At 36.1% G+C, this 72,089-nt stretch overlaps 4 protein-coding genes and 3 long non-coding RNA genes across 12 annotated transcripts; 3 read left to right on the forward strand and 4 right to left on the reverse strand.

Annotated features, from left to right (window-relative positions):
- Positions 4,007–4,573, reverse strand: LOC109821901 (uncharacterized mitochondrial protein AtMg00810-like). Its single transcript, XM_020388058.1, has one exon. The coding sequence runs from the start codon at positions 4,571–4,573 to the stop codon at positions 4,007–4,009; it is 567 nt and encodes a 188-aa protein (XP_020243647.1).
- On the forward strand, positions 9,684–19,777 carry LOC109819641 (SAM50-like protein SPAC17C9.06). Its single transcript, XM_020385428.1, has 4 exons — positions 9,684–10,238; positions 16,601–17,086; positions 18,475–18,990; positions 19,331–19,777. The coding sequence occupies exons 1-4, from the start codon at positions 9,738–9,740 to the stop codon at positions 19,412–19,414; spliced, it is 1,587 nt and encodes a 528-aa protein (XP_020241017.1). The 5' UTR covers positions 9,684–9,737; the 3' UTR covers positions 19,415–19,777.
- On the forward strand, positions 20,830–24,441 carry LOC109820360 (mRNA turnover protein 4 homolog). The gene is made up of 8 exons (XM_020386486.1): positions 20,830–21,018; positions 21,102–21,267; positions 21,354–21,444; positions 21,521–21,579; positions 22,421–22,481; positions 22,942–23,032; positions 23,146–23,222; positions 24,100–24,441. The coding sequence occupies exons 1-8, from the start codon at positions 20,991–20,993 to the stop codon at positions 24,214–24,216; spliced, it is 690 nt and encodes a 229-aa protein (XP_020242075.1). The 5' UTR covers positions 20,830–20,990; the 3' UTR covers positions 24,217–24,441.
- On the reverse strand, positions 24,871–52,894 carry LOC109822104 (BAG family molecular chaperone regulator 4). Its single transcript, XM_020388271.1, has 4 exons — positions 52,506–52,894; positions 50,254–50,531; positions 50,027–50,173; positions 24,871–25,314 (listed from the first exon to the last, which is right to left on the reverse strand). Exons 1-4 carry the CDS (start codon positions 52,699–52,701, stop codon positions 25,117–25,119), a joined length of 819 nt encoding a protein of 272 aa, XP_020243860.1. The 5' UTR covers positions 52,702–52,894; the 3' UTR covers positions 24,871–25,116.
- Positions 40,086–41,722, forward strand: LOC109822105. The gene is made up of 2 exons (XR_002242029.1): positions 40,086–40,126; positions 41,416–41,722. It is a non-coding gene; the product is annotated as an uncharacterized LOC109822105 (long non-coding RNA).
- LOC109822214 lies at positions 59,172–61,041 on the reverse strand. Its single transcript, XR_002242055.1, has 3 exons — positions 60,403–61,041; positions 60,179–60,238; positions 59,172–59,613 (listed from the first exon to the last, which is right to left on the reverse strand). It is a non-coding gene; the product is annotated as an uncharacterized LOC109822214 (long non-coding RNA).
- LOC109820213 lies at positions 64,405–68,770 on the reverse strand. Of its 6 annotated transcripts, none has more exons than XR_002241757.1 (6): positions 68,049–68,764; positions 67,116–67,153; positions 65,518–65,622; positions 64,896–65,414; positions 64,518–64,608; positions 64,405–64,448 (listed from the first exon to the last, which is right to left on the reverse strand). It is a non-coding gene; the product is annotated as an uncharacterized LOC109820213 (long non-coding RNA). The 6 variants fall into 6 exon arrangements; XR_002241760.1 differs by adding an exon at positions 67,241–67,308 and having other exon boundaries at positions 64,410–64,608; positions 68,049–68,770; XR_002241758.1 differs by having other exon boundaries at positions 64,410–64,608; positions 68,049–68,124; positions 68,342–68,767.

Below are 72,089 nucleotides of genomic sequence, written 5' to 3' on the forward strand. Positions count from 1 at the left end.
TATTCTTCTCCTCAATCACTCACAAAGGGTGAAGGGATCACACAAAGCAGTAGAGCACAAAGCTTAAAATCTCGTCGCCGTAGCTTCTTTTCTCGTCTCGAGTTACTACCAGCCCTTCGACTTAAGTAGAGAAGGGGGCAGTTGACACGGGAGAGATAGGCTAGGGTTTTGAAAGGTAGGAGCAGACCTATAGGGATGGGAGATGGGACTCAAAGTGGAAGCAGACAAGACAAAGGGATGGGCAAGGGAATAAAGAGGTAGGAAGTAGGTCTCTTTAGCAAACGGGCCAGCAGCTTTGGGCCAACAAAATAGTAACAATCTCCACCTTTGGCCCAAGGTAGTGCACTGAGGAAAAACACATAACTGCAGGACTCATCATCGCCAAACCATTACCTGTATGATCACAAATAAGATACAAACAATGGAAGAGAATACACAAAGTAAACTCAGATCACACAGATCGGGGCAAGATCACCAAGCATGCCAAGTCCACAAAGGACCGAACTCTATCAAACGGTCATCGAGGTCAAAGGGAAAAAACACAAAGCTACTAACAAGCACAAAGCAGGTTAATAGGCCACAAAGGCAACACACAAAGCAAAGGAAAATTACCCAAAGTCAAATTTCAAGATTCTTTGACACGGGATAAATTTTTTAGCAGGCAAACACTTAGTACCCATGTCAACCGGATTAAATTCTGAAGAAAATTTCTCTAACTTAACAATACTCTTTTCAACTATATCCCGAATGTAATGAAATCTAACATCAATATGTTTAGTTCTATCATGAAAAACAAGTTTTTTGCAAAATTGAATAGCAGATCAACTATCAGAAAACACAACCACATTTTTATCAAGAAAATCAATTTCAGATATAAGGCCCCTAAGTCAAATAGCTTCTTTAAAAGTTTCAGTGGTAGCAACATACTCAGATTCAGTAGTAGATAAAGCAACAATGCCTTGTAGTGAGGATTTCCAACTTATGCAAGAGCCACACAAAGTAAACACATAGGAAGTGGTAGATTTTTTTATTATCTTTATCATTTGTATAATTGGAATCTACATAGCCAGCTAGTTTAACACCTTTAAAACACTTAGAGAAGGTTAATCCTACATCCACAAAGGATTTTAAATATCTTAAAAGCCATTTCAAGGCATTCCAATGAGGCATACCAGGAGTTGACATATATCTACTCAAGCAACTAATCGCATATGCAATGTCATGCCTAGTACTGACCATGAGATACATGACGATCCTATATCATTCGAATATGGCAACTCAATGTGAGATTGAGCAAAGAATTTGAAGTGAAGGATCTGGGTCGGGTTCGATACTTTCTTGGGATAGAGATAACTCATGGAGCGGAGGGGATTGTTCTCTCCCAGAGGAAGTATGCACTGGATCTTCTTGCAGAGATAAGGATGTTGGCGTGCAAACCTATTACTACACCGATCAATCAGAGGTTTAAGCTGAGTGTTGAGGCAGGAGAACCAGTTGATCGTGAGAGATATCAGAGGCTAGTTGGCAGGTTGATCTACCTGAGTCACACACGTCCAGACATCTCACTTGCGGTGAGCATGGTGAGCCGCTACATGCATGACCCGAGGAAGGGTCATATCATATGGACGCAATATACCAGATCCTGAAGTATCTGAAGGGTGCCCCTGTCAAAGGGCTACTATTCAAGAGGAGTGGCCATGTGAACATTGAGGGCTACTGTGACTCAGATTGGGCTAGCTGCGGAGATGATAGGAGGTCTATCTCAGGATATTGCATATTTGTAGGAGGTAACTTGGTCTCCTGGAAAAGCAAGAAGCAATTTATGGTGGCAAGATCAACAGCTGAAGCAGAGTACAGAACCATGACCTTGGGGGTTGCGGAGTTGATGTGGCTGAAAAGCATGCTGGTAGAGCTGAAGCTAGATCAAGGGGCCAATATTAGGTTGTGATGCGACAACAAGTCAGCTATCAGCCTTGCCAACAACCCAGTGCAACATGACATAACTAAGCACATCGAGATTGATAGGTTTTTCATCAAAGAGAAGCTGAACAAATGGGTTACTGAAGTTAGACCATGTTCCAACTAAGGATCAGACTGCAGACTGCTTGACTAAAGGGCTTAGCTCAGTAGACCTAGATAGAGGGTGTGACAAGATGAGTTTAATAGATATCTTTCGTCCATCTTGAGGAAGAGTGTTGAGAATGTAATTATAGATTGTATGAGGGGTTATATGTAATTGTGTGTGTGAGGTGTAAGGCAATATAAGCCCAAGCTATTCTCAATGAAAATTAACTTTTTGAGCCTCATTCTATTCTCTACATTCTACATATAGTCATGAAAAAATTTGTTTCAGGTGTGCCTTTGGATACTTCAAAAATAGTACATGCTACAACTATTTATATTAGAAGATACATGCAGGTAGCTTCCATTTATTATTATTATTATTTTTTGTGTTACTTAGTTTTCTTTCTTTCGGTAAACTACTAAGGGCGGTGTGCAGAGTGGATCTTGATCGCAAGAGGATTTCTTCAAATTGTTTGTTTTGTCTGTAATTACTGACACGATGGAATCTATAATCAGCGTCTTGTGCTAATCAGCAGTACAATAAGCTTCGCGTTGTGAAACTTGAGTAGGCTTTTTGTTATTTCTTTTAGCTGATTTTTAAGTTGAGGCTTTTTGTTTTTGTGCATACAGGACTCACGCAAGAAATCGAGTTTGCTAAATACCCATTAAAGAGCAAGGCAAAATCAATAGGCAAACGGAGTTGCGGAAGTTAGAACTTGCAGAGGTTTAGTCCCACATCGACAAGCTGAGCAGACGAAGAGAGTGGGGGGTGGCTACAAGATAGCGAGCGGGTGCGGCCTTAGACCATACTTACCTGGACGGGGTCCATGGGTGATCAAGAAGGCCCAGGCCTGGTTCAGTGGCCCACATTGCACTTTGTGGGTGCGCTGGACTACCATCTCCCCAAGTGGGAGAGTGGACGTCATAATTTGTTGCTGTGGGGGTACGCGCACGCGCGGCCCCTGCCCAATTCAAAGTTACTTAAATTTTTAAACCCACAGATGGCCCGTGACATAAATTTTTGTCAGTTGCGGCCCAGTAGAACGCAACGTGTTACGGAGCCCAAATGGATAGACTAATTTAAATTACCATTTTTGAACAGAATTTAGACTTTCTATCCAGCCTCAGTAGGAGTTATGATGGTGTTTACATTGTTTCGGATTTGTACAGAAAAAGAAAGAAAAAGAAAAAGCAGATTAACTAGCTTAAAAATTAAAGTTCCTTATAGTGATAATTCCAAAGATTATTTCTTCAGAAAATAGCTCTATAGTTGCATTATTATTCTATCGAAGAGAAAATAGCTCTATAGTTGCATTATTATTCTATCAACATAATGATAAGGTTACAGAAACCATCTATGGTGTTGAACTACCTGTGAACAAAACTAATTTGATTTCTCTTAAAATCTATAATCTGTTATATTAAAATAGATGTCATTGGCTGCGGGAATAACAAAGGAGAATTGTTTAGTCTCTGCTCTTACTATTAATATTATCATCATTTTGAGACCAACCTTATATTACATACTACTAAATACTTTTTCCCCCTGTTGCTCCATTCTATGCTATGCACTATGCGTAGAAATTCATCAAATCATTTACCATTGCATATCAAGTTTTTTTTACATTAAATTATCAAAATAACTATGCCCACCTTATAATGCAAGAAAGTTGACTCTTGGAAATAAAATTATAGGATAAAAGAAGGGAATGACGTGATATTACTTCAAAACATAGCGAAGAGAAAGATTGGGAGTCAAAAACTGCTGGGAGGAAAGATGCTTCCCGAGTTTGTGGTGAAGTTATTGGTCTAATTACATGTTTGGCTAAAAAAAATCATGAAAATAAGAAAAAAAAAATCAAACTGATAAGAGAGGTGTAAAAAAAACACAAATATGGTATGGTTAAATTGCACTTAAATACGGTAAAGTTTTCCCACTCTGTCACTTAATATACCATAAGCTATATTTTGTGGCGGGAAAATACCACATGTTCATAATATTGGCCCCTTGATCTAGCTTCAGCTCTACCAACATGCTTTTCAGCCACATCAACTCCGCAACCCTCAAGGCCATGGCTCTGTACTCCGCTTCAGTTGTTGATCTTGCCACCACAAATTGCTTCTTGCTTTTCCAGGAGACCAAGTTGCCTCCTACAAATATGCAATATCCTGAGGTAGACCTCCTATCATCTCCGCAGCTAGCCCAATCTGAGTCACAGTAGCCCTCAATGTTCACATGACCACTCCTCTTGAATAGTAGCCCTTTGACATGGGCACCCTTCAGATACTTCAGGATCAGGTATACTACGTCCATATGACCCTTCCTCGTGTCATGCATGTAGCGGCTCACCACGCTCACAGCAAATGAGATGTCTGGACGTGTGTGACTCAGGTAGATCAACCTGCCAACTAGCCTCTGATATCTCTCACGATCAACTGGTTCTCCTGCCTCAACACTCAGCTTAAACCTCTGATCGATCGGTGTAGTAATAGGTTTGCACGCTAACATCCTTATCTCTGCAAGAAGATCCAGTGCATACTTCCTCTGGGAGAGAACAATCCCCTCCGCTCCATGAGTTATCTCTATCCCAAGAAAGTATCGAACCCGATCCAGATCCTTCACTTCAAATTCTTTGCTCAATCTCACATTGAGTTGTCATATTCGAATGATATAGGATCGTCATTGTTCGTGGGAAAATTTGTAATGAAAGAAACGAAAGAAAATATATTTGTATTCCTTTAATCTTAATTACAATTGGATTCCGATTACAAAAAAGAATGATCTGGATTCTCCCCTTTGTTTAAAACTGGGTTCTTCACGGTGGCGATGAAGTGCCTCCTTCGAATGCTCGCGTCGAATTTGCTCTTCGTTGACGATCCGAACGTCTTGATTCACTGGAACGATGTCTTCTCCTCACGGTTTGACACTGTGGAGAACTTGCAAAGCAAGTTTTAGAACTCTGAACGAGTTTAGAATAACTCTGTGAAAGAGTTGATTTGAACCGAAGATCGGTTAATAAGCCAATAACTCTGTGAAAGAGTTGATTTGAACCGAAGATCGGTTAATAAGCCAAGGCTAGAAGAAAGCTCCGGTGGTCGATCGTTGCTGAGGATGAACGTCGATCTCCCCCTCGCTGCCAAGCCAAAGATCTCCTCTTCGCTGCTCAAAAGAGGATCAATCCGAGCCAAGAAGTTCCAACCCCTAAACTGAATTGATTTTTAGTTATTTATAAAAGATTAAGGGGTGTAACTACCCCTTAAATCACTCCTCAGTGGGGTGTAACCGTCCCCAAATCGTGAGAAACAATTTTAAAACTGTTCAAGAGTTTAAGGGGTGCAATCCCTCCTAAAATCTCTCCATAATGGGGTGTAACCGACCCCATTAAGTGGAGATAAAACCGTATAGGTTATGTTTGAACCAGTCAAACACAAAAAACGCAGGTCTGACCCCCATGTTTTGATGTTGCAACGCAGGTTCGACTCCGGCGTTTTGATGTTGACACGCGGGGAGGACCTCCGCGTTTTGGTGTTGTAACGCAGATCCGACTCCAGCGTTTTGTTGCTGACACACGGGGAGGACCTCCGCGTTTTGGTGTTGACATACGGGGAGGATCCAAACCCTCCGCTTCAACTTCTTTTCCTTTTAAATTGAATTTGAAACAAGGTGACCACCAATCATTTGCTTGCTTAATGCTTGTTAGTGAGAGATAAAATATTAACAGAAAATTCCAATTCGAGTGTCATCCATCTTTGCCAAGGCCTTTTTTTATAATGATATGATAAGCTTTGATAGCATTCACATAGTCCTTTTATTTAATTTTTTGATGGGAGTTAACCACAATAGCTTATATTTGGTTTCACTTGAATTTATCACGTGTGTTATTAAATATTATTAACTCTCACCGAGTATCCTAATTTGATTTAAATTCTTTATTTTCATGGCCTCGGCTCTCTTTATTCCGCTAAAGACAGACTTTTCATTCACCTTACAAATTTTACTATAGAGCTCAAAGCGCACGGTGATTGGGCATAAGTCAAGTTGTAAAGCTCCTCTGTATTTTTTTTTTTTTAAATTAGCTTGAACAATCATTATAAAGCAGAAATCCTAATCAGACACCTCACCCATCAACATTCAATCTCCAATGCCCTTTCCTTATATTACAATGTAAAGGCTGAATTTAATCATATCTTTCACTAAATTAGTGACCTTGTCAAGTAAAACAGTGGCGTGCTTTCCACAAGGATCACATCTGACTATTCATTCCAGGGTATCAAAATTTAATCATAATCTCTATGCAGGATTTATCAATTCCTTAATCCTTATCATGATTGCATGCTCTTTTTTCGTCCAGTAAGATACCCAAGTCATGACTGGTGCTGCTCTTGATTTAACCAAAGATCCTAATACGAAAACCCAAAGTGGCAGTCCTCATCAACCCACGCATCCTACTCAACTCGAGCATTTCAACCAAACAAAACAAAATTGTAAATGAAGAATCCCAACGCCTATCCAACTAAAATCTAATCAAAACCCTCACCTCAGGCCTTCGAGAAGACCCCAATATCCCCCGTGAGCGGGTTCTTCGGCTCCAGAACCTCGATCACCACGTTCGCCGTCCCCGGGAGCTCCGGCGGCCCAGCGTCGAGCGTAATCGACACCGAATCAAACACATCCAACCTCTGCAACCTCACATTGGCGACGCTCGCAGCCCTCAGCAGCTCCTGCATCGTCCCCGCCGACCTGAACGCTTCGAGGACCTCGGCCTCGATCAGGGACTCATCGGTCCTGTTGTTGCCCTTGATGATCACGTCGTGGACTCGGATCCGGACTGGCCCGCTGCTGAGGCGGCGGAATAGGGTTTGGAGCTTCTCGCGCTGGGACGAGGGGGTTTCGTCCTCGTCCTCCTCTTCTTCGTCGAGGTCGTCAAACGGAGTTGCGGAAGTTGGAACTTGCAGAGGTTTAGTCCCACATCGACAAGCTGAGCAGACGAAGAGAGTGGGGGGTGGCTACAAGATAGCGAGCGGGTGCGGCATTAGACCATACTTACCTGGACGGGGTCCATGGGTGATCAAGAAGGCCCAGGCCTGGTTCAGTGGCCCACATTGCACTTTGTGGGAGCGCTGGACTACCATCTCCCCAAGTGGGAGAGTGGACGTCATAATTTGTTGCTGTGGGGGTACGCGCACGCGCGGCCCCTGCCCAATTCAAAGTTTCTTAAATTTTTAAACCCACCCATGGGCCGTGACGCAAGTTTGAGCCCAGTAGAACGCATCGACTTACGCAAGTTTGAGCCCAGTAGAACGCATCGACTTACGGAGCTCAGACGGATAGACTAATTTAATTTTCCATTTTTGAACAGAATTTAGGACTTTTTATCCAGCCTCAGTAGGAGTTTTGATGGTGTTTACTTTGTTTCGGATTTGTACAGAAAAAGAACGAAAAAGTAAAAGCAGAAATGCTAGCTGAAAAATTGAAGTTCTTTATGGGGGATAATTCCAAAGATTATTTCTTCAGAAAATAGCTATTATTCTATCGAAGAAAATAGCTCTATAGTTGCGTTATTATTCTATCAACATAATGATAAGGTTACAGAAACCATCTATGGTGTTGAACTACCTGTGAACAAAACTAATTTGATTTCTCTTAAAATCTATAATCTGTTATATTAAAATAGATATCACTGGCTGCGGGAATAACAAAGGAGAATTGCTTAGTCTCTGCTCTTACTATTAATATTATCCTCCTATTTTTTTTAATGTTCTTTAGCCCCTCCTTTTTGAAAAAAATATGGCCAAGCCCCTCCATCATGATTCCAGCTCATTTCAGCACTTGATTAATAGACATGCCAGCTCATGATTAGACATATCAGCTGATTTAAATCCCGAATTTACCCTCATCTTTCTTATGTCAGTGGATGTTAACTCTTTTCTGAAAAATGTTAACTCTTTTCTGTAACATGTTAACTCTTTTCGGTAACATGTTAACTCTTTTCTGTAAAATGTTAACTCTTTTCTGTAACATGTTAACTTTTTTCTGTAAAATGTTAACTTTTTTCTGTAACATGTTAACCCTTACAGATAACATGTTAATTCTTACAACTAACATGTTAACTCTTACAGCTAACATGTTAACTCTAACAACTAACATGTTACAGAAAAAAGTTAACAGTTAATAGAAAAGAGTTAACATGTTACAGAAAAGAGTTAACATGTTACAGAAAAAGAGTTAACATTAATGTGCCCACGCGAAGTTTCTCGGGACGCGCTGGCGACGGAGCGGGGAAGGGGCAAAGGAGGACCGGAGGAGGAGGAAGGAGGTGCATCGGGGGAGGGAGACAGGAGTGCATCGGGGAGGAGACGGGGGGGGGAGGCGAGGGAGGTGCAGCGTGGGAGGGAGGCGGTGAGGAGGAGGAGGGAGCTGTAGGGGGGAGGCGGGGGGGGGAGCGTAGGGAGGTGTTAGCGGGAGGGGAGGGAGGCGGGGCGGAGGCAGAGGGGGAACGGAGGAGGAGGAGGGGTGTGTAGGGGAGGGTAAAATGGGGATTGTGTATAAAGTTTGCATAGGAACTTGGGGAGAGGGGCTTTTAATAATTTTTTCAAAAAGGTGGGGCTGCAGCACATGTTTGAAAGTTGGGGGGCTAGAGCATATTGAAAATATAAATTTGGGGCATTGAAGCACACCTTATAATGCAAGAAAGTCGACTCTTGGATATAAAATTATGGGACAAAAGAAGGGAATGACATGATATTACTTCAAAATATATCAAAATATAGCGAAGAGAAAGATTGGGAGTCAAAAAACTACTGGGAGGAAAGATGCTTCCCGAGCTTGTGGCTAAGTTATTGGTCTAATTACATGTTTGGCTCAAAAAAAAAAAAAACGTCAAAACTAGAAAAAAAATCAAATTGATAAGAGAGGCGTATGAAAAATACAAATATGGTATGGTTAAATCGCACTTAAATACCGTAAAGTTTTCCCGCTCCGTCACTTAATATACCATAAGCTATATTTTGTGGCGGGAAAAAACCACATGTTCATAATATTAGTACTATCGATCATGCAAACATGAACTTTTTCACTCCAATATTCCCATATGTCACCAACATTCTCTGACTTTTATAACTTTCCGACAATTAATATTTTTATTAAATTTATCATTAGACATATCCGAAGTCTATTTTAAAGTAGAGTTAAGATAAGTTTGAATAATATTTTTGGTTGATTAATATCAAATTTAACAAATTCTAATAGTTAAAAAGCTCTAAAATCGTGTCATAGAGAAACATTCAAGTAAAAATTTTCACGTTTGCAAGACCGACGGTTCCAACGTGTAAAAATTATAGTAACTTATAGTATTTTTCTCCACAAAATGCATTTACGTATATACGGCAAAACTGGTAAAGTTTGTAGTATTTTGAGTGAACTTTAGCCATCTGGTGATTTAGCCAGCTGATAAAGGTGTAAATGATCAACCTATCTGTACGCGCATCCCGGCCCATTGACGGCCCAAAGTTAACTAATATATTGACATTCGGCCCATTCATATGAGCCGCGTCCTGGCCCCTGAACCGTACCCGGTTCAATCTGATTGTTCCTAAAACCAAAAAGAGCCCGTTCCCCAAAACAGCCCTCATCAGTCCCCTGTAAAGCTTCTCTCTCTCTCTCCGTCTCTCTCATGGCGACCTCCGAAGAACAAAACCCTAACCCTAACCCCGAAAAACCCCCAGAAGAAGAAGAAGAGCAAGATCCCGAAGAAAACGGCGACGATGAGCTCGACTACGACGACGACGACGACCTCGACGAAGAAGAGGAGGACGAGGACGAAACCCCCTCGTCCCAGCGCGAGAAGCTCCAAACCCTATTCCGCCGCCTCAGCAGCGGGCCAGTCCGGATCCGAGTCCACGACGTGATCATCAAGGGCAACAACAGGACCGATGAGTCCCTGATCGAGGCCGAGGTCCTCGAAGCGTTCAGGTCGGCGGAGACGATGCAGGAGCTGCTGAGGGCTGCGAGCGTCGCCAATGTGAGGCTGCAGAGGTTGGATGTGTTTGATTCGGTGTCGATTACGCTCGACGCCGGGCCGCAGGAGCTCCCGGGGACGGCGAATGTGGTGATCGAGGTTCTGGAGCCGAAGAACCCGCTCACGGGGGATATTGGGGTCTTCTCGAAGCCTGAGGTGAGGGTTTTGATTAGATTTTAGTTGGATAGACGTTGGGATTCTTCATTTACAATTTTGTTTTGTTTGGTTGCAATGTATGTCTGACTTGCTCACGTTAGAATCAGATATTTTAGTGGATGAGTTGGAAATTAGCGAAACTCACTCACACCCATAGAGACCGTGACTGTTATGAAGTGCATTTGAAATGCTCGACTTGAGTAGGATGTGTGGGTTGATAAGGACTGCCACTTTGGGTTTTCGTATTAGGATCTTTGGTTAAATCAAGAGTAGCACCAGTCATGACTCGGGTATCTTACTGGACGAAAAAGAACATGCAATCGTGATAAGGATTAAGGAATTGATATATCCTGCATAGTGATTATGATTAAATATTGATACCTAAAATGAATAGTCAGATGTGATCATTGTGGAAAGCACACCACTGTTTTACTTGACAAGGTCACTGATTTAGTGAAAGATATGATTAAATTTAGCCTTTACATTGTAATATAAGGAAAGGGCGTTGGAGATTGAATGTTGATGGGTGAGGTGTCTGATTAGGATTTCTGCTATATAATGATTGTTCAAGCTAATTTTTTCCAAAAAAAAATACAGAGGAGTATTACAACTTGACTTATGCCCAATCACCATGAGCTTTGAACTCTATAGTAAAATTTGTAAGGTGAATGAAAAATCTGTCTTTAGCAGAATAAAGAGAGCCGAGGCCGTGAAAATAAAGAATTTAAATCAAATTAGGATATTCGGTGAGAGTTAATAACATTTAATAATACGCGTGATAAATTCAAGTGAAACCAAATATAAGCTATTGTGGTTAACTCCCATCAAAAAAGTAAATAAAAGGACTGCGAATTCTATCAAAGCTTATCATATCATTATAAAAAAAGGCCTTGGCAAAGATGGATGACACTCGAATTGGAATTTGCTGTTAATATTTTATCTCTCACTAACAAGCATTAAGCAAGCAAGTGATTGGTGGTCATCTTGTTTCAAATTCAATTTAAAAGGAAAAGAAGTTGAAGCGGAGGGTTTGGATCCAAACCACCGCTTAACAATTAAAGGGATGGGTGATAGAACAGAGCATCAAGAAGATAAAATCAAAGAGACAAAGTATATAAGTTTGGATTTGATCTCATCAAAGAGAAAAAAAATCACCAGCGACCTTCGTTCTCCCTCTGCTGGTTACAAAAAAAAAAGGCCAAGAAAAATTCTCAGCCTCCTCTCTTAGCTAGCCTAGGTATTTTAATGCTCTCTGTGATCTCCATTCTTCATTTACAATTTTGTTTTGTTTGGTTGCAATGTATGTCTGACTTGCTCACGTTAGAATCAGATATTTTAGTGGATGAGTTGGAAATTAGCGAAACTCACTCACACCCATAGAGACCGTGACTGTTATGAAGTGCATTTGAAATGCTCGACTTGAGTAGGATGTGTGGGTTGATAAGGACTGCCACTTTGGGTTTTCGTATTAGGATCTTTGGTTAAATCAAGAGTAGCACCAGTCATGACTCGGGTATCTTACTGGACGAAAAAGAACATGCAATCGTGATAAGGATTAAGGAATTGATATATCCTGCATAGTGATTATGATTAAATATTGATACCTAAAATGAATAGTCAGATGTGATCATTGTGGAAAGCACACCACTGTTTTACTTGACAAGGTCACTGATTTAGTGAAAGATATGATTAAATTTAGCCTTTACATTGTAATATAAGGAAAGGGCGTTGGAGATTGAATGTTGATGGGTGAGGTGTCTGATTAGGATTTCTGCTATATAATGATTGTTCAAGCTAATTTTTTCCAAAAAAAAATACAGAGGAGTATTACAACTTGACTTATGCCCAATCACCATGAGCTTTGAACTCTATAGTAAAATTTGTAAGGTGAATGAAAAATCTGTCTTTAGCAGAATAAAGAGAGCCGAGGCCGTGAAAATAAAGAATTTAAATCAAATTAGGATATTCGGTGAGAGTTAATAACATTTAATAATACGCGTGATAAATTCAAGTGAAACCAAATATAAGCTATTGTGGTTAACTCCCATCAAAAAAGTAAATAAAAGGACTGCGAATTCTATCAAAGCTTATCATATCATTATAAAAAAAGGCCTTGGCAAAGATGGATGACACTCGAATTGGAATTTGCTGTTAATATTTTATCTCTCACTAACAAGCATTAAGCAAGCAAGTGATTGGTGGTCATCTTGTTTCAAATTCAATTTAAAAGGAAAAGAAGTTGAAGCGGAGGGTTTGGATCCAAACCACCGCTTAACAATTAAAGGGATGGGTGATAGAACAGAGCATCAAGAAGATAAAATCAAAGAGACAAAGTATATAAGTTTGGATTTGATCTCATCAAAGAGAAAAAAAATCACCAGCGACCTTCGTTCTCCCTCTGCTGGTTACAAAAAAAAAAGGCCAAGAAAAATTCTCAGCCTCCTCTCTTAGCTAGCCTAGGTATCCCTTACTGCTGATTAATCAAGATAAATAACAAATAGATATGGAGTCCCTGTCCTGCACTTCAGGGTCTCTGCATTCTTCTGGAGTCCCTGTACTCCTCAGAGTCTTTGCACTCTTTTGGAATCCCTGTACTCCCCTTTAATTTGAGTCTCCCTTACTGCTGATTAATCAAGATAAATAACAAATAGATATGGAGTCCCTGTCCTGCACTTCAGGGTCTCTGCATTCTTCTGGAGTCCCTGTACTCCTCAGAGTCTTTGCACTCTTTTGGAATCCCTGTACTCCCCTTTAATTTGAGTCTTTGCACTCATCTATAGAGTCTTTGTACTTTTTTAGAGTCCCTGCACTCCCCAATCCGAATCTCGGCAATCATTCAGAGTCCCTATACTCACCATGTTCATTATTGTCTTCGATTTGGAATTTTGATGATTATTTTTAGATACAAATTGCAAAGAGTGCAAAAATATTATTTGATTCTACTTTGTAAAAAAAATAAAAAAAAGATTAAGAATAGAGTACTCCTTTTTATGTGAATAACCACATCGAATCGCTCCGAAGGTATTAACATGATAATTGGTACAGAACAAGAAAATTATGAATTAAAGAAAACGGGTTTTTTGGAGCGCATGATCAACACCGAATTGCTCTGAAAATATTAACGAAGTAAATTGGATTCATGCAAAAAGAAAAAAAAAGAGATGGAAAAAACTATGAATTAAAGGGATTCGTGTTATTACGGCCTGATAGTTGATAAGTGAAATTATGTATACCTTTGGGTGGCAATCTCGTCAACTCCTTACAAGTCTCTATTGAGCAAATCCGCTTAGCTCCAAGGTGATGTTGATTCTCAATACTCCAAGCCTATAGCCATACTGTTAATTTATAGAGCTTTCTAAGAATTTGAATGAGAAAAGAATTATAATTTGATGGGGATCTCAAAGAGGCTCTACATGTTGAGTGTTTAAAATTGAATTCTTAGAATACACTAAAACCACCCCTTTGTAAAGGAACTGCCATGGCTAGCATTAGCTCAAATTTGTTGTAAAAAAAATCATAACAGTCCCAAATGATTGTAGATAAGTCTTTATAGAAAAATCCCAGTTATCACAATCGATCTCATATGCAAATTTTGTAAATTACAAACAGGCCTCTGGATTTTGGGAACTTTATAAAAGCCCCCTCCAAATCTCTGTAAATTTGTAGTTTGCACCTTAGTAAAACTACAACAATTGCTGTTTCGTCCCTGACAAATCCAGAAACTGCAAAACAATCCAGAATTTACAGTTTACTCTTTGGAAAATTACAGAAATTGCATTTAAGCTAAGAAACTGCAAAACAGTCCAAAATTTGCAGTTTATACCCTGGAAAACTGCAAAAATTACATTTCAGTCTAGTTTTGCAATCCAGTTAGAAATTGCACTGTGCCCCCCTGAAAAGTTCAGAAATTGCAGAAATTGTGTTTTAGTCCCTAAAATACAGAAATTGCATTTCCACCTCCTGTAAAATTTAGAAATTGCAAAAATTGCGCGTTCGTCTATAAACTTCCATGAATTGCGGATTGATCCCTCAAAATGTTAAAAACACAGATAAATTCAAGAAAATACGAAAGTCACCAAAAATCGACAGACCTCTACGCCCCTAAACTAGATTAAAATTTGCTCAGAAAGAAAATACTAGAAAATAAAATCCAGTGCAAAAGAAATGCAACATATTTGTGTAAAAAAATGTACACAATCAAAATCAGAAGGTTCAATTGTGTATACCTCCTAAATAGTTAAACTAGTCAGAATGCACAATTCAAGGAAAATACCAAATTTAACCTCCATGTCGTTAGATTGGAAAATATCAAACTTGTCATCTACGTCATTAAATTAAACTAGACTAAATTTTAAATTTGACCTCTACGTTGTTAAACTGGAACAAATCAAAATTTGACCTCTATGTCGTTAAACTGGACTAAATTCCAAATTGACCGCCAACTCTCTAACTGTGCCAAACCAAATTTGACCTCTATGCCACTAAACTGGAACCGAGACCAAATTTGATCTCCACGTCGTTAAACTGGGCAAGGTCTCAAAACTGACCTTAGCGTCGTTAAACTGGGCAGAATTCCAAAATTGACCTCTATGTCGCTAAACTCGGCTAAATTTCAAAATTGACCTCCAAGTTGTTAAATGGGGCAAAATTCCAAAATTAACCTCTACGTCATTAAACTGGGCCAATTTCTAAATTTATTCATGTTACTAAACAGGGCTCAGAATCCAAATTCCACTTCACATCTCTAAGGCGCACCTGAATCCAAATTCAATTGTCACATCCCTAGTCTAAGTTTTTATATGAGAATTTGTACGGCAGTATGCCCCTGCCCCCGGTTAAGCCAAGTATATGATCTTTTTTTAAATAAAATTATGGTGCTTTCTTGCCTTATGAATTTACTTTTATTTTGATGAAATTTATTTGACTCTTAATTGATGGTTTCTTTCTTTAGAAAGGGTAATTAGCAATGACTCTTGCGTCCATTGGAAACCATGAATCCATATAAAAATTAAAACCCTCTCCCGTAGGGTGAATTTGACGGAATAAACATGCAAACCAAAGTTATCTAACTTAATTGGATGTGCCCTATACACAACTAGTTAAGATAGACAATTTTGATCCCACAATGATGTTTTGAGTAGAAACTAATCTACCATTGAAGTTGCAAGTGTATTTCAGGCCCAATTTACCAGGTTTGAACCAGTAATCGGGTTAACTTGTTCAGTTAGATTTATTTACTTGCTCACAGCCTCACAATGTTGATTCTATGGAGTGATTTGTTTCTTAGAATCTGATATTATGGAGGGCATATTTGCTGACATGTACGTGATGAACCATATTTTATAGCATCTTGGATATTACTTTCAGAAGTCCCTGCATTCCTACACACATGCACACATTTTTGCCTGCATGCTCAAATAACTCGTACACAACAAGGGAATCTAAGGTTATTCATAGAATATCGTTCAGGCATAACTGATGGCAGAGAAGAGGTCATATTGACAGATAAATGCCTGATGAAGTAATTGTCAAATTACCTTATGTATTGACATCAGTGCAGATTTTGCTGATATCGTAATTGCCAGAACTTATTTTGTCGCTAGCTATTCTTTTATTGTGTACGCTTTTGTGTGCATGCAGACATTCACTACACAGACAAAGAGGAAGGGGAGAGGGAGGCTGAGGTCATTCCTGGATATTTAGCTGATGCACACCTAATGTAATATTTGGTATAGCACCTTGAGGGAGGGAGGGACACTAAGGCCATTCAGGGCACAGCTTTGTTATACTCCTGATAAAGTAATTGTTAGAACACCTTAAGGGAGGGACAGAGGTAGGAAGGGAGGCGCAAGTCATTGAGGGCATATTTTGCTGATGTACGCCTAATGTAGAAACTATTAGGACACCTTGTATAACACAGCTTGCTCGTGCGGACCTGTATTCCGCTGTGTGCCCGTGTACATATACATATATTCCATGTATGCAGACTGATCAATTTTTAACAAGGTTTTCATTATTGTTGTCTAAATATATTACCACATCATGTAACGTTTCTTTTATGATGTAGCTAAATATGAATATCATCTGTAAACGCTAATTGATTCTTGTATTTGCTGATTATCATGTTTTAAAATCACGAAAAGATGGTGATTGGTGACTTCTCTCGTCTGATCTTTCGTTTATCGTTCTGCCTTATCATAGCTAAATAGTTCTGATAAGCCACTTATTAGATGACAATCAAAGCATATAATTTTCCGACAGAATGTTCTATGAGAACAATTCATGTACGTTCCCATTAGATGCCATTTAGTAAATGTTTACTTCTGTACAGTTTATAACCTTTGGAACAACTTTTTTGGCAGGCCAAAACTTGGTCGTTAGAAGGATCTCTCAAGTTGAAAAACCCTTTTGGCTATGCTGACATTTGGGACCTATCTGGATCGTATGGCTGGGACCAGACAACAGAAGTAAGTGCTGGGGTTTCCTTGCCCAGATTCAAGGCAATACCAACTCCTTTATCAGCTCGAGTATCATTACTTTCTCAAGACTGGTTGAAGTTCTCATCATATAAAGAACACCTCTTAGGTGTTTCTTTTGGTTTACTCTCAACTAGGAACCATGATTTGGCGTACAGTCTTACATGGCGGCATTTAACTGATCCACTACGCATGGCATCCAAGTCTACAAGGAGGCAATTAGGGCATAGTCTTCTCTCCTCAATAAAGTATACTTACAAACTTGATCGCAGAGATTCACAGATGAGGCCGACAAAGGGATATGCCTTCCTAACTTCAACGCAAGTTAGTGGGCTTGGACCAGATAGTAAGGCCTTGAGGTTCATACGACAGGTTAAACTCTTGCTTTCTTTTTAATTATGAAACTGTCATTCTGTTGCCATACCTCCCCCCTGCTTCACATTTAAAAGTTTAATATTTGCAAACTCTAATAATTATTCAGTCATACAAAATGTTTTTGTCCTAGTCAGTTGAGGTCAGAAAAGCCATTTTGCTTGTGCTCAGTGTATAGCTGCAACTGTGAGCTGTGCAGATTGCAAAGAAAATTTGAATCTAAGCTAGATCCTTCTGAGTATATCATGTGCATTTGTAGTTATAAATCTAAGAACACAGGCTCTTGCTTATAACTTTGGCTCTTATAGTTCTAGCTGTTATTCACTATCATACGGAGGCTTAGTTTGGTATCAATTTTAAAGTTTAGGTTGCTTCTATTAAAGTATGCATGAGAATGCACTGTTTGGTCTTCCTTTTTGATGTCTCACTCATGCTTTTACTTTGTTTTGATTTTGATTGCACATTGGAGAATCATTATTTCTCTTGTGTGTTTATGCGATAATGTTACACATGGCTCCCTAAGGTATATACTATTGCTAGCTGTATTTCACCAGTGACTTGAAATTTTCAATCTTTAAGTGGTTTTGTGATTTTGCTATCAAAAAGTCATTAAGTAGCCATTATTTTTTACGATGAGAGCATGGGATGATGACAGATTATCCCTGGATGGTTGAAATTTCTTTATTCATAATCAGATTGGAGATTGTTAATTAGTTTGATAATCTTGAGCTTGTACTTAGTTAGGCTTTCTTTGGGAGTCAAAACAAGGGTTTCTTGTGAACCCAGCAATGTAAGTTGACAGACATGCTTTAAGCAGAAGAGTTAATGCGATGAGGCTATGGAAAAGAACGGTTCAGACTCTCTCTACATAGTTTCTTTGAGAATCTATGCAAACTAGTACGAAACCAATGGTTATTTACCCCCAGTATAGTCAATGATATACCTAATCAGTGGCACTGGTTATTTGACCATGGAAGTATGATATTTTCTATAGTTTTTTTAGTTAATTGGACTCATAAATCTTAAGATCAGTGTTAATTTTGACATGAAAAAGTCCAATTTGTAGTCAGTAATTAGGTTTGAGCAAAAGGAGGCCACCCATAAGCATCTTGCTAGAATACAAGGACAACAAAGAGCAGACAAGGCAAATGTAAAATGAACGATGACAGTGTTCAGTGTTCGAGAAAGTCATCATGAGAATTTTGTTTTAATAGTTTAGCTTTTCCTTGGATTTATTTTATCTAGTGTATTTGAGACGAAAAATTGTTCAATCATATGTTAATATTCTGGCCTGCTTACTCGTATGCCATTAATTCCACAGAATTCGGTAAACTCTACTTATATAAGAATTTCTTAACTTCATAAACTCTCTCTTCTACTTGTAACAGGAGTTTGATCTCCGCGCAGCTCTACCCTTGGGCTTCTTGAACAGCGCGCTCAACTTTGGAGTTGCTGCAGGTGCTATTATGCCTTGGGGAAGTGGATTCCGTACTTTACCCTCTCCTCTTCCAGATCGATTCCACATCGGTGGTAGTACTTCTCCAGTCTGCACTTTGGGGGGTCCCACCTCCTTGTTAGGGTTCAGAACTCGAGGATTAGGGCCAACTGATTTGAGAAGGTTAATTCCAAGAACCTCTGATGATCCTGACTCCCAATCCTCTCCTGAACTGGACGTTCTTGGTGGTGATATTGCAATTACCGCATTTGCTGACCTCTCTTTTGATTTACCACTTGAGATTCTAAGGAAAACAGGAATTCATGGTCATGTTTTTGCAACTGCTGGTAATCTAGCTAAAATAACAGAGGGTGAGATCAATAGCTTTTCCCTCCAGAATCTTTGGAGCACAGCTCGGAGCTCAATAGGTATTGGGATGATTGTCCCTACGAAGTTGTTCAGGATGGAGGTTTGTGCTTTCTCCCTTCAAACCTATGATTATGGGGTTAATTGCTGATGGACCCCCTGTACTATCGCCAAATTGCGGATAGACCTCCTGTAGTTCTACTGTTGCAAATACACTCCATAAGTGAATTTTTTTGACTCTTTTACCCTAGAGAAAGACATTTTTATTGTTTGACAAATTGACCTCCTGAGGGTAAAAGAGTCAAAATATTAAATCTGCAACAATCTACAGGGAGTTTATCTGCAATTGTGCGATAATACCAGGGGGCCAATCCATGACTAGCCCTCGTGGTTAAATTCCCGGAAAAGACTCTTTTCACTGACCTTTGGGGTTTTGATTTCAGATAAACTACTGTCACATTCTGAAAAAATCCGAGCAAGACCGAGCAAAGACTGGTGTTCAGTTCAGCTTCTCTGCTACTTCTTAGCAGAAGTGATACAGTTGGTTGTGATTGAGAAGCGCAATGCTGATATTTACACAATAAATTTGATGTTACTGGTTGGATGCTCATTTGTATAAGGAATTTTGGTTTCATTTGTTGCGAGACCACGAATAAGCCATTGAGTTGATAGGAAAAATCCAGTACCTTTTCTTGGTCAAAATGCATCCATCTATTATTCCCCCGGATCAGCTCTGATGTGTATGAAGATTTCAAGAGCCTGTGACTTTTTATTCATCTTGTTTTTGCTTCTTGCCAGAGGGGTTGATTGTCTCAAGAAGATTTTTAAAACGTTTTCCATTATGTGCGAAGGAAAAACCTAGTGATGGATTTGGTTGGAACTTGATCTCATTTTTTCAGCTGTTAATCTTATCTTTACTCTGAAGTTCAAGCTTCTCTGTGCAGCCCTTTATCAAAGCTGGCTGCATGTAAATTAAGCTCGTCTGTTTTAGCATAGTAACCATGCTTATGATCATGGTTATTGGCTTCTTGACCCAGGAGTTAAAATTCAATATCACCAGAATTTTTGGTTCCAGTGATAACTACACTATTTCTTCTATACTACGAGAGAGAAAAATGTGTCGTTTATTCTTATCTCTTTTGCTGTGTAAAGAAGAGTAGTGTAGTTATCATTAGATGTCTGTGGATATTATACTGCATCAAATGCTACAAGTTTTCAAAATATAAAATTTCAAATTTTGAGATCCAAGTTTTAGATTATTGCCTGTACCGTATAGTCTATTATAAATTCGACACCGGCTATGTGTACCATAAATTCAACACCGTCCATGTGCATAAATTACGGGCCATTCTGGTTTCGCAGCTACAGTGGGCTGGGAATGAAACCTCAGCCCGGCCCAACTTCCAGCCCGAAATCATCCAACGATCAGAATTCGCTGTACAAATCCGACGGGTGTCCTTCTCCAACGAACGCCCAAGTGGACCCCTGATAAAAAAAACCCAGCATCAAAACAAAACCCGAGGGAACACAAAAAACCCTAGAGAGGAATCAAAGCTCAGCAGCTAGGGGTGGAAGTGAACCAAACATTTAATAAACAGTTTGGTTAATATTCGTCCAGATATTCGGTCATATTCGATCCGATAGTTAATTTAATACTAAATGAATATTTTTCAGTATTCGGCTTAGAAACGAATAGAATTTAACTAAATGTATATTCAATTCGGCTGATTATTAACTATTCGATAACTTTTTATATGTAAATCCTATTAATTAAACTTATTGTAAATATTACCCGTCAAAATTTTTATTACAATTTCTACCCATATATAAATAGACATGTTCAAATGACCTAGGGTTTCACATGTTCTTTGGATCATCAATGAACGGTTCAGATTTATTCCCAACAACTCGTGGCCCAATATAAGTAGCTTTTTAACTCCCCAAGTGACCCATCTCATAAACCCTAGATCTGATCTGAGGCAGCCGAAGTCCCCATCTGTCGACGACCATCTCATAAACCGTAGATCTGAGGCAGCCGAACTCCCAAGTCCTCCCTACCCGCGACGACGCCCACCTCAGCTACAAACCCTTAACCAATCAAAGATGCCCAAATCCAAACGCAACAGAACTGGTAAATTTCTCACCGCTCATTGATTTCTACAATCCCCAAACCATTCCTTTTCGTGTTTTGATCGAATAATTTTGATTTCTCAGTTACGCTCTCCAAGACCAAGAAGAAGGGAAGAGGACATAAAGAAGCAATCTTGGGCGCGATCAAACAAGCAGTGCATGATTACAGCTCTGCATATGTTTTCACTTTCGAGAACATGAGGAATCAAAAGTTTAAGGAGTTTAGAGAGCAGCTCAAGTCTAGTAGCAGGTTGCTGTGGAGAAATTTTTGATGTTTTTTGTCTGATTTTGATGCTATTGATAATGGGTCTGAATCAAAATTGAATATTTTGGCAGGTTTTTTCTTGGGTCGAATAAGGTTATGCAGATCTCGTTGGGTCGGTCTGTGGGCGATGAAGTCAAGCCGGGCTGTCATAAGCTTGCTAAAGTAAATCTTTTGATCATTTATTTGCTAGTGGTATTGTATTTTAGTTGTGTCTGTGCTAATTTGGCATTGGTTTCAGTTTTTGCGAGGTGATTCGGGTCTTTTCTTCACCAATTTGGACAGGGAGGAGGTTCAGAGGTACTTGTAACTTGGTTTCTTAATAACTTTGTGTTCCCTGCTTGTGAGAAAAGAAAAGTAGTAATAATGTGAAAGTGTGTTGCCATGTAAATGAGGGTGGATAAAGAGAAATTTTTGATTAGTTTGACTATCTGTATCATAGACTACTCTGAATTTTTGTTTTCAAAATTAATGGGTATGAGTTGACTCATAGATGCTATCAGTTGAGCAATATCCACACGGTTCTTTGAAGTTCAAGTGTACGCTCTACTAGGGACTAATTTTATGGGGGCTTCTTCTCCAGTTCCCCTAGCATGGAGTTCACCCCACTTGCATAACTTTGTGGATGAGCTTATTGTATTCACTATTCGCCGAGGAAGATATAGGCAGTGGTAAACATGAGTACGCATGAAAATCTTACGTGCGTTCCAATTAGTCTAGCTTTGAATGAGATAGGGACAAGTGCATTTATAGTTGCAAGTTGCATTACTTGAGGATAAGGAGGCGTAAACTACTGTAGGTAGATGAGAGATATTAAGAAATTTTAGGGTGTGATTAAGTATATTGAAATGAATGCTTCATCAAGATGAGACATCCTTCATTGGGATTAATACGTTTTGGGTTTGCTTTAGGGTTAAATTTCTAGAAAGCAATTCTGAATTTTCTTCGTGGCAGACTAGAAAGAAACATTCTTTGTTTAGTGGCTAATTATTTTCCTTCCCTGTTAATCTTCCATCAGTCCCGATTGCATCTGTTTTTTACTTTATAAGTTATATACCCAAGTGCAACTATTATGGAGCTTCTGTGATTATGATTTTAAACATGCTTTTCATAGTTGTTTATCTTTCAATTTTTTTTGCAGGGTTTTTGAAAAATTTGAAGAGCATGACTTTGCAAGAACAGGAAGCACTGCAACAGAAAAGGTACATATAGAAATTGGAACTTTTATAAGTTTTTATTATTTGTATTACTTTTATAATTTGAAGAGCATGACTTTCCAGTAACTTGATCCATACTTTAGTTTGCCATGCTTTTATAGCAACCTGGAGTTTTGTTGTTTCACTAATAAATAAATGCATGTGTGAAAAGAAAGAAAGGCCAATTCGTCATTTCGGTTCTATTGTCTATAATTTGATTCCATGTGATACCTCATGTCTGTCTCAACCTTCCGAGCGCAAGAATTTTCCAGAATTTAAGCTTTCATTCTTAATCTCTCTTATTTGGATTTTGATTCATTTGGCGGAGCATGAAATTACTAAAAAGAATGCATTTATAATGAAGCCTCATCATTATGCAGAAACAATTTAGAAGTCTTTTCTGCAGAGTTATTGCGCTCATTTTGTGTACTTGAGTGCTACATATCCTTGTGTTTGGTTGTTACAGGTAGAGTTAAAGGAGGGTCCTTTGGAACAGTTCACACATGAAATGGAGCCATTTCTTCGGAAACAGGGAATGCCTGTTCGCTTGAACAAAGGTTTTTGGTTTCTCTTATTTTATAGTTCTCATTGAAATCATTTACACTATACTTTTACCGGAAAGTAGATAAACATATGAAATTATTTTCTTTCCTATCTATTCAAAATGCAGGTGTTGTAGAGTTGGTTTCAGACTTTGTAGTTTGTGAAGAAGGAAACCCTATATCTCCAGAAGCATCTCGTATACTGGTATGTATGTATTGATATAGAGGGTGTTTGGGGAGGCTTATTTCTTGGTCAAACTAGCTTTTAAGCTAGCTTTTTCATTTCTACCTATTTGGTAAAATACAAAATAAGTTAGCTTATAAGTCACGTTTTAAAATGTCGATATACCTCAGCTTTTAAAAAACTAACTTATAAACTCACCTAACTAAGTTAGGTTTGACCAAACAAATTACTATACTACCCAAACAATTTTTATGATATTTTGTCATAAAAGCCAAAAGCCACTAAAAGCTGGCATAACTTAGAAGCTTCAAAAAGTAAGCCTTCCCTAACACTCATAATCATGAAATAAACTATTTTCAAGGTTGTAGTTGGATGTTATACATTGTCTATCAAGGAAAACAGAAAAGGGTAAATCTGTGATATTATCTTTTCTTGATTGAGAGTTCTTCAGGGTAATTTTCTTAGAATATCATAAGTTTTCGGAAAAATGTTTTGTTTCATCATCTCTCTTGCAAATTTGATATTTTAATAGTTCTACTTTTGAACAATTAAATGGTTATTCTCAAAAATATGCTTCATTTGTGTGCATTCTATCCTCATTGCTTACCCCTATCTAGTTGTTCGGATCCTTATCTTGCCATAGGTAAAAGTTATAGCTAAATATTCTTACAATATTAGTTAAATGCCGTCTTTTGTTTCTTTGCGCATGATCTGATGAGAAAGTATAATCCATTACAAGTTGTACTGTAATTGAAGAATCACTTTTTTTCACTGAGCTTATGAACTTCTAGTCCTAGTTCATCATTCATCGAACACGTCAAGCCACTTGGCTTAAATTTGCATAGAACAAACTACTTAATGACTCTTGCAATGAAAAGGTTCCTTTTCATGTTTGCAGAGATTACTTGGAATCAAGATGGCTACCTTCAAGCTCCACCTTGTTTGTCGTTGGAGCCCTGATGATTTTGAAGTCTTCAGAGAAGGGTTGGATCTTTCAGATATTGAATCCTCATAGATGCCATCAACTTTTCCATGTTAGATTTTTCAGCAGTTTTTGTGTTTGTGGCTGATCAAAATGTTATGTTGCGATTGGTTGAAGTTATGATTCGTAACCACCTTTTATATGTAAAATTGACTGAGAATTACTCAGCTGAGTTAATTTTGGTGGTACGCTTATTTATTTTCTTGCTGCTGTGAAGATCGAAATTTTGTTTGCTCATATGACATTACATTATTCCGCTGTTGCTCTGTTTTACGTTTGGAATTGGTCTTGGTTACATTATTATGGCAACAATTGTCTCAATGGTATGATGAGTGAAAAATAATAATTTTAGGTTGCTGAAAGAAGCTTATCCACAATAGGGATCCTAATCCAATAAAAACCTGTGAGTTGCATTCATTTGCCCTGTTTGCCTTTTATATGGTAATTTTTATTCTGGCAAAAAAAAATTATACTGATAATCTTATAAAGGTAATATTCAGTGATATAACCACTTACAAATCTTAAAGTGGGAACAAAAGATACTGAAAACCATTTGAATCTCTTGTGCTGCGGACTTAAGCAACTCAGGTTTCATATTAGGTGCTCTGGCACGTATCAAATTATTTGCTGCAGCTATTTAGAACAGTATTATCCTCAACAAACTTTTAGCAGAACTTATGAAAACAGTGAAGTGGAAGATTAACTAACTTAACTCAGAAGAAAACATGTCCAGATACAGAAAACACGGAAACTATTGTCCAAACTGATGAATACATACAATATATATAGAGAGAGGAAATTCATAATCACAACAATTTGTATGAGTAAGCCAATCCTGTTTTCTTTGTAAGGAGCTCTGTTGAAAACAGTGAAGCAAGAAATCTCGCAGACCAAAAGGATAAAAACTTATTCTTGATAATTTAGACACAGGCTTCAGTCGAACTGTTCCCAGTCATTAGTTGCTTGAGTAGATGATGCCATGGGCGGAGGAGCCCTGAGGCTCCCCATCCCAGACTCGAAAGTCTGCCATTGGGTCGTCACAGATACGGATTTGCCGTTGTTGCTGTTCGGATTGGAGTTTCTTGCCTTCAGGGCGTCAAGCTTGTCCTCGAGGCTCTGTATTCGACGAACCTGATAATTTGGAAACGCGGATGCAAAGTCATTGGTTTGGTGAAAGTTGTAAAAGTTAACCTCAGTGTTTCAGTAAAGTACTTGATAAAAGAAAATATAGCTATGTGCCGTAAGAAGAATTATTGAATACTACTAATTTACTATATTTCACACGATAGTTTCACCTAATTACAAGAAGTGCATAGTTATTAGCATCATACTTTTGTGCTTCCATTAAATGTTCATTTTAACACATCTCATTTTTATTCTCTTCTCAAAGCAGAATGAGTTATCTGTATCTCCAAGGAGTGGTGACTATCGAATTTTTCTGTATTGGTGAATCTGCATCTCTAGAGCAGTATGCTAACCCTGATTACTGTCGTTTATTCCAAGGTGGTGTTTCTGTATCCTTAGAGTGATCGTCATCCTATCCTCATTTCCTCATATTTCCCTTCCATCCATCATTCCCATAACATCCAGGTATCACACATATATTATGGCGGAGTAAGTGATTTGGTCAAAAAAACATGAAAATTGTGAGAGTAAGTGATTTGGTTATAAAAGCATAAAAATTGTGAGCTACAATCCACAATAATCGTGATTTAGCTGGAAATGACCAAAATTGAGGGGTTATAGTCCATGAGAAAGAGTTAACTTGGAAGCTCACATAAATATTTCTATGAGAGAAAGCAAAAAATATTTGGCAAAAATCGACAAAATGGTGGGTTATAGTTTATGAGAAATCATGATTTGATTGAAAACGACCAGAATTGTGGGTTCGTGAATTTAAGAGCTCGCATAAATATTTCTATGGAGGAAAGCAAGAAATAATATGGTGAAAAACGACCAAAATTGAAGGTTATAGCCCATGGGAAATCGTGAATTTGGGAGCTCGCATAAATAATCCTAAGCGGAAAAGTAAGAAATAGTTTGGACAAAAATGACCAAAATGGTAGGTGATAGTCCACGGGACATCGGGATTTGACTGAAAAGTTTCAAAATTGTAGGTTTTAATCCACGCGAAATCATGAATTTAGAAGCACACATAAATTATTCAATGTGGGAAAGTAAAATGTGATTTGGCTAAAAACAATGAAAATTGAGGTTACAGTCAACAAAATTTGGGAATTTTGCTGTAAATGCCCAAAATTGTGGGTTATAGTCCATGAGAAATCATGAATTTGAGAGGTCGCAATAATATTTGAACAATAATTTTTCAAGCAGTAAAGCAAGAAGTGATTGACAAAAACTGAGCAAAATTGTGGGTTATAGTCCATGAGAAATCGCGAATTTGGAAGCTTGCATAAGTATTTATATGTGGGAAGTAAGAATTTGTTTGGCCAAAAATGACGAAAATTGTGGGTTATGTATTCCACAAGAAATCATGATTTAGCTAAAAACCACCACAATTGTGGATTATAGTCAACGAGAAATCATGAATTTGGAAGCATGCATAAATATTTCTATGCGAGAAAGCAAGATATATTTTGACCCAAAACGAAGAAAATTATGAGTTAAAACCTACGAGAAATTGTAATTTAGCTGAAACTACCAAAGTCGTGAGTTATAATCCACGAGAAATTGTAAACATAGGAGCTTGTATAAATATTTTTACTCCGGAAAGCAAAAAATAACTTTGCCAAAAATGACCAAAATTGTGGGATAGTCCACGAGAATAGCAAATTTGGCGGTTAGCATTATATTTCCATGCGAAAAAGCAAGAAGTGGTTTGACCAAAAACAACCAAATTTGCGGTTAACAGTCAACAATAAATCGTGAATTTGGGAGCTCGCATAAATATTTCTATGCGGAAGAGTGCAAAGTAATTTGGCCTAAAAGACTAAATATTGTGGGTTAAGTGCACGAGAAATAACGAATTCGAAAGTTCAAACGAATATTTCTTGCGGGAAAACAATAAATATTATGGCAAAAAACTACCAAATTTATTGGTTATGAGAAATTGTGATGCGGCTAAAGAAGAAAATTGTGGGTTATAGTCCACGAGAAATCGTGAATCTGGAAGCATGCATATATATTTGTTTGTGGGAAAGTAGGAATTGATTTAGCCAAAAATGAGGAATTTTTTTTGGTAATAGTACTCTAGAAATTATGATTTAACTATAAAAAATTAAGTTCCAATCCACGAAGTATCGTGCAATTTAAGAGCTCGAATAAACATTTCTACGCAGGACAACACAAAAGTGATTTGGCTAGAAAGACCAAAATTGCATGTTACTATCTGTGAAAAATCATGAATCTGAGAGCTCGAAAAAAATGTCTTCATGAGAAAGCAAGAATAATATTGCCAAAAATGACAAATTTTGTGGGTTATAGTCCACAAGAAATCATGATTTCGCTGAAAACAACCAAAATTTTGGGTCATATTCCGTGATACATCATAAATTTAGGATTATGCATAAATATTTCGGTGTGAAAGCATGACATAACTTGGTGAAAAACGACGAAAATTATGAGTTAAAAGTCCACGAGAAATCGTGATTTAGCTAAACACAACCAAAAACTGTGGGTTATAATCCACGAGAAATCATGAATTTAGGAGCTTGCATAAATGATTCTATTCGAAAAAGCAAGAAATAATTTTGCCAAAAATTGACCAAAATTGAGGGTTACAGTCTACGAGACATCTTGCTTTAGCCAAAAAGGACCAAAATTGTGGGTCATAATCCACGAGAAATTGCAAATTTAGGAGCTAGCATAAATGTTTCAATGTGAATAAGAAGCGACTCAGCCAAAAATGACAAAAAAATATGAGTTATAGCCCAGGAGCAATCATGAATTTTGGGACTCACATAAATATTAATCCACATGAGAGCTCAAAGTGATTTGGCCAGAAAAAACCAAAATTGTCGGTTATAGACCATGAGAAATCATGAATTTAAAAGTTCACATAAATATTTCTCTGTAGGAAAGCAAGAAATAATATTGCCAAAAACAACCAAAGTTGTGAGTAACAGTCCACGAGAAATCATGATTTAGCTGAAAACAACCAAAATTTTGGATTATAGTCCATGAGGAAAAAAAAATTCTATACAAGAAAGCAAGGAAAAAAATATTGCCAAAAGCGGCCAAATTTTTGGGTTATAGTCCACAAGAAATTGTAATTTGGTCAAACACGACCAGAACTGTGGGCTATAATCCATGAAAAAACTTGAATTTAGGTGCTTGCATAAATATTTCTATTTGAAAAGCAAGAAATAAATTTGCCACAAATGACCAAAAATAAGTGTTACAGTCCACGAGAAATTGTGATTTAGCCAAAAAAGATCAATATTGTGGGTTATAGTCCACGAGAAATCGCAAATTTGATGGCTAGCATAAATATTTCCATGCGAAAAAGAAGAAGTTACTTGGCCAAAAACAACAAAAAATGTGGGTTATAGTCCACGAGAAATCGCAAATTTGATGGCTAGCATAAATATTTCCATGCGAAAAAGAAGAAGTTACTTGGCCAAAAACAACAAAAAATGTGAGTTATAGTCCACGAGAAATCATGAATTTGGGAGCTCGCATAAAATATTTATCTACAAGAGAGCAAGTGATTTGGCCAAAAAGACCAAAATTGTCGGTTACAGCCCACAAAAATCGTGAATTTGAGACGTTGCATAAATATTTCTCTGTGGGAAAGCAAGACATAATATTAACAAAAATGACAAAAGTTGAGGGTTATATAGTCCATGAGATATCGTGATTTGGCCAAAAACGACAAAATTATGGGTTATAGTCCACGAGAAATCGTGAATTTGAAAGCTCGCATAAATATTCGTGTTAAAAGTAGAAATTGATTTAGCCAAAAAAAAGGAAAAATTTCGGTAATAGTTCATGGGAAATTGTGAGTTGGATGAAAACAACCAAATTTTTGTGTTATAATCCAAGAGAAATCATGAATTTGGGAGCACACAAATATTTCTATGCAAAGCAAGATATAATTTTCCCAAAAACAACTAAAATAATGGATTAAAATCCATGAGAAAGATGACAACGACCAAAATTTTGGGTAATAGTCCAAAAGAAATCATGAATTTGGAAGCATACATAAATATTTCTATGCAGGAAAGCAAGATACAATTAGGCCAAAAACAATGAAAATAATGGATTGAAGTCCACGAGAAATCATGATTGGACATAAATATCCATGTGGAAAATTCGGATTTGATTTGGCCAAAAAAGATGAAAATTGTGGATTATAATACACGAGAAATCGTGAATTTAGTAGCTCGCATAAATATTTCTATACCGGATAGCAAGAAATAATTTTGCAAAAAATAACCAAAATTAGTGGATATAGTCCCAAGAAAAATCGTGATTCGGTAAAAATGACCAAAGTTGTGGGTTATACTCAACGAGAAATCACGAATTTGGAAACCCGCATAATATTTCCATGCAAAAAAGCAAGAATGTGATTTGGTAAAAAATGATTGAAATTGCAGGTAATTGTGAACTAAAAAACGTGAATTTGGAGGCTCATATATATATCTCTATGCGAGAGAGCGCAACTCATTTGGCTGAAAATAATAAAATTGTCGGTTAAGTCCACAAGAAATAATGAAATTGAGGAAAGCAAGAAATAAAATGGCAAAAAAAACTGCAAAATTTGTGGGTTTAAAGTCCACGAGAAATTGTGAGTTGGCTGAAAATGATAAAAAATGTGGGTTATATAGTCCACGAAATATGTGATTTGGCCAAAAACAACCCAAATTGTGGGTTACGGTCCACAAAAAACAGTGAAGTTTTTAGCACACATAAATATTCCTATGTAGGAAAGCAAGATATAATTTGAGCAAGAATAACAGAAATTATGGATTAAAGTCCATGTGAAATTGTGATTTGGTCGAAAACTACCAAATTTGTGGTTAATAATCCGCGAGAAATAGTGAATTTAAGAGCTCACATAAATATTTCTATGTAGAAAAGCAAGAAATAATTTTTTGCAAAAAATGATTGAAATTGTGGGCATATAAATGTAGGCGTAAAAAATTGCCTATAGGTTTCCGAACACAACTCGAGGTGAAGAGAAGACGAAGAACGTTGTTATATAAGTCAGAGAGCATCATCCGATATAAAGACGAAGCGACGAAAAGACTAAGCAACGAAACGATGAAGCGACGAAACGGCAAGACTCGAATTGCTGTTTCGATTCTGGGACACCACAAGGTGTCTCGGAAGTGTGACACCAAAAAGCCGACGATGCGTTTTTCGATGTTTTCGTCGGGTTTCGTGTGGTCTACCAGCTCCATAACTGCCTTGGGAACATCCTTAAACACGGGAAAGTCGTTGCAAACTAAAAATCAACCAAATCATGATCGGTTATGAATTCTTATCTTCAAACACGACTTCCGAGGCCTATAAATATCCCCCTGGCATCCTTATGCAGGAGGGTTGAGCGGGCTGAGGAGAGACTGACGAATTGAGAGCAGAGACCCACGAATTTCAGAGAGAAAGGCGAGATCTTGGCGAACTTCGTGCATAAAGAAATAGATTCTAAGAGATCTGCAGGCTTTCACGCCTTGAGATCAAACATCGCTTTGATCTCGAGAACAATATTTATTTCACATCACTGAGATATTTACTTCTGTTCTTATTTCCCAGTTGAAACAAGAACACCGAACCTTCTTCACGATCAACCCGGATCTGTGAATCGGTTGTCCACGGGCTAACGAGTCCCCGACATGGGCAAAGATCCCACGCAAGCAGCGATTGATAAACAATCTGTGCGTGTGTTTCTAAGAGATCCTCTTTTTGTTTCTTTTGTAAAGAGAAGTCTTATAAAAAGGCTCACTCTTGTGATTACGTTGTAAGATGATAAACATTGTAATGGAAGCTGCAAAGAAATTGATGTTCGACGCAAACACGCTGACGACCATTGTGGGAGACAACAGTCTCGCTGCCGAGACCGGAGTGCCGCAACAGATCAAAATCTCGTTTGATTCAGCGGTCGAGTACGAGTTTGAGGAGTATCTTTCATTATTCTCCTCAAGATATTTCTGTGCTGAAAAGCAAAAAAAACACTTTTGCTAAAAATGACCAAACTTGAAGGTTCTAGTCCAGAATAAATTGTGAACTGGTAAAAAATGACCAAAATTGTAGATTGTAGTAAACGAAAAATCGTGCTTGGGCTAAAAACAATCAAAATAGTGGGTTATAGTCCACGAGAATTCGTGAAGCTTTGAGCACGCATAAATATATCTATGCAGGAAAGCAAGAGATAATTTGAGCAAGCATGACCAAAATTATAGATCAAAGTCCACGATAAATCGTGATTTGGTTGAAAACGACCAAATTGTACGTTATAGTCCACTAGAAATATTTGAGCACTTGCACAAATATTTCTACATGGAAAAGCAAAAACTAATATGGCCAGAAAGGCAAAAATTATGGTTTTAGTTCACGAGAAATCATAAATCTGAGCGCTTGCACAAATCTCACTACGCTGGAAAGCAAAAAAATAATATGGCCAAAAAGGGCAAAAATTATGATTTATAGTCCATGAGAAAACGTGATTTGGAAGAAAACAACAAAAATTATGCCAATGCAAAAAACAAAAAGTGATTAGGCCAAAAACAATAAAAATCATGGCTTATAATCCATGAGAAATTAGAAAACTGGGAGCTCACATAAACATTTCCAGAGAAAAAGTGATTTGGCTAAAAAAGACCAAAATTATCGGGTATTGTCCACGAGAAATCGTGAATTTGAAAGCTCGCACAAATATTTCTGTGCAGATAAGCAAGAATAAATATCGTCAAAAAGGGACAAAAATTGGGGTATAAGACCATGAGAAATTGTGATTTGGCTGATAACAATAAAGCCTTCAGTTATAGTGCACACAAAGCTCACATAAATATTTATATGTTGGAAAGTAAGAATATATATGGCCAAAAACGACAAAAATTATGGGTTATAGTCCACAAGAAATTATGATTGGGATGAACACCAAAATTTTGGACTATAGTCCAAGAGAAATCGTGGATTTGGGAGCACACATAAATATTTTTATGCGGTAAAACAATATATAATTTGGCTAAAAACAATGAAAGTAATAGATTAAAGTCCACGAGAAATCATGATTTGGCAAAAAACGACCAAAATTGTGGGTTATAATCCACGAGAAAACGTGAATTTAGGAGCTCGCATAAATATTCTTCGCGGGAAAGCAAGAAATAATTTTGCCAAGAATGAACAATATTTGTAGGTTAAGAGTCCACGAGAAATCATGAATTAGGGAGCTTGCATAAATATTTCTACGCCAAAAAGCAAGAAGTGATTTGGCCAAACACGATCAAAATTGCATGTACTAATCCACAAGAAATCATAAATTTGAGAGCTCGCATAAATATTTCTATGCTAGAGCACGAAGTTATTTGGCCAAAAAGGCTAACTTTGTCGATGAAATCCATGAGAAATGAATTTGACAGCTCAAACAAATATTTCTATGCGGGAAAGCAAGAAATAACATGGCCAAGTACTGCCAAACTTGCGCGTTAAAGTCCATGAAAAATTATAATTCGTCCTGAAATGATCAAAATTATAGGTTATAGTCCACGAGAAATCGTAAATTTGGAAGCTCACATATAAATATTTATGTGGGAAAGAAAAGAATTGATTTGGCCAACGACGACGAATATTATGGGTAATAGTTCACAGAAAGTTGTGATTTGGCTAAAAACAACAAAAATTGTGGGTTATACTCCAAGAGAAAACGAGAATTCGGAGTATACGTAAATATTTCTATGCGGGAAAGCAATATATAATTTGGCCAAAAACAACGAAAATTATGGATCAAAGTCCACGACAAATTGTTAATTGGCTGAAACGACCAAATTTTAAAGTTATAATCCACGAGAAATCATGCATGTAAGAGCTCGCATAGATATATCTATGCAGGAAGGCAAGAAATAATTTCGCCAAAAATGACGAAAATTATAGTTATGGTCCACGAGAAATTGTGATTTAGCAAAACCCACTAACATTTTGGTTTATAGCCATGAGACATCATAAACTTGGTGCTTGAACAAATATTTCTACATGAGAAAGCAAAAAATAATATGGCCAAAAGAAAAAAAAATTATGGTTAGTCCATAAAAAATCGTGGATTGGTCAAAAACAAACAAAATTACGGATTACAGTCCACGAGAAATAGTGAACTTAGGAGCTCGCATAAGTATTTATATGTGAGAAATATTTATATGTGAGAAAGTAAGAAATGGTTCAAACAAAATTGACCAAAAATTGTGAATTTTTTATATTCAACGGATAATCGTGATTTGACTAAAAACAATCAAAATTGCAGGTTACAGTCCGCGAGATATCTTGAATTTGGAAGCATGCATGAATATTTCTATGCGAAAAAGCTAGAAATAATTTGGCGAAAAATGATGAAAATTATGAGCTGAAATCTACAAAAAAAATCATTGTTTGGCTCAACACGATCAAAGCTGTGGGTTATATAATCCATAAGAAATCGCAAATTTAGGAGATTGCATCAAAAAAGAAAGAAATAATTTTTGCCTAAAATGACCAAAATTGTTGGTTACAATATATGAGAAATCATGATTTAGCAAAAAATGACAAGTCCACGAGAAATCGTGAATTTGGCGGCTAGCATAAATATTTTCATGTAGAAAAGCATGCAGTGATTTGGCCAAAAACGATAAAAATTGTGGGTTATAAAATCCACGAGAAATCATGAATTTAGGTTTTCCCAAAAATATTTTCTATGCAGGAGAGCACGAAGTGATGTGGCCAAAAAAGATCAAAATGGTCGATTATAGTTTTGGAGAAATACTAAATTTGAGAGCTCGCGCAAAAAATTTTATGCGGGAAAGGAAGAAATAACATGACCAAAAACTGCAAACATTGTAGATTACATAGTCCATGAGAAATCTTGATTTTGCTAAAAACAACCAAATTTGTGGTTAAGTCCATGAGAAATCGTGACTTTAGAAGCTTGCATAAATACGTAAATGTGGAAAAGAATTGATTTGGCTAAAAAAGGCGAAAATTGTGGAATTGATTTGGCTAAAAAACGAAAATTGTTTGTTATAATCCATCAGAAACTGCGATTTTGATGAAAACAACCAAAATTTTGGGTTATAGTCCAAGAGAAATAAGGAACTTGGGAGCACTAAAAAATTTGTAGGAAAGCAAGATAAAAATTGGCAAAAAAACAACGAAAATTATGGGATAAAATCCACAAGAAATCGTGATTTGGCCGAAAATGACAAAAGTCGTGGGTTATAAGTCAACAAGAAATCATGAACTCAGGAGCTCACATAAATATTTTTGTGTGGGAAAGCAAGAAATACTATTACAAAAAATGACCAAAATTTGTGGGTTACAATTCATGAGAAATTGTGAATTTTGGAACTAGCACAAATATTTCAATTTAGAAAAGCAAAAAGTGATTTGGTAAAAAACAACAGTTCACTAGAAATCATAAATTGTTAATTTGAGAGCTCACACAAATATTTTTACACGGGAATTCAAGATATAATATACAGCCAAAAACTACCAAATTGTGGGTAAAAGTTCAAGAGAAATTGTGATTTAGCTGATAATGATTAAAATTGTGGGTTAAATAGTCCACAAAAAATGTGAAGCTGGAAGTTCAGATAAGTATGTATAGATGGGAAAGTAAAGAATTGATTTGGTGGCTAAAAACAACAAAATTAGTAGGTTATACAATCCACGAGAAATCTTGAAGTTAATGAGAACACATAAATATTCCTCCGTTGGGAAGCAATATATAATTTGACCAAAAACGATGAAAATTATAGATTAAAGTCCATGAAAAATCGTGATTTAGCCGAAAATGACAAAAATTACGGTTTATAGTCCAAAAAAATGTGAATTGGTATGTTGGAAAATAAGAATATATTTGGCCAAAAACAATAAAAATTGTGGATTATAGTCCACGAGAAATAGTGATTTGGATGAAAACAACTAAAATTTTGGGTTAGTCAAAAAGACATCATGAATTTGAAGGCACACATAAATATTTCTATGCAAGAAAGCAAGATATAATTTGGCCAAAAATGACGTAAATAACGGATTTTAAATCCACAAGAAATCATGATTTGGCCTAAAACAACCAAAATTGTGGATAATAATCCATGAGAAATCATGAATTTAGGAGCTCTCATAAATATTTCTATGCGGAAAAACAAAATAAACTACTTTTGCCAAAAACAACCAAAATAGGAGGTCATAGCCCATGAACACTCGTGATTTGGTCAAAACGACCAAAATGGTGGGTTATATAGTCCATGAGAAATCACAGGAGCTCACATAAATATCTCCATGCAAAAAACAAGTGATTTGGCCAAAAACGACAAAAAGTGCAAGTAGACAAGGACAAAACGTGAATTTTGGAGCTCGCATAAATGTTTCTATGCCGGAGAGCATGAAGTTATCTAGCCAAAAAGACTAAAATTGTCCGTTAGGTCCACGAGAAATAATGAATTTGAGAGCCCACACAAATCTTTCTATGTAGGAAAGTAAAAAATATTATGGCTAACTACAAAAATTGTCGTTTAATGTCCATGAGAAATTGTGAGTCAGTCGAAAACGATAAAAAATATGGGTTATAGCCTATGAGAGATCGTGAAGCTCACATAAATATTTATGTGATAAAGTAAAGAATTGATTTGGCCTACAACGACGAAAATCGTGGGTTATAGTCAACAAAAAAGTACGATTTGGTTAAAAACAATAAAAATTGTGGGTTATAGTTGACAAGAAATCATGAAGTTTTGAGCGCACACAAATACTTATATGCAAGAAAGCAAAATTTGTGGGTTATAGTTTGAGCAAGAATGACAGAAATTATTGATTAAAGTCGACAAGAAATCATAATCTGGCCGAAAACGACTAAAATTGTAGTTTATAATCCACTAGAAATCATGAATTTAGGAGCTTGCATAGATATTTCTATACGGGAAAACAAGAAATTTTTTGCAAAATACAATGGAAATTGTGGGTATAGTCCACGATAAATTGTGATTTGGCCAAAAACGACTAATATTGTGGGTTAAGTCCACAAGAACTCATGAATTTGAGCATTTGCACAAATATTTCTACCATGGAAAGCAATAAATAATGACCAAAAACAACAAAAATTGTGGGTTATAATCCATGAAAAGTCATGAATTTGAGCGTTTGCACAAATATTTCTAGGCTAGAAAGCAAAAAATAGTATGGCCGGCAAAAATTGTGGGCTATAGTCCACGAGAAATCATAAGTTGACTGAAAGCAACGAAAATTATGGGTTACAATAAACGTGAAGTGAATATGGGAGCTCGCATAAGTATTCATATGTGAGAAAGTAAATTGATTTAGTATAAAACGACCAAAAGTGTAGAATATAGTCAACGTATAATCGTAAATTTGGGAGCTAGCATAAATATTTCAATGCAGAACACAAAAAGTGATTTCGCCTAAAACAACCAAAAGTGTGGGCAGTCCATGATAAGTTAATGTACTTAGGAGCTCCCATAAATATTTCTATGTAAGTGCACAAAGTGCTTTGGCTAAAAGACCAAAAGTGTCGGGTGTTATCCATGAGAAGTTGTGAATTTGAGAGCTCATACAATTATTTTTATGCAGGAAAGCAAGAAATAATATGGCTAAAAATTACCAAATTGTGGGTTAAAGTTCATGAGAAATTGTGATTTGGGTAAAAACGATCAAAATTGTGGACTAGTCCACAAGTACCGTGAATTTGGAAGTTCGAATAAATATTTATACATGGGAATGTAAAGAATTGATTTGGCCGATGACGATGAAAATTGTGGGTTATAGTACACGAAAAATCGTGATTTGGCTAAAAGCAACTAATATCGTGGGTTATTGTCCATGAGAAATCGGGAAGTCATGAGCACGCAAAAATATTTCTATGAAAGCAATATATAATTTGACCAAAACGACAGAAAATTATGGATTGAAGTCCATGAGAAATGTGATTTAGCCAAAAATGACAAAAATTATGGTTTATAGTCCACAAAAATCATGAACATGTATGTTGGAAAAGAAGAATATATGCGGCCAAAAATGACGAAAATTGCAAGTTAAAGTACACGAGAAATTGTGATTTGGAGAATCAAAATTTTGAGTTATAGTCCAAATGAAATTGTAATTTTAGAAGCACACATAAATGTTTTTGTGTGCTGGAAAGCAAGATATAATTTGGCTTAGAACGACAAAAATAATGGATGAAGTTCATAAGAAATCCTGATTTGGCTGAAAACGACCAAAATTGTGGGTTATCATCCAAGAGAAATGATGAATATAGGAGCCAGCAAAAATTTTTCTGTGTGGAAAACCAAAAAACATACTTCTACCAAAAAGACCAAAATTGGAGGTTATAGTCAACGAAAAATCGTGATTTGGTCAAAAAGCACAAAATTTGTGGGTATAGTACACGAAAAATCATGATATGGCCAAGACTTCGTGAAGTTTTGAGTGGGCATAAATATATGTGCGGGAAAGCAAGATATAATTTGAACAAAAATGACAAAAATTATGGATTAAAGTCCACAAGAAATCATGATTTGGTTGAAAACGACCAAAATTGTTTATAATCCACGAGAAATCGTAAATTTAGGAGCTTGCATAAATACTTCTACGTGGGAAAGTAAAAAATAATTTTGCAAAAACTGATAGCAATTGTGGGTGTAGTCCACGAGAAATTGTGGATTGGCCAAAAACGACTAAAATTGTGGGTTATAGTCCAACGAGTAATCATGAAGTTGAGCGCTTGCACAAATATTCTACGCTGGAAAGCAAAAACTAATATGGCCAAAAAGGCAAAAAAGTGGGCTTTAGCCCACGAGAAATCATGAATTTGAGTGCTTCCGCAAATATCTCTATGTTGAAAAGCAAAAAATAATATGGCCAAAAATGGCAAAAATTGTGGCCTAGCCCTTGAGAAATCATGAGTTGGCTGAAAACAAGGAAAATTATGTCAATGCAGAAAACAAAAAGTGATTTGCCGAAAACGACAAAAATTATGGGTTATAGTCTACAAGAAATCAGGAAATTGGGAGCTCGCATAAATAAATATTTCAATGCGGACGAGAACAATGTGCTTTGGCGAAAAAGACCAAAATTATCGGGTATTGCCTATGAGAAATTAGTAATTTGAGAGCTCGCACAAATATTTCTATGTCGGAAAGCCAGATAAATATTTGCCAAAAGGGCCAAAATTGGGGGTCATAGTCCATAGTCCTTGAGAAATCATGTTTCGGGAGAAGAAGAATAAAATTGTCGGTTATAATGCACGACAAATCATGAACTTGGGGGCTTACATAAATATTTATATGTCGAAGAAGAATATATTGTCCAAAAACGACGAGAATTGTGGGTTGTAGTCCATGAAACGTCGTGATTTTGATAAAAATAACTAAAATTTTGGGTTATAGTCCAACACAAATAGTGAATTTGGGAGCACGTATAAATACTTTTATGCGAGAAAGCAAGTTATAATTTGGACAAAAACAATGAAAATAATGGACTAGAATCCACAAGAAATCGTGAATTTAGGAGCTCGCATCAATATTTCTATATGAGGGCAAGAAATAAATTTGTCAAAAACGACCAATAGTGTCGGTTATACTCCACGAGAAATCACGAAAATAGAAGCTCGTATAAATATTTCTCTATGCGAAAAGGCAAGAAGTGATTTGGCCAAAAACGACAAAAACTGTAAGTAATAAGCAACGAAAAATCATGAATTTGGGAGCTCGCATAATTATTCCTATGCAGGAGAGCACAAAGTTATTTGGCCAAAAAGACTAAAATTATCGGTGAAGTCCACGAGAAACAATGAATTTGAGAGCTCAGACAAATATTTCTATGCGGGGAAGAAAGAACTTATATGTCCAAAAATTGCCAAATTGTGGGTCAAGGTCCATGAGAAATTATAATTTGGGAAAAATGATCAAAATTATGGGTCATAGACCACGAAGAATCGTGAATTTGGAAGCTCACTTAAAATTTTGTGGAAAAGTAAAGAATTGATTTAGCCAATAACGACGAAAAATGTGGGTAGTATCATTCACAAAAATAGTGATTTGGCTAAAAACTACAAAACTTGTGGGTTATAGTCCAAGAGGAATTTAGGAGCACGCATAAACATTTAATGCGGGAAAGCAAGATATAATTTAGCCAAAAACAACAAAAAATATGGATTAAAAATCCACGATGAATTGTGATTTGTTTTCAACTAAAATTGTGGGTTATAATCCACTAGAAATCATGAATTTAAAAGTAGGGCTGGCAATGGTACACAATTCCATTCCAACCAATTCATGTACCAACCGTACCAAATACGTTGGTATACCATCAAATCGGTATATGGTACATGGTACAGTATACCGTACCAGCTTTAAAATATGGTACGGTAGGTGGTACATATTTTCCTCTACCATGGTATACCGTACCTACCAACTTATATTATATTAAATTATTATATATAATATATATATATATATCCTTAAATCTCAACCATAGATTTAGGGAAGATAAATCAACAACCATCAATTTTTTACCCTAACCTAATCTCTCTCAGCCTCCCACTCTCAGTCTCAGTTCGCCTCCCCAAAACTTCCCCCAATTCTCTCCCCAAAAATCCTCTCCCCAAAACTTCCCAAATTCCTCAAATCCTCTCCCACCTTCCACGATTTCAGCCCATATCACCGCCCGACACCGACGTTCCGTACACCACCAAGCTCGCCCCTCGTCCGTCGGCCGAACGCGCCACGCCGCCACGACAACCGTCGAGCTCCTCCTCCACCGTCGAGCTCCTCCTCCTCCACCGGTATAGTTAAACTCAATTTTTGCTCCACTAAATTAGTTTAGGTGCATGGAATTGTTAAACATGTCCTTACTTCATTAAATAGGATTCATGAATGTTTATGGAGAGAACAAGGAGCACAGTCGCACTTGCACAGATACGAAGCTCGTTCACACACCTGCTCATGAAAAAAAAATATAAAGACCAACAAATTATAGAAATGTAAAACGCCATCAAACAACTGTATATGTATTTTATTCTTCTGCTGGTTTCCTTTAGTTTCCACAAGCAATTTTTTTGGGTGAAAGGACTAAATAAGTAAATATTGACTTGGGCTTGTAATTTTGGGTGAAACTGTGAGAGCACAAAAAGAAGAGATCTCGGTTTTCTTTAGAGATATTGGTTTTCTTTAGTTTCTTTCCACGGACCACGACATTGTCAATTTTATTCATCTGCTTGTAATTGGATTGACTTGGGCTTGTAATTGTAATTGTTGATTTTCTTTACGTTGTTTGGTTTATTTTTATTTTTATTTTTGAATTAACTGTGATATATGTAAATGAAAGAGGGTAGAGATAAAGAAGCAAATGAAATCTACTAAGGAAAAACTTTGATACTTTGTGAACTGGGTCATATATGTAGAGAAAAGAAGTCTAGCTATCTGATATAAAAAAAAATACATAAACAATATCATTCATAGCTAACAAACATGCGATAATATGGGAAAAGTACATTCTTAGCTATTAACAACCTTTGAAAATAAACAAAATACATGGAGCTGTCATCATTTGCATGTAGTGTTGCTGCTAATCTAAACATTATCTGAGAACACGTGTCTTTTCAAAGTTCATTAGGAACAATTGAGCTGTCATCTTTTGCATGTGCTCTTTGATATATGAAAATGGATTTTAGTGAAATGAATTGTTGACTCGTATCTGTTATTTACTTGATTGTATAAATGGTTGTATACATGATGGCTTTACTATTTTGCTTTCCCTTTCAGATAGGCGCAGGTGACATTCACCGGATGGCATTTACCATTGAACTTGCTATGGAATGATGTTTTAATTGTGACTTTGACACTATTTGCCTATATCGTTGATACAGATAGTTGATTGGCTAGAATTCCATTATAACATAAATCAAGATCTTGAACCATAACATTAGGGTCCTCACAATATGTAATTGTAATGCCATTAGCAGTAGGGATGATGACGATGCACTTCAGCTACAAAACTTGGTGTTTTAGTTTGCGCTATATTGTTTTTTGACTTGTTATTGGATTTAATTATGTATTTATGTTATTGTTGTAGAGAATGCTTTTACACAAAACTTGGAGGCAGTAAGGGGCGGCCCAAGTAGCAATAGCTCTGTTCAAACAACTGCTTAGGCATCAAGCGTTCGGGGTTTATGGCCTAGCACTATCACCGCCTACAACATGTCAACATGTCCCGCTTTTAGACCTATCATTTCTTTTTTTTCAATTGTTTTATGAATTTGTTAGTACTTTGGCAGTTTGACTATTTGGACTTTGGCATGTTCAATTTATGACTTCGTATTCGGTAATTTGGTTGAATTTGTATAACACTTTGGAGTTTGGATTTTTGTTGTTATTTGTTATTAGTTTCTTATTTATTTCGCAACAATGAATTACTGAATTAGACAATTAGTAAGACAGGTTTGGACTTTGGCAGCAGGAGAATTATGATCTTTTTAACTTTTTGTAATAGTGTTGTTGAGCTGGGCCTTTAAATTTTTGGGCCATATATATCTTGATAGAAGTCTATTACCAACCGTACCAACCGAGTACCAACCGTACCAAGTAGTTGGTATACCAACATTATTGGTTGGTAGAAATGGTGACTTTTTCCTACCAATTATATATTGGTTGGTACATGGTATTAGGAAAATATAATTGGTATACCTACCAATCCAGCCCTATTTAAAAGTTCGCATAAATATTTCTATGCGGGCAAGCAATCAGTTACAAAAGGCGCTAGGCGGACTAAGTGTTTGAGCCAGCGCCTACACGCCTAGGCGTTTGGCTATTTTTTAAATTATTTAATTATAATAATTGATAAAAATATGTATTAAATTCATATAAATTTGCCAAAAAAAGAAAAAAAATATAGCAATCGTAGATTCACAATAAACCATGCATATTTAAATACTAAATAGCCAAAATAATAATCGATAAGGCTATAGAAAGCGCAAGGGGGCCAAGGCGTTGAACTCGACGGTTAGAGCCTAGGAGGGTTTCTTTTTTATTTTTTAATTACAACAATTGATAGTAAATGTCAATGTTATAGATAGCTTAGAGGACTGGTGTCTCGGAGGATTTCTTTCTTCATTTCAGTGGTCGAGGAGGTTTTGCTGAAGGTTGGAGAAGGCAGTGGATGTGTTCATATTTGGAGGTTAAAGGAGTTTGGAGGAAGATGGAGGACGTGGAGGTTATTACACAAAAAATCACGATTAAGGCCTCAATGATGCAGTCCACGTAAGCCGACAATGCTCCCTAAACACTCCCAAAACCTAGGTGGGCAACCTAGGTACCGCCCAGGCGTTAAGCGCTAATTAGACGGCCTAGGTACCGCCTAGACCTAGGCGCATGCCTAGGCGGACTAGACGGAAGCTTTTTAAAATAATGCAAGCAAGAAATAATTTTGCCAAAAACGATCGAAAATTGTGGGTATAGTTCATGAGAAATTGTGATTTGGCCAAAACGACTAAAATTGTGGGTTATAGGTTATGAGAAATCATGATTTTGAGAGCTTGCATAAATATTTCTATGCGAAAAAGCAAAAAATAATATGGCCAAAAACAGAAGAAAAAAAATTTATGGTATGACAAATTGTGAGTTGGTCAAAATAAACAAAGTTGTGGTTGTCCAGACGTAAGTTTAGGAGTTAGCATAATTATTTATACGTGAGGAAGTAAGAATTGGTTTAGCAAAAAACGACCAAAATTGTGGGTTATAGTTAATGCGTAATCGTGATTTAGCTGAAAACAACCAAAATTGTAGGTTATAGTCCACATGAAATCGTGAATTTGAAAGCATGCATAATTATTTCTATGCGAGAAAGCAAGAAATAATTTGGCTAAAAACAATGAAAATTATGAGTTAAGTCTCCGGAAAACTGCTATTTGGCAGAGCACGACCAAAACTATGGTTATAATCCACAAGAAATCATGAATTTAGGAGTTTACATAAATATTTCTTTATTCGAAAAAGAGAAATATTTTTTGAATAAAATGACCAAAATTGTGGTTTACAGTTGTAGATGGTCAAAATAAACTAGCTCCCCTAGACCAATACTCAGTACAGATAATACAAATCTAATACTTGAGCCTAACATGAGCTCAAAAAGTAAACGTCCATCCGCTCAACATTTCAGATGGGCCCAAATAGGAGCCACGGCGAAGCTCGCCCAAGTCACAACGAAGCTTGCCCAAATCACCATGAAAACTCGCTCTGAAGACCAGGTCAAAGTGAAGCTTCAAGCAAAGTTCATCCAGAATGAGCTTTTGCCCAAATAGCCAGCATGGGCCATGTCACCCGCAATTCAGGCAAACTTCGCCAGGACAAGCTTCGCTCATGATCATTATCGGCGAACTTCGCCCAGAGCTATTCTAAGAGCTATTTTTTTGGAAACGGCTCACCGCATTATCTCCTAGTGGCCACTAATCCACATTTAATGACCACTCTCTCTCTCTCTTAGCCTATAAGAGGAGATGAGATTACTCATTTTCGCATCTTAAGCTTCATCATCTTCATCATCATAAGAGAGATAAATCAGAGATCAGACACTTAAAGCTTCGACATTCCTCTGAAATCAGCAAGAAGACTCGTTGTTTTGATTGGATCATCAGTGGAGCACAAAAACGACACTCCATCAACACAAAAAAGAACCCAAACCCTATAAAATTTTCTTGTTTCTTGCATTCTCTGAATTTGTAATTCCATTTTTGTTATAAATTCAAAGACCCGAAACAACAGTACATGAGAAATCATGATTTAGCCAAGAATGACAAAATTGCGGTTTAGTCCACGTGAAATCGCGAATTTGGCAACTAGCATAAATATTTCCATGTAGAAAAGCAAAAAAGATTTGGTAAAAACCGACAAAAATTAGGGTTTATAATCCACGAGAAATCATGAATTTAGGATTTCGCAAAAAGATTTTCTACGCAGGAGAGCACAAAGTGATTTGGCCAAAAAGACCGAAATTGTTGACTTTAGTTCACGAGAAACAATGAATTTAAGAACTCGCACAAATATTCTATACGGGAAAGCAAGAAATAATATAGATATAAACTGTAGACTATGGGTTATAGTCCATAAGAAATCGTGACTTGGCTGAATATGATTAAAATTGTGGATTAGTCCACGAGAAATAATGAATTTGGAAGCTGGCATAAATACTTATATATAGAAAAGTAAGAATTAATTTGGCCACAAACAATGAAAATTATGGGTAATAGTCCACGAGAAATAGTTATTCGGATGAAAACCAAATGTTTGGGTTAGTCCAAGATAAATCGAGAACTTAGGAACACACAAAAATCTTTCTATGTGGGAAAGCAAGATATAATTTGGCCAAAAACAACAAAAATTATAGGAGAAAATCCACAAGAAAGCGTGATGTGGCCAAAAATAACAAAAGTTGTGGGTTATATAGTCAATGAGAAATCATGAATTTAGGAGCTCAAATAAACACTTATATGTAAGGAAGCAAGAAATACTTTTGAAAATCGACCAAAGTTGTCTTACAGTTCACGAGAAATCGCAAATTTGAGAGCTAGCATAAATATTTCAATGCAAAAAAGCATGAAGTGATTCGGTCAAAAACAACCAAAATTGTGTGTTAAGAGTCCACGAGAAATCATAAATTTGGGAGCTCGCATAAATATTTGTATGCAGGAGAGCATGAAGCGACTTGGTCGAAAGACCAAAATTATTGGTTATAGTTCACGAGAAATAATAAATATGAGAGCTCGAACAAATATTTTAATGCGGGAAAGCAATGAATAATATTGCATACAAGGACAAAATCGCGGATTATAGTTCATGAGAAATAGTGATTTGGCCGAAAACAACCAAAATTGTGGGTTATAGTCTACATGACTTGGGAGCTCGCATAAATATTTGTGGAAAAGAATTGGATTGGCCAAAAACGAAGAAAATGGTAGGTTATGGTCCATGAGAAATCGTGATTTGGAAGAAAACAACCAAAATTTTATGTTATAGTCCATGAGAAATCGTGAACTGGGAGCACGCATAAATATTTTTGAGGAAAGCAAGATATAATTTGGCCAAAAACAATGAAAATTATGGATTAAAGTCCATGAGAAATTGTGATTTAGCCAAAATGATCAAAATTGTGAGTTATAATCCACGAGAAATAGTCAATTAGGGAGCTTGCATAAATATTTCTATGCGGGAAAATAAGGGAATAATTTTTGATAAAAAGACCAAAATTGGGGTTTATAATCCACAAGAAATCTTGATTTAGTCAAAAAAGACCAAATTTGGGGTTTATGGTCCACAAGAATTATGAACTTAGGAGCTCATATAAATATTTCCACACGTAAAACCAAGAAATGATTTGGCCAAAAACGAACAAACTTGCGGGTAATAATCAACAAAAAATCGTGCATTTGGGAGCTTGCATAATATTTCTATGGAAAAGAGCACGAAGTGATTTTGCCAAAAAGATTAAAATTAGCAGTTAAGTCCACGAGAAATAATGAATTTGAGAGCTCGCACAACTACCTCTACGTGAGAACCAAGAAATAATAGTAATAATATGTGGGTTAAAGTCCATGAGAAATCGTGATTTGGCAGAAAACGATCAAAATTGTAGGTTATAATCCACAAGAATTTGTGAATTTGGAAGCTTACATAAATATGTATGTGGGAAAATAGAGAATTGGTTTTGCAAAAAAAGACAAGTACAGGTTACAATTCACGAAAAACTATGATTTCACCAAAACCAAAATTATGGGTTATAGCCCGTGTGAAATCGTGACGCTATGAGCACGCATAATTATTTCTATTCAGGAAAACAAGACCCAATTTGACCAAAAACAACAAAAGTTATAGATTAAAGTCCACACAAAATCATGACTTGGCCTAAAACAACCAAATTTGTGGTTTACAACCCACGAGAAATCATGAACTTAGGATCTCGCATAAATATTGTAATGCGGGAAAGCAAAAAGTAATTTTGCCAAAAACGACGTAAATTGTGGGAATAGACCACAAGAAATTGTAATTTGGCCAAAAAAGACTAAATTTGTGGGTTATAGTTCAAGAGACATCATGAATTTGGAAGGTCGCATAAATATTTCCATGTAGAAAACCAAGTGATTAGGCCAAAAACGACCAAAATGGTGGGTAATAGTTCAAGAGAATCGTGAATTTGGGAGCTCGTATAAATATTTCTATGTAGGAGAGCACGAAGTGATTTGGCCAAAAGATCAAAAATTGTTGGTTAAGACCATGAGAAATCAGGAATTTGAGAGCTCGCACAAATATTTCTATGAGGAAAAGTACGAAATAATATGGCCAAATACAACCAAAACTGTAGTTTATAGTCCATGAGAAATTGCGATTTGACCGAAGTGACCAAAATTGTAGGTCATAATTCATGAGAAATAGTGAATCTGAGAGCTCACATAAATATTTACATATAAAAGGTAAGAATTGATTTGGCCAAAACGAGATTGCTAGTTTATAATCCACGAGAAATCGTAAAATTTAGGAGCACGCATAAATATTTTTATGGGGGAAAGCAAGTTATAATTAGGCCAAAATGACAAAATTTATGGGTTAAAGTCCATGAGGAATCATGATTTGGCCGAAAAGGACAAATTGTGGATTATGCTCTACGAGAAACCGTGAATTTAGGAGTCCACATAAACTTTTCCATGCATAATATTAAGAAATATTTTTGCCAAAAATGATCAAAATTGTGGGCTATAGTCAACGAGAAATCGCAAATTTGGAAGATAGCGTAAATATTTCAATGCGGAAAAGGAAGAAGTAATTTAGCCAAAAACAACCAAACATGTGGATCATAGTCCAGGAGAAATCATGAATTTGGTAGCTCGCATAAATATTTCCATGCGGGGAAAGCACGCAATGTTTTGGCTAAAAAGATCAAAGTTGCCAATTATTGTCCACGAGAATTGTAAATTTGAGAGATCGCACAAATATTGCTATGCAGGAAAGCAAGAAATAACATTGCTAAAAAGGGCCAAATTTGTAGATTATATAGTCCATGAGAAATGAGAAATTGTGATTTGGTCAAAAACGACCAAAATTGTGGGTTATTGTCCACAAGAAATCGTGACTTTGGAAGCTCGCATAAGTATTTCTATGTGGAAAAGAAAGAATTAATTTGGCCAAAAATGACCAAAATTGTGGGTAATAGTCCACCAAAATCATGAATTTAGAGGCTCGCATAAATACTTCTGTGTTGGGAAGCAAGAACTGATTTGGCCAAAAACTACCAAACTTGTGGATTATAGTTCACGAAAAATTATGAATTTAAGGGGATCACATAAATATATTATGCGGGAACACAGTAAGTGTTTGGCCATAAATGATCAGAAGTGTGCGTTATAGTCTATGAGAAATCATGAATTTGGAAGCTCATATAAAAAATTCTACGCGGGAAAGGAGTGATTTGAGCCATGTAGATAGAAGTCGTATAATATAAACATGTGTTCCAACTGCTACCTATTGCAACCAATCCAATAAACATTGAATCAAAACAACAGACCGACATGAAATCCTTGATAATTATTAGTAAAATCGGTTCTGGTTATACACCAAGGACATGTATAATTGCATTGATTGCGGAATCTCATAAACCCCCTCTATTTCTGTGGTTGTTTTACCTCTTTATCCATTATTTTTCTCGTCAATCTCTAATTTTATTCCACTGTTGTTGCTAGCAAAAGAAATTATAACTAATAATAAAATTTAAAAGTAGCATTTTCTAGTGGGAATTAACCTAAATTATTTTTGTCTCAAGATCTGTTTCATTCTACATCAAATTCCTTCTACATCCTCCAAATTCACACATTACTATACCTAAATCGAACTACTAAAACAATCAAAATCAAATCATTACCAGTGATGAGATTCATATCACAAGAAAAATGCACTCATCAAATCCAGTATCATCATCATCACCAGTCTCCGCCAGAATCCTCGTCCCATGGCCACTATAAATCGTAAATTTTGGAACTCACATAAATATTTCTATTTCTACGAGGGAAAACAAGTGGTTTGCCTAAAAAAGACCAAAATTGTGGATTTTAGTTCACGAGTAGCTGTCATGTGGCCGGAAACGACTAAAATTGGTGGTTAATAAGTCCACAAGAAATTGTAAATTTTGAAGCTTGGATAAATATTTTTATTCGGGAAAGCAAGAAGTTATTTGGCCAAAAATGACCAAAATTGTGGGTTATAGTCCACAAGAACCGTGAATTTGGCCAAAAACGACCAAAGATGAGGGTTATGTAGTCCAAAATTAATCGTGAATTTGGAAGCTGACATGAATTTCTATGCAGGGCAGTGAGAAGTTATCTGGCCAAGTCAAACTATTTATTGATTCGTCAATTGCATGTTTGTTGGTCTTTTTTTCGTTAGTAAGTTTTCTTTATTTCATGAGTTTTGTATATTTTAACATAGGATAAATAATACATATGTATTAAAAATTTCTAAAAATGCATAATTCTTTGTAATCCAATTAATCGGCGTGTAATCCGATTACTCATTAAGCACTCTCGGAAAGCACACATAATAAAACCTTGTTTCTGAACATTATGAACAATTACTATTACCATCTTTACTAAAGACCCAAAATTTCCAAAAGCAAAAGTTTGTTATCTACTAACTACAAACCCTACTCATGTTGTTTTGTGCTAGTTTATTAGATACATGGAAGACTATTGCAATGACATTGATTTGGAGGCAACATTACCAAGTTCTTGATTTCTAGAAGTCATTAAAACATTTTTTAACTGCAAGAAGAGACCAACTTAGACTTGATCTAATAATTGCCAAAGATAGCTCAAGGAGGAAAATTCCAATAGATATTTAAGAGTTAAAAGAATGACCTAGAGTTAACATGAATGAAGACAAGTAGAAAAAATTGAAAGCATCACAGTTTGGAGGGGTTTGTAACGTTTGCTTACCATGGACAACTGAAGGAGAATCTATGGAGTAGACAATAAATTAAGTGATGCAAACTCTTCTTTCTCTTTATATTTGAAGCAACGAGACAACATAAGCACTCATATTTCATACAACAGAGAGAGACGACGACAACAACAACAACAACAAAGCCTTTATCCCAATTGTCTGGTGTCAGCTACTTCACATTATGTGGATCCGATTATGTTTTACGCTAGTTGTCAACTACCTAATGCAACCCTCCTTTATCCTGGCTTGGGACAAGCAGTACTGGCAATAAAATAAAGCAAAACACTGGCGAAGTTTCATCCAAGAGGGGGAGAAGAGGGGGGATGTCGTCTGAGAAATATCCAAGTTTAGACTTCAAAATTATTCACGACCAATTTCAACTATCTAGGAATTAAATTTGTTAAGCTCTTAAAAGATACTTACGATGCTTGTAATGCCCTAGGCATTGAGAAAAAGAAGTCTTTATGGACATTTTAACTTATTTGCTAGATTACTTGGGTGTTTAACTTGAAGCAGTGAAACTATTGCAATTCCAGTTCTCAATTTTCATTTTTATGTAACAGAAGAATTCAGAAGAAACAATACAAGGAATCAGAATAATCAAACAAGAAAAAAATTGAATCTTGAATCTCAATATACCATATGTGTATGCAAAACTGCCACAACCTTTATCTTAAATAAAAACTTAAAAAGATAGAAAAACGTACCTCACTCCTCCTTTGCACTTTAGCTTCTCCCTCTGCCTCAATCCCATCCAATTTCAGCAACTGCACCATAAGCAATTCGGTCAACATGAGAAACTCTTTCTCTGCAACCTTTACACCCCCATTCACCGCTAACTCCAAATCAGTAACCTGCACATCAGACAAATACAAAATCCAAATATTTATCTTCTTCCTCTCTTCAAAGAGTTTCTATTCAGTGAAACACCAACCTTTTCAGCGAGCTTATCAACCTCGGATCTTACAATGACAACTGCTTCACAGGCCTTAGACATTCCCCTATCCCTTTTCATCTCTTCAAGCTTCCTTTTCATTTCTTCAGCCTTTCTCTCTTTGCTAGCTGGGTCCTCCAAAAGCACTAGCTTCGACTTGTCTTTAACTCCCACCATGTGCAGAAATTCCCCGTTGTCCTTCTCTTTTCCTCTGAATAGCAACCTTTGTTCCTGAGGCTCCAAGTTAGTCTTTTGTGCAAGAGCCCTTTTCAATTCCCCTAAACACAGCACAATATTAAGGGAAAATATTGAGGAAAATTATATAATATAAATCATGAGAATCAGGTGCTAAAGGACAAGAATGGACGAAAAATAGAGAATCTACTAGTCAGAGTAAATGAGCTGTGCTGTAATATGAAGAGTAGAAGAAGCCAACTAGAAATTAGATATTATTTCCAGTTTTATATATAAGGCAAAGAAGAACTAGACAGCAAATCACATTAAAGATAATTTACCAATACACCGTGCAACATTAAATTCAAAATTTAAGTTTTGTGACTAAGGATATTTATTATTGTCAAACACATTTAGTATTAGCAATAGATTCACCAATCACATAGAGGCGAGAAAATGATTACATATATTTGTATTTTTTTCCCCTGAAGAGACATATAATTAACATGTATATATCTGAAGATATGGAAGTTAACAGGTATAGATCTATATGATTCAGTTTGTGCTTCTGTAAGGAAGAAACTTCATTTGTGGCTGATGGTGATAACCATGCCTGTATATAGTAGTTGGATATGCCATGCAACATATGGTTGCCCAAAATACATAGATAGGAATAAATAAAGATTAAGATGCAAATATATAAAATAGAGCATCTAATCAGGTACATATAATCCCATCTCAGTATGATACAAACATATGAAATTAGAAAAGTGCTTGTATTGTATTATATGAAGAATGTCCTGGCATTGAAGGGTAAGTTTTACAAGACGACTAGCAGATATTTATTTTTCACAGAACAGTATAGGTAGATTTTTTTTTTTTTTTTTTTTGAAATGAGTTATAACCGATATGAGAAATACTGAGAATCTCGAGATGTGTGAGGAGCAACATGAGCTATAACAGGTTTTTAAAATGAGTTATAACCAATATAAGAATGTATATTAGATACAGAATAAGATAGCAGTGCATCCGTAAGAAATAATGGTATCCCCCAAAATTATAACAGCAAATCTATAGAAATTGTTTGCTCATGAGCAATGATTGTGAAGAAGCCACATCTACGGAAAGTGATAGGATCATAGTTGAAGCAAATAGGATGAGAAACATGCACAAACAAAAGAAGGGACATGAGCAACTAGAAACGACATGGTAGAACCATAGAAATGAGCCATGTAGATCTGGGTATAAACAAAAGGAATAAAGACTATACACTCTACCAAAATACTTAAATACTATTTGCTATCCGAATAATGATAACATCAATATCACATGATATCCAAATAATAATAAAAGAAGTTTGAATATTAACAAGAATTTCACAATATAAACTCATCAAAATAGATACTCACCACGCCAAATTCTACAAATAAACAGCAATAATATGTTACTTAATATTATACCATACATATGAATAGTAGCACATATAAATAGCATATACTGACAGTCCAATTGTCTGTGAAGCGGACATCAAATGGAACAGATACCAACATATTCATATCTGATCAATTTATAAAAGAAGAAGATACAAATGTATCTGAATTATGGATGTTTAATACTACTATCCATATATTTTGCATGTTCATTTTAGACAGTCCTTATTTTGCTCAGAGTTGGGGATGGTGGCTGTATATTGAATAACCAATCTTTAATTTTATGCAATATTGCCGGGTTTCTCGTACTAGAGACTCCATCCTTTACTCCTAAAAACAAACAAACAAACAACCATCACACATTACAAAAGCATCAAATTAGAAGAAATCAACCAAATCCATACTCACTACCAATTGTCATTGACAAGATAGGAACTAGAAAATGACAAATTATGCGTAATCATCCAAAAATAGACGAACATCATAGATGGTTATAATCCAATAGCCAGACGTATAAAATTACTGATACCCAGAAGGCGGAGACAAAAATAAAGATAATTGAACATCAAACAACATTAAACACCAATACCCATTAAAAATTAGAGGAACCCAAACAGAAATTACCAACAAAAACAAAGAAAAAATTACCAAAGGTGGATTGAGCAGGCACAGAGACCTCATGATGAGAATTTCCATGGGCAACCTTGATCTTGATCAAGGGTCCAAAACCCTCACCCCCATCTTCTCTCTTTTGAACCAGCATCCCTCCAGGCCTCAGCTCCCAATCTATTTCACCCTCATCACTCTCTGAGACCCCAGTCTTATTAGGGCTTGATCCTCTCATCTTCACTCACCGAACCCGGGAAAGAGAAAGGGTAAAGAGATTGATTGAGAGCAAAGAAATGTTCTTTTCTCTCCCCTCTAACAAAGCAAAGAGTTGCAAAATAGAGAATTTTGGATAATGGGTTATTGAGAAAAAGTACCCTTTCTCTTTTGACAGCACTAGAGATTGGTTCCTGGGTATCAAAGATATTTGGATTGGGGACCAAGAACAAGAACGACCCAATCTATAGAATACAGAGTCAAAGAAAAGAACCGAGTAACCGACCAATAGTTTGCAAAAATAAATTATCTTTCCACTGTTTTTGCACTTAATTATCTTTCTTTTTTTGCTAATATTTTATTAGAAATTTTATTAGAAATGTTAAAGTAGAAATAATTCAAGTTTGGGAAAAAAAATTAGTTAATTTAATACCAGATTTAACAGATATTATAAGTTAAAAGCTCTAAATTAGCATTTACAATTATAGAGAAAGATTCATGTAAAAATTTTCATTTTTGCATGATCGATGACAGTAATTTATCAAAAAAATTATTGTAGCAAAATGCAACTCATTATATTTAATTGTCTAAAACAATAAATTTTATGACTTTTTTGTGCAATTTAACCAATAATCTTTTCAAGTAGTTACATCTAAATTCGGATGCAAGAACGGTGAAAGTTTCCATCAATTTATTTTAGTAAATGAGCAATTTCTCATTAGTATATAATAATATTATATGATACATTTCATTTTGTTCCCTTTTTCCCTCGAGTGATATAATTGTTTATCTGATTTAGGAATTAATATTTAGATTTAGAACATACTTGTTTTATTTCCTTGAACAATTAAAATCTTATAACCTAAATTATTTAATAATGTAATAGTATATAATTTAATAGTATATAAATTTAAGAACATACTTGTTTTATTTACTTGAACAATTAAAATCTTATAACCTAAATTATTTAATAATGTAATAGTAAATAATTTAATAAATTTTGCATAATTATTTTATAATATATTTTATTATAATATGATAAAACAATTAATATTATTATAAATAATTATAACTATATGAAATAGTTCACTAAATAACAATTTTATAATGTTTTATGATAATTAATAATGATGTAATCTACACTGCATATAAAAGAGGATGGCATTGTTAAAACTTTTGATTTCCATTTTTGCCCTTTTAAGTTTGAACTCTCAAATATATCATTAGTTATAATTAATCATTCACTTACCTCTTATTAACTATGCATTTCCTCACTTTTTCAAAATCTTTGGTCACACTACTAATTTATTATTTAATTATGTTATTTAATAGAAAAGTTGATATTTATCCCTAATTTATTTTCACATAATATTTAAAATCCTAGAAAATTTAAAAATCATAAAAATTCATTAGGCTTATACCTTATGCCTTTGAGTTTCGTCTCTTATGGACGACTACTTGTTACCTTTCAACTTATTAGCCTTTTAAAAAATAAGACAATAGTATGAAAAACAATTTGTATTTACTATAATTATAATAATACTAATAGTATAATAATTTTAATAGTAAATTACACTATAATTTAGTATACCTGATTCCCATAAATTATTTACTAATACTGTAACAAGCTAATTCTGAAATTCAAATGTAGTTACTAATAGTATTATAATTATGCTATGTATAATTTTATTATATTTAAAAGAGAAGAAAGTATTTAATATATTATAATTATTTTAATAAATTATGAATAAATTATAATAATTATCCAAATTATAATAATTAATCATACAACTCTTTACACAGTTTTATCATATAATTTTTTCATTTAAACAAAGTTATAGCTGTTTAGAATTTATAATGCTATACAAGTCATTTCATTATTTTACAGCCAATAAAAAATTTGAAAATCATAAAACAAAAAAGATATGATTTCATACAAAGCATGTGCATTATATTAGTATAAATTAAAACATATTTTATTTTATTAAAATAAATTACTAGTATTTTTTAGAAGGTGAGAAGACGCATAATCAAGAAGGGGTTATGGATATTTAGGGGCTATTTGGTTTGTTGCAAAAACAGACAATAGCAAATGTTACATGCAAGAATTGTTGTAATAAATCTAATTAAAATACATTGTTTGGATATCTGCAATTTTATTGTGGCACATGTATTTCAAAAAGTTACCAGTGCAAAAGCTAATTATACGGAAACTTGATTGTGGATGATTTTCTGTTTGGATTTAAAAAGATTTACTTTGATGAGGTGAAATTTTTTTTTTAATATAGCAGCTTTTTCCTCTCACCAAATTGGTCTTTTTTTTGCAAGTTTTTTCTACAAATGCAAGCCCATTTACCTTCCACTTGCAAAGTTGCAAAAGAAATAATATAAATATAACTCATGTTTGCTCTCTTTACTTTCGCAACTCTAATTCTATCCAACCGAATAGCCCTAGTGAAAGATTAATTAAAATTAATCACATTATTAGAAATTTATCAAAATTTGAAAGCGCAAAAGAGACAGTCAAAAGTTTCAGATCATCTTTTCTAAATAGTATATAATATAATAATACATAGGCTAAATTGCAAAAGATATCATACAATTCATGTTTTGACAAATAAATACCATTAGTTGCATTATGGTACAATAAATACCATAAAGTTTCTAAAATTTGCATGTTATTACCATCAATCATGCAAACCTTAAAAATTTCACTTGAATGTTTCTCTCTGATTTTTACATGCTAATTTTAGATCTTTTTAGTAATAATATTTGTTAAGTTTGCTATTAAATCCAACTAAATTACTTTTTTAAACATGTCTTAATTCTATTTTAAAATAGAGTTAGGATATTTCTAATAAAAATTATAACAGATAGTAATGGTTAGAAAACTCTAAAATTAGCATGTAAATATTACACAAAAGCATTTTGTTGAAAATTTTTATGTTTGCATAATTGATAGTGGTAACATGCAAATTTTGGAAACTTGATGGCTTTTTTTAACCAAAATGCAAAGGCGTGGCATTTAATTATAAAAATAGGAAACAATATTGTATCTTTTTTGTGCAATTTAGTCTAATATGAATGTGGGTATAAAAAAAAAGATTTATGGATCGCCTCCTAATATCTATGTTTAATTTAATAGGTGAAAGTTAAAAGAAGAAAACTCACACCGACAAAACAATGCAAAATAAGAAGTTTGGTCTTCCGTTGTCGTCGTCTCCTTCTTCGTTTCTTAAATTTTAATTAATAGCATTGATATTGCTATCACATATTGGGAGGATGGAGCTCTCAATTGGAGGTTGACAACAAATATGGGCCAAGCTTAAGGGGCATAAATCGTGGAATTAATAGATCTATAATTAATTTTAGGATTAATTGTAAATAGTCCCCTATAATATCACCCATTTACCAAGAGACCACTTAATGCCATTTGTGCAAATGTTGAGTGAGTTTTTCTAACTCTTAAAATCAATAAAAAGATTTTGACTTTTGAGGAGGCGGATAGACCCTTTTAGTTCTTTAGCCAATGATAGACCCCAATTGCTTTTTTATCATTACTTTTAAGACAATGGAAAAAAAGTTCACTAAATGGATTTATCCACACTTGGGCAATGCTAAGGGGTCTCTCACACGAATAGAACTGGAGGGGGTTTATTTCACAGTTGGGTGATAGCACAAGGGGATATATTCACAATTAACCCTTAAATTTAAGGTTTCTAAATATTAATCCCTCAAATCTTTGAAGTTGTTCATACGTCACTTAATGACGAAAATGTCTCTCAACATGCGATGAGATGAGAGCACTTTGGTAATTTAGGGACCAATTTGCAAGACCCTCTAGAATTTGAGGGATGTTATGACTAAAATATTTTAAAATATATGTACTTGATGCACGGAATGAATTAGATAAAAGACTTGAGTTATTTCCTAGTGCCTCCTATTTCGAGTGTGTTTTGAGAAATTGCTTTTCAACACAGATAAATGAAAAGAACCATATGGTCTTTTACAATATTAAAAGTCACATGACAAAGCCATGTCGCTCCCTCACAGGGGGGGTCTGGATTCGATTATTGTGTGCACCAAAAACGCAGTTTAAGAAAAAAAAATCATCAGTAGCCTTCTTTCTCACTAGAATGACATAATCTTTCCTAAGTTTAAGAACCACGAGTAAAAAGTTCAGGGAGGTTACATGATTTGTTTAATATCATTCACTGAATTTGGAAGGGGTTATATAATTCTAGTAAAACACTGAGGAACTATTTATGACAATGATTGATCGACAAAGTAGATAACAAACCATAGTAACAAAATAATCTATCTTTCCACAAATCACAGGCTTCTTGTTAATTACAATATGTTAATATCTAAGGAATAACTATTCACAAGTAGATTTCAATTCATTTTTGCTGATGGTGTCTGAAATTGAACTTTTCTACTTGCTATACCTTAAACATCAGCATGCTCATTGAATTATGTGAATTATACTGCGAACAATTATGAGAAATAATTAATTTCATTATAACCCATATTAAAGTATATTTATACTATTTCTGAAAAAACATGAAGGAGCTGGAATGCCTGGAAATTCTGTTGTTGTTCACGCACTGAAGATACAGCAAGCTTAGAACATGATATGCAGAATTATTTTAAAGCAAAAGAGTCAAATATTTATAAAGACTTTATTTAACAACTCCATTTTCAACAGTAAAATACCCAATGCAACACAAATCATTAATTAGTATAGAAAAGATCCAAGCTTATATTAATTCTTGATGGTAACTCCAAGCGCAAGGGGTGGCCCTGTGCTAGAAAAATCAACATGAATCACAACTCTTACTTGCACCACCCATATCTTTAAAAAAAAAAATGACAGTACCTTTCAAACCTCTGCATGAATGATAAAATCCTTTATACCGTAATGAGTCAAGACAAATGTTTTTAAGGAAAAAAAATAGTATATTTCTTTAGCTATAAGAAAATATGAAGTATCTTTCTATATATCCTCTCTTTAGCAATGCAGTTAAATATTGTCGTGTTATAAACACAATTTTCCAGAAGCCTCCCATATTTTCAAAACTTGTAAAGTAGAGACGGAGACAATTCAACTTCCATGAGTTAAACTTGCCATCTACCACAAGATTTATAAAGGATAGGAGAGAAATGAATGGTCTTTTTTTTTTGAATAATAGACTGGTTGTTGATATTGCATTAATCACTATTATATCTTTGAAAAATAATGATATTACTTTTGCTTTGCAGGCTATCCACGTCTCCGCATTGCTTCCTCTGAGGCGTACAAAATATTGCACGGGCTCATTGCCTTTGTCCAGACTCGGAGAATCAGGCCCCTGTAGTTTTGTGGCCCATCTTCATCTTGCCCAATTCCGACCCATTTATACTTAGAGGTTCAATAGATTTCTTTCCCCTTTTTTTTTTTTAATGAAAGGTTCCATAAATTTCTAGTCCTCAGGAAACTACACGAGGCGTAAACTTTCCTTTACGGTGATTTCTTTCAAAACAGGTTATTCTACAGTAATTACTTTTTATTTTTAATTTATATATAAATCATCTTTAAATAGTTTATCATTGCAATTAACCACCTGGACTCACTTTTTGGTCATGTTTTTTTTCCCGGTTTTGTTGTGATAATTAGCTGTCAGATAAAATTATATTAGAGAGGTGATTCTTAATGGAGATTAGGTGAGATCATTTATAGAAAAAATAACTAAAAAATGGACCCAAGTAATTGACTGCAAGAAAAAAAGCTTTAAAAAGTGATTTAAGTATAAATTGGAATCAAATGTGATTTCTAACCCGATTCTAAAGTTGGTTTCCAAGGGGGGAAAAACCGTTAAAAAAAGAGTAGCAGTAAGATGAGATATGGGCATCCTGCAACTTATTCACCACTGTACATATTCTCGGGAATATTTCTTGCTTTGTCACTCTTATTTTAATTGATCTTTTTAAACTAACTAGTTTTGATACACGTGCAAGGCACGTGGTAATTTTTTTATTTATTATAACATGGTTATAAAAATTTGCCATGAGGAAACGGTAAATGTTCATGTGGTTGATCATTGCACAGAGCTGAAGATGTGCAGTGTTTTTTCTCCTGATTTGGCCCACATTGCATCACATGGGAATGGAAAGCAAACTCTTAACATTCAGATTTGTTCAAGGAGTAGACTGAAAGTTGCAGTATATAACACATGCTTCTAAGAGTTTCATATATCAAAATGAATGCAACCTCTGATATAATACTTCTCTCCTGAATCAAAAAAGACTTTAATTTGTCTGCATGAACCAATCAGATATCCTGAAGGAAAACCTAGAGGTAGAATTATTTTGACAATATGATTTCAATAGCATAACAAAAAGCAAGAAATATGATTTGGCTTCTCAGGTTTCTTACATTGTTTTAGTCTATTTACAAGGCAATGTAATCTGACTGCACCGAGAAGTTGCATACAAATATTTACACCATAATCATAGAGAAGATGCATACAAATATTTACACCATAATCATACTTAAATATTCTTTACAAAGGAATTGAGGTCTCATCAGCTAGGGTAGTCTAGATGATAAAGATCTCGCAATACATGACGTTGATCCCCTTTGTCAGTGTCTCTTCTGATCAAAGAATTTGCACCATGTCATGAGAAATTATAAATGCCAAGAGATATTATAAATAACAAACAGAAACTCGAGGAAGAGCGCAAAGCATCAGGGAAGTGTCCTTTGCTCAGGCTGTTGCCTTCGATGGCGTTTATTGTCAATAACGGAAGGAATTGCATCAGAACCCTAGAATTGCCATCTAGCAATTTGACAATCCCAAGAATAGCTCACAAGCATATGGTAGTATGGATGCCAGCTACAGACTCTAATCACAGCGTTATGAAAGGTGATTTTTGCAACTTGGTTTCCAGTCACCTGAAATAGTGTCAAGATAAACAAATACCAAACATCATCTCATAACATTCTCATATATCATCACGTTGATATTCTATGAAGCTTAACAACTGAGTAATGTTTCCTTACCCACAATTTGAACTGGCTAACTTCTTAAACCCACATCAGTTCTTAATTGCAGATTGGCCTCCAGTGTCATCACCCAATTGCACACAGACCCCATTGTAGTTGTATGGTTAAGAATAGACCCCCTTGTACTATCACTGAACTGTGATTAGACCCCTGAGTGAATTCGTTTTTACCCTCAGGAGGCATAATTGTCCAAAAATTCCTCCTTTTTTGGTGGTAAAAGAGTAAGAAAGTCACTCTGAGGGCCTATCTCCAATAATAGAACTACAGGGGATCTATGCGCAATTGGGCAATGGTACATGGTGTCTATCCACAATTAACCCAAAAGAAAACCAAAACATATTGTCTCAATATTAGTTTTTAGTATTAAAAATTTATAATAAAAGATACTAACTACGTTTAGTGAATCATAATGTGAATTTTTGGTAGTCCAACGAAATTTACAACATTTCAATACCTGGGAAAAGATTATCAACAGAATTATATGTGGAAGCTCAATCTCAATACACTTGGCAACCTGGGCAAACAAAAGTATCAGCCAACTGTAACAGATCTTCTACCACATCTTATGTAAATTATACAATAAACAATCTCAAAAGGTTCACAGCACAAACTTGTGAACAACAATGACAAGTCTGCAAATAGGAAAAAAAAAGTTTCGAAAAACAAAATGATGCTTACACTGAGAAAGCCTAACTCATAGAGGCCAAATCCGGATAAGGCAACTAAAGGAACTGCTGATAGTTGACTCACAAATCTGAATTGTAGAAAAATAAACAAATAAATAAATGTCTATAAACACCACACCAACTGGCATTACATATATTTAAAGTGCTTGAGGAAGCTGGCATTACATATATTTAAAGTATCATTTTACAACTATTTTTTTTACAACCACACCAACTGTCAATACTTGTACAGTGCTTCAAATTTTGTTGCTGCTGATTCGGTTGTGTGTACTACTTCATGTAATGGAACGTCATCACAGGCTTACATCACAAAGAGAGACATGTGGGCTGAAGAAGAAGCAAAGTTCTTGTGAGTTGGAGAGGTATTGCATCCAGATGATGGGTATTTGAGTAGTCAAGAAAGATGGAAGGTCTTTTTAATGTTGTGTGAAATGCTAGAGTATGGAACACATTTAGTTGAAGATGCTTTAAACTTCATATTCAAGCATTTGTTTGTTAGATTGGCAGGAAAATACTGTATTTATGAGTTCCGCCATCAGTTCAATTTCCAATTTTTCAGGCATGATGATTTTATGTTTCCTACAGTACGACGGGTAATAGTTATAGTTATTTATGCTAAGACTTCCCTTGTTGCTCTCCAATTTCTTTGAAGGAAAATATGAAATCACTCTATATTATGGCTAGTTAAATGCAACCCCCTTATCTAAGCTTATAACTTTGTCTTTTTCCTATTTATATGTCTTCTTTTTTGAAAGGAAAATTTGAATAAATATTGTCATTTATGTAAGAATAACCTTTTGTGTAGCACACATTAGAATGTCCTAAAAAAATAATTCAGCATATATTTCGACACAAGTGTTTGAATAAGCAAGAAGTTAATGAAACCACCTTAAATAATGATATTAAAAATTCTTTTTTTGTGAAGTTACAAATTATAACCTACGGTTTCTCAACATTAATCCTAATAGCATAGCAAGTGTTTGAACAATCTAAGAATTTCCAAAATAAAAATCTAAATCAAAATTTAAAAATTAATCATGACATACCATAAATTATTCTCTAAAAACCTTGCTCAATTTCTTTGATCCCATGTACTTTATTATTAATGCTTAAGATACCATGCTGAGATGTGGTTACTTGATTTGATGTTAGTTTGTTTGTAAATCATATTAGGCATCTTATGTAAATATTTCCTGCTTGACTTGGCTATATTTGCAGTTTTGAGCGCATAATTGCATGCAGTGAATTATAGAGGGTAGCCCTCGAGCTGTGCAAATAGCACATGGAGACTTTCTATAAAAAGTTTGGTGTGATTTGATTTATTTTAGTTACTTTCTCGCACTAAAAGATGTATCATTATGTGTTACGCAAAAATAATGCAATGATCTTGTTTTCCAAGATCAATGGAAAGTCCACAGACTATAGAAACCAAAATTATGTTGGTCAGGTTTGGTTACTGTACAACATAGTTTGTGCATAAATATTTGGGATATATTATGGTTTTGTTTGCTCAGGCATTAATCAAATGTTTACTCTTGTAATTATATATATTATTATTTCTCAATAAGATGTATATATATTGCAGGCTATTGCAAGAAATCTCCCTTCATCAGATATCATTGAGTCTACATTTGTTGCAGGACCAGGTTTTGTGAATGTAGTTCTGTCAAGCACATGGGTGGCTCAGGTTGTGTTTTACGAGGATTACAAGCACTTTATTTTTTATTATATATAAACTGGAACGCGCACATTCTTTTTCTAATTCTACTCTAATTTCATTATGGTTTATTGTGTAGTATATTCAAAATATGCTATTGAATGGTATCTAGACAAGGGCACCACTTTTATCAGTTAAAAGGGCGGTGGTTGACTTTTCTTCACCTATTATTGCAAAAGAAATGCATGTTGGTCATTTAAGGTCAACTATAATTGGAGACACTTTAGCTCGAATGCTGAAATTCTATAAACTTGATGTTCTACGACGGAACCATGTTGGTGACTGGGGTACACATGTGCATATACTCTTTGGTGACTGTTTCTTACTCTTAAAATTATTGATAAGTCTCATAATATGCTTGGTATAACAAAGGGCAAGGTTGGGTTATGAACATGAGCTTGCAGGCAAGGATCAGATTAGCAAATTAGTCTCATAATATGCAATTCTTCGTGAGCGTCAGCAACACTTTCATATAGTTCATTTTAAATTTAACTAATACTATCATCTTCCGTGAATCACTGTAGTTTTTTATTTATCACTTAGTAAATAACACAGTTGTTTTAAGTAAATACAAATATTATAATTGAAGTGTCTAATGGAGTGAAGAGAACCAAATTCTGATACAGATGTGAAACAAATTGTTGCCGAGCCACCTTGGGGTGGCTCGGCCATGAGCCGAGCCACCCCAAGGTGGCTAGGCACAGTGTCGGCCACCCCGAGGTGGCCGGCAGTGGCCCGAGGTGGCCGACAGTGGCCAGAGGTGGCCGACAATTCCCTTTTTGCAGCCACTGTCCTGAGAGCCTATAAATAGGCCTAGAGATGTTCATTTTCGGAGGTCGAACTTTCAAGAGCCGAAACTCTGCCGGATTGAAGAGCAAACTCAGAGTTTTGAAGACTTGAAGACTTGGACGTACAGATCTGATCCTCGGCGACCATCCACGTCAGAAATGGCAGGATCTCGAGAGGAAGAAAGAACAGATCTGAGATCTACACGAGGTCATACTCCAGATCTAAGCTTGGTCTTAGATCTCGAGATCCGAGCGATTATTCCCTTGGTGGATTAATCCCTCCCGGCTATTATTCCCTTCGTGGAATAATACCCGCATAATCGTGTAGATCCGACCGGATCTAGATCGCGCGGTGGTCCACGGCAAACAACCCCGGCGCAGGCAAAGAACCCACACAAGCGAGCGGCCGCAAAACAGGAGCTCGCGATTTGTTCACAAGAGGAAAGTTGTAATTTTTACTTTTTTTCTTCTTTCTTTGATTTAGTTGTAACCGGATCTATAAAAGACCGGATCTTTGTAATCCAAGATGACAATTATCTCATTAATGAAGAAAGCAATAGTTTTCCACGCGAACAGCTGGCTTTGTCTTTAGCACACATACCTGCTTGAGCTTTGACGGGTTCTTAACCGTCTCTTCTTTCTGCATCTCCTCTGCTTTCTGTAGGAGAGCTCGGGCATGCGCAAGCAGTGCGCGGCGCTTCTTGATTCGCTCTTCGAGGGTTGAGCGAGTCCTCGTGACACGAACCCATTCGCTCGTTTCTGCCTTGGAGGAGGAGTTGGTTACGTACCGTTGTTGCTCTTGGCGCTGTCTGGATTTGAGATCTTCATTGTAGCGGATCCCGTCCATCGGCTCCAAAGCCTTGGCCAGCTGACGAGCAAGGCGTTGACGCCGTCTTTGGCGCGTCCTCTTTGATACAGCTGGAGCACCTTCAGTAGCCATCTTCTTGGCGGAGGAGAAGCCTAGATCTGCGATCTCGACCACGTTGGACGGCGCGGGGACGCCACGTGGTGCGAGTGCATCGACGGCAAGGGGATCTTGGGTCTTTGAGCCGAGAGTCCCGCGAACGTTTCTGGAAGAGGATGCCTTCCTGCGCCTGTTCGGAGAGGCGGATCTGGAGGAGGAGGAAGAGAGGTACTCTTTGAACTTTTGCTGATCGAACTCGTATTCGATCTCTTCATTCACCCGGATCTTGAATGCCGGTTGCGTCACGACGGCCTCGGCAGCGAGGCCGTTGGCTCCCACTGTGGTCGCCAGCTTGTTTGCGGAGAAAGTTGTTGTATTCACTGCTGTATTCATTACAACTTCAGTCGTTACAATGAAACAAAAAAGGATTGTCTTTTTATAAGACTCTTACACAATGAAAACAAAAATTACAACTCTCTTCAAAACAAACGCAAGATCCGTTTATCGTCTCTTGCTTGCGTGGGACTTTGGCCTGTGACGGGGACGTCAATATCCGTGGACTACCTGGCACTCAGATCTGTTCCGAAACATTGCATGACCGCCCATACAAGAAACAATTCAACCCCTTTCTGCGCAAAATTCGTGTTAGATTGGATATAATAATTATCAAATTAATATATAAATAAGAAATTAACTACATGCTTGTTGGCACAATCAGGTTGCCCTTTTATCTCCCATGTGAGATTCACAAGAGCCATCAACATAGCACAATAATGACGGAATATCCACCTGCAAGAGCACAAGTAAAAATTGTTTTATGAAAAGCAATGTTGTCCTAGATAATAAACAATTATCAAGCCCTATTTAAATAGTAATTTGTTCTATCTAAATGTTGAAATGAGATTCTCGTATTCATAATTAAGGCGTCATTGTAACTCACCAATAAAAGTTAAAGCATTATAATAGTTGAGCTTGGTAGCACAAAATCTGAACTCAGCTGACAAGCTAGTTTACATGGATAGGGTTTGAAGATCATAATTATATCAGATCATGTAGATAGGGTTTGAAGATCTTACTTATATCAAATCATGTGGATGCCCCCTCATTGCCACTCCAGGTTTCACGCTGCGCTAAGTGAACTGAACCCACTAAAATCCTAAACCAGATGTACCAATTCAATATACCCTTGAACAGATGCATTTTAATATCAAGTTAACCATATTGTTAACTTGAATTCTGCATCAATATAATAAGCAAAATTAAATCACTATGAACACAATAAAGGTGGTAGTTGTATTGCTTGTAGGTACTGATAGAGAAACAATCTTCCCTACAAAAAGCACTAAATAGGTACATTAAGTTTACCTCAATCAGAGATAGCAAATATTATCCTGAGTAACATTTGGTGACAGATTTTATATCTATTTAGCCTAAACTAAAATCAGCAATGACCCTGACATGCTCCCTTGACTGTAAGTTTAACCAATGTCAAAAAGATGGAAGGATGATTACTAACAAGGGCGAATATAACTTCCATTTACTCTGAGTATGTTCTCTCGCAAAGCTAAACTTGTATAGAGAAATAATAGCCATGCCTGGGAAGAAAACAACAATTGTTTAAAATAAAACAACATCTTCAACCACAAATTCCAAACAAAAACATATGATGATGATATGCAATTGAAAGGTACTATCTACCTGGTAGAGCTGAACTACCAATGCTGGGAAGCATCCATTCCAAATCCAATACCTTAATAGTAGCATAGTGGAGGGAAAGAAAAGAAACAGAAAGGTCGTTCGATCCTGCAAAAAGAAAGTTACACTATTGTCAAATGTGATTTTGACCTACCAAGAGATAATGACAGCATATTATTGCATGGCTTTGATGGAAAGTTTTCTTTTGTTTCATATGCATCTAAAATCACAATGCACTACGTTGCAAAGTACATCATCTTCATCACATTTACTCACAAAATTATGTCAACCTCTAAGCAAGAAGATGGTTGCTTTCCAGTTACATCTAGATTGTTTATAGATAGTCATGAAATTCATATATCAGCATGCTTGTCTGACGGCACTGTCAGGTTACAAGGCGGAATTTCTAAACTTAAATCTACCTTTCATATGTAAATGTAATATATTTAACTTAATAGGAACAGATTATGAGAATTTCCACCAACGCAAGCCACGTGGCCTAACTAACTCTCGGCTCCATGTTTTCTTTTTGTGTGTGTTTTGTGTCCGTAGAAGAGATTGCAAACATTTTGGATCACTGTTTTAACGTCAAGACGTCCAAAGTCTTTCTCTGCGCTCCTTGGCTTCTATACAGGATGTAAAAAAAATACAGTTTACATGAAGAGAACGTATAGATGAAATATCTAGAAAGATTGTGAGTATCATATTATGATTAGTATTACTACCCTCCATCTTCATATGTAGAAGCCTTTTGGTAAGGGATCCAAATCAAATCCTTTCGGAGCGGAAGGAATCCCAAAGTCACCACACTTCAGACGTGATCGAGTGGAAGATTGCAGAGTCATAGGCGGGTATGGTTCCAGATTCTTTTCTGACTAAGAAAGCTTTGGAAGCGTGGAAAGAAGCTGAACGATTTCGTCCAGATATCCATATGTACACCCAGAAAGTAATAGTCCATGAACTGATTCTTTATTTGATGACAAGGTCAAGATATCCATACGTACACTCAGAAAGTAATAGTCCATGAACTGATAGCCACCTAATATATCTTTATGTGATTAATAAAATCCACAATAAGTGCTAATGAATTGATAGCCACCTGAGAGGCAAAGTTTTCTCCGTGTCCTCTATTATTCCTTTTTTCATTGATATGAAGACACAATCAAGCTTATTTTTAGAAACTTCAAATAGCTTTTCAACTATACCACTGAAAAATCAAATCTCAAATACTCAAATAGACCAAAATGAATTCCTAAATGATCCGTATCACAAAAAAATTTCTTTCAATCTCTCATTCTAGTTTTTGTTCATAATATTCTCTCCATAAAAGACCACATCTTTATAAAACATTGTTGCTATAAATAATAAAAAAACAAGGACATGAACTCTTCATCTATGCCTGAAGTGGAAAAAAATAAAGCTGAACCCCCTCCCTCCAACCCCCAACCCCCTAACTATCAAATTATTCAACTCAAAAAAAATGAAGTAAACCCAAACACAATAACAGTTTAATCATATTCAACAGATATCACTAAAAATACATTACAAAATGCTATAATTGTAAGAGGAAAATCATAAAGATAAAATAAAAACTAATTTACCTTGATAGCTTTCTACTCCTCCAATCAATATCGGACACCTAACAGCAATAATCAATAATCAATCAATACTAAAAATAAAGGTTATCCATCAAACAATCAAACTGAGAATATGAATAAGAAATTACAATAAAGTAATCTGGTAAGGACTTCTTTGTGAAGCATTAATCTAATCTGGTAGGTACAGTCTTCCTCACTGATGAAACAATAAAGTAAAAAGGATTATTAAACGTTTACGATCATGTTTACAGGGAACTATATCAATCTGTCAGAGTTGATGATTGCTTCTGGAACATAGGTTTGTGTACAAACTACTATGACTCTGTTGGATTTCCTGTGATGTTGCATTATTCTCACTGAAATGTTCTGAATATATTTAACTTTACACAGGATGGGAGGTCATTTCTATACTGTTGACCAAGCAAAATCAAATGGAGTGGTGGAAGTTTTTGGTGAAAGGTGAACCTGAAATTGATACTTAGAAAGTTGAACTCGAGTCTAGCAAATTGTCTGATTTGGATCCTGAGACTCGGCAAACCAGAGATGTCTTAACATGTCCTTGTTCCTAGATATGAAAGTTTTATTTGCCAAGTGTTTTTTTAAACTCTATAACCAACATAACAGCAGTAGATTCAATACATTTCTATAGATTGACAATGCATAATCATCTAGACACATGAAAATTCCTAAATTAGCAACCATTTGATTTAAAAAACAACGCAAATAAGCACATAAGTACAAAAAAAACAAAAATAACAATTAACAGAAAAAAGAAGAGTCTCCTGTTGAGCGCAGGAATAAAATGGGAAAGGAAAATGATGATGAAAGAATCAATAATCAATAAGATCAATAATCAATAATAAGAGTAGAAAAGTGCAGGATTAGTTTAAAAGAACTGGTCTAACTGAGAAATGGGAAGATCGAGATTCCACTTACTTTCTAATCTCGCTCCAGCTACCCTTCGATTATTGAAACCCTCGTGCAATGTATCATGAGCTCCAGCACCTCAGATCTGAGCCCTCATATACATCATATATAAAACATTATAGCAACAAGCAACCATGCAATAAAACTTAGCATCCACCTCCTCCACCCACGAACTAATGCAACAAAACTCCCATCATTGCACCATTTTTAACTCCAAAAACTTGATTAAATTCCCTATTCTAAACTAACATGACGACGAAGCAACCATGCAGTGGAGATAAGACTAAAGCTCAAGCTCTCACCAAGCAGAGCGCTGACAAGGCCGCCCGCGCTGATATCAAGCGACCAAGATTCCTCCCCCCTTCTGACCGCCGACACCGGCAACCTGTTCGCCACCACCAGCAGCCTCTGCTTCATCGGTCGCCTTCCTCCGCCTCCGCCGTGCCCTTCGCCAATCACCGCCGTGGCGGGGGCGGAGCCCACATCATCACCGGGTGGGTTGGCGGCGAAGATGACTGCATCGATCTGAGACGCGCTACACGATTCCAACCCTAGCCGGGCTTCGGAATCGAGGATCGCAAGGAATCGAAAGAGACCGGACTTGATCGGAGCGGAAGAGGTGAGGGAAATCGCGAGGGGGACTGCGATCCTTGAAGAGTTGAGGGGGGAGAAAAGGGGATGGCATTGGTTTGGGGGAAAATAAATGAGAAAAAAAACGGAAATTGAAAAAACACATCAGTATCCAAACACCCTTGGTAATTAAATTTGATGGAAGGCTATTTTGGGGAGGGTAAAGTTTTTTTGGAACTCCCTCTTTTAAAGGGTAGATAGATTAATACTTATTAACCTTATTTAATGATCAAATTGACCAACTTCCACATAGTTCATGTGTAAAAGGATTGCAACTGTAAGGAGATACGTCCTGCGACAAGAAAACGAGATAAGTTCACTTGACATGCATCTTTAAACAATAAGAGAGAGTGAGAAAACAAAGCATGTGTTACAAGAAAGCCAACCGTGATTGTCCAAACGAAGATTAAATTTCAACACGATGAAAACGGGCCTCATCGTGACACATTATAACAAATTATACGACTCAAAATTTTCGTCAGTCTCATTCACATATGAATTGCCATAACAAAATAATTGTGATACGTACATGATAACTAATTATCTCCCAAACAATAAGGACGACTTTAAATTTACAGCAACCGTATATAGAAGTGACGTACACGGCGAAGAACAATTCTGGAAACAAGCAGGAAACTGTCAAGCAGCTTGCCAGTCGACCGCGAGATCAGCTGCGGTCGACCGTGGACCCTGTAATCGATTTTCTCAGTTTCTGTCATTCTGTCCGGTCGACCGCGGAGTCAGGTGCGGTCGACCGTGACTCGGGTCTGAGCCTGAGCTTTGTTTTCTGACTCATTTCGTTTTGTGTTGATATATAACCCTAAACTTGATTAATTAGGGTTAAGTAAGGATGATTTGAACAAACTCTTGTGAGGGTATTGTGCATCCTTTTGTGGGAGAATTGTGAAAGATTTAGAGAGCTTTGTTTTAGAGTTTTGAGTGATTTTGTAACCCTATTTGTATTTCTCTTCATCTCTAATAGTAAGAACTCCCCCCTTCTTGCCCGTGGACGTAGACAACTTGTCGAACCACATAAATTCGTTGTCTTGTTGTGATTTGTGACTTGTGCTTATGTTTGGTTGTGATCTTTCTCATTGTCTTGTCGTGCACTATTTGGTTTTCGAGCTTCGCTGCGCACAACAAGTGGTATCAGAGTTTCGGGTTTGACTTGGGGCTTATTCGAAGAATTCGCTGAAGGATTCTTACTTGGAGAGTTAGATCTACAACATGAGAGAAGTAAGTACATCGGGGTCGTCCCTTACGAAGGTGATACAAAGTCTCAGCATCAATAAAACTAAGATTGATGTTCTGAAGTTCGATGGCAAAATCAATTTCAGTTTGTGGAGGTGCTAGGTGATGGATGCGTTGGATGCACAGAATTTAGAGGAGACTCTTGAGTTACAAAAGAAACCTGAAGACATAGAGGACAAGGTTTGGAAGAAGATGAATAGTAGGACTTGTAGAGTTATTCGGTCATACTTGACGCATGATCTTATTTATGATGTGATGAACGAGACGTCGGTGAAGAGATTGTGGGAAACGCTCAATGAGAAATATCTTACGAAGAGGATTGAGAATCGGCTTCAATTGAAGAAAATGTTTTACCAGTTCAAGATGAAGAGTGGAGTTTCCATTAGGGAGTATGTCAACAACTTTACAAAGTTACTTTCAGATATGACCAATGTGGACATCATGGTTGAGGATGAAGACAAGACGATATTACTTTTGTATTCATTGTCGGAGAATGATTATGGTACGTTTGGTCTCACTATGATCAATGGAAAAACTATTGTTAGATACAAGGAAGTGACCTTAGCGTTGGTGAATTATGAGTTAAGAAAGAAGATTGTTGATCAGATCGTTAGGATATCACAATGGGTGGAGAGTGATGCTACTCCACGTTGGGTGTAGATTACTCTACATACTCTAGATCATACTGCATCGTTTGGGATTCGAACTAAGGTGATACAGTTTGGGGATCATTTGGATTTGGATACAGATAATGAGTTGGTTTTAGATTCGAGTGCACTTGGTGGACATAGTTCACATTTGGTTATGACCGTTGGTTCACCTCAGGTGGAAGTATTTAGATTGTTTCACTTTGGGGCTATTTGGAGAGCTATCAGCCACAGATTTGTTAATGATGTTGGAGAAAGATTGCGAACTCTTCTATTTGATTGAGGGCCTTTGGAGGCTGTTGGGTGAACTTCGTGAAGGCTTGATTCCTTGGGCAAGAGAATACGTAGGCAGTCATTTATGATACAGTCGGTTTGGTGAGTTGATACCGATATTTGGAGTTTGTTAGCATTATCATTTGGGTTCTCGACTTGTTGTGGATTGAGTCTGTTGTCATGGTTTTGTTCCACTTCGTACTGGACGCAACAAGTGAGACGTTTGATTTGGTTGGTGTCGGCTCAGTTTTGGGAAAACTTTACCGAGGTGGAGAATTATAAAAACGACGAAGGAATTTGAAAAAAACGTAAAAAATAAGCAAGACAAACTCCACTATACCCTGGTGTGGTGTCTGCCACACCTAGGTGTGACAAAATCTATCATGTTTTCAGGGGTGTGGTGTCTGTCACCCCCAAGTGTGGCAGACTTGTTTTTTAGAATCTCAATCTGTTTGGGATTGTGTTTTGTTATAAATAAAGACACATTTTAGGGTTTCTTTGATTTTGATTGGGCTTTGATTAAGCATTGATTGGGGGATATTTTGAGCACATAAAAAGGTATTTTCTCAGCTATTAGTTAGGGTTTTATTTAGAGAGAATTAGAGATTTATTGGTAAGATTAGTTGGTTGTTTTGAGTAATTTGTAATCTCAGTTTGTGCTCTTCTTCTCTATTAGTGAAAACCTCATTCCCTTCGTGCCCCGTGGACGTAGGCAACTTGCTGAACCATATAAAAATTGGTTGTTTGTGCTTGTGTCGTTATCTTGTATTGTTTAGCCTTCTATCTGGACGTTTTGGTATGGTTCCTTGAAGCACAACAATTTGGTCGCCACGCACAATATTGCTTTTGTTCGTGCAGGAGAATTAATTACACTCGTATGTTGGCCTTCTTGTTTTGATGATGTTTAACAAACAATTTATTACTAATGTTATTTGTCTAGTGTTTGTGTTTTCGTATTTATTCTAGGCAAACAACGAGTTGGAGGATGGATGGAATAGAGCTTCAACGATGATATCTAAAGGAGGTTGGCGGAATGTCGGTGAAGCCTTGCAAATTCAAAGTTAAAGATCAAGTTCAAGCTTCATCCGCATGTGTACCAAGTTGAGCTTCAATGAAGATCAAGATCAAGCTTGGGTATATTTAGTATAGGTTTATATTATGTGTGTTATATACTCTAAGCTCAATATTATATTCACACACACATTTATTAGTTTCTTAGTATATATATATATAGTTATATACATATACA

Source organism: Asparagus officinalis, chromosome 8 (assembly GCF_001876935.1).
Source record: "Asparagus officinalis chromosome 8, Aspof.V1, whole genome shotgun sequence".
Lineage (NCBI taxonomy): Eukaryota > Viridiplantae > Streptophyta > Magnoliopsida > Asparagales > Asparagaceae > Asparagus > Asparagus officinalis.

Bases quoted from the DNA above. Each gene is read 5' to 3' on its own strand.
- LOC109821901 (XM_020388058.1), bottom strand. From the start codon at position 4,573: ATGTTAGCGTGCAAACCTATTACTACACCGATCGATCAGAGGTTTAAG.
- LOC109819641 (XM_020385428.1), top strand. From the start codon at position 9,738: ATGGCGACCTCCGAAGAACAAAACCCTAACCCTAACCCCGAAAAACCC. The intron at 17,087-18,474 runs GTTAAACTCTTG...TACTTGTAACAG, and splicing joins CCTTGAGGTTCATACGACAG to GAGTTTGATCTCCGCGCAGC. The intron at 18,991-19,330 runs GTTTGTGCTTTC...TTTTGATTTCAG, and splicing joins CGAAGTTGTTCAGGATGGAG to ATAAACTACTGTCACATTCT.
- LOC109820360 (XM_020386486.1), top strand. From the start codon at position 20,991: ATGCCCAAATCCAAACGCAACAGAACTG. The intron at 21,268-21,353 runs GTTGCTGTGGAG...ATATTTTGGCAG, and splicing joins CAGCTCAAGTCTAGTAGCAG to GTTTTTTCTTGGGTCGAATA. The intron at 23,033-23,145 runs GTTTTTGGTTTC...TTCAAAATGCAG, and splicing joins GCCTGTTCGCTTGAACAAAG to GTGTTGTAGAGTTGGTTTCA.
- LOC109822104 (XM_020388271.1), bottom strand. From the start codon at position 52,701: ATGAGAGGATCAAGCCCTAATAAGACTGGGGTCTCAGAGAGTGATGAG. The intron at 50,532-52,505 runs GTAATTTTTTCT...TGCTGTGTTTAG, and splicing joins GCCTGCTCAATCCACCTTTG to GGGAATTGAAAAGGGCTCTT. The intron at 25,315-50,026 runs GTACGTTTTTCT...CCAAATTATCAG, and splicing joins AAGTGCAAAGGAGGAGTGAG to GTTCGTCGAATACAGAGCCT.